Source organism: Phallusia mammillata, chromosome 1 (genome assembly GCF_965637545.1).
Source record: "Phallusia mammillata chromosome 1, kaPhaMamm4.hap1.1, whole genome shotgun sequence".
In the NCBI taxonomy this organism is placed as follows: Eukaryota; Metazoa; Chordata; class Ascidiacea; order Phlebobranchia; family Ascidiidae; genus Phallusia; species Phallusia mammillata.
The window spans coordinates 2291029-2360416 of NC_137252.1; the positions used below are offsets into that span (position 1 = coordinate 2291029).

A 69388-nucleotide genomic window follows, 5' to 3' on the forward strand; every position below is an offset into this window, starting at 1 on the left:
TCCGTCGCATGCTACACCTAATGTTTTTCTCTCGGCACATATTATAGTGTCAATTTGTGGATAGCAATAGTTCGTGTTGAGATAGTTCAAGCAGACCACAGATTGGTTGCACAACACAGAATCTATTGGATGGCAATCTGTTTGGTTGTAGCAGTGCATATGACCTGGTGGACAAGTTGACTGGGAATCGCCAAGCACAGCTTTGCACACCGTCTGATTCTCGCACAAGCATTCATCTGACAGGTCGTAGCAGTCAATCACGCCATCGCACACCTGATTCCTTGAGATAACCAGTCGCCTGTCCAAGCAAAGGAAGCATCGAAATTCTCCGTTGACGAAACAGAGATCGGATTTGTCAGCGCACTGGGCATCTTGGTCGTAAATATTTATTTGTGGCAAGCTACATGGCAATGTTAACCAATACCCAAGACATTTGAAACTGGGGTATGCGTGAATGCTATCACCTGGTGTTATAAATGGACAAAAAGCACCCAAAGCAAATTGAATGATGTTGTTATAATCCTGATATAAGACAGGAAATTGAGATGTGGGAACGTTGTCCGGTTGGCATCGAGGAATGTTGCAAATCCAGTAGTCATCAATACAAACTTGATCTTTGTGTCCTTCACACGGTCGGTGATGCTGAATGCAATGTAAAGAATTGTTGGGTTGGTATCTCACAAATCTCTCCATCGATTTTTTATTGGTGCAGTTTAACAAGGTGTGCTCGCATTTTAAACTATACGAACGTGCATAGTAGTCACAAGGTTCATCGCTTTGATCAATGCATTGCGGTACACCATCTCCAACTGATGTGTTAGTTATACATTGCCCAGTTGGTGGGCAAATCTGTTCTTCATAGATGCATCCGCACATAACTTGATCACCGCTACACGTGCAATTGGTTTCGTCGCTGCCGTCTTTGCAGTCAAAATTTCCGTTGCACTTCAAAGATAATGGGATGCATTGTTTGGACTTGCACTCAAATTGATCTTCCCAGCAAGGACAGTTGACTTCATCGCTGTAATCTTTACAATCATCAATCCTATCACATACCTCCGAGCTTGGCAGACAGCCACGGAAACCAACACATGAGGAACTTTCGTAACATGCACATTGAAACTTATCAACTGGGCAAGTACAATTTACTTCGTCTGTTCCATCTAAACAGTCGAAGATGCCATCACATATTTGTGTCTTTTCATAACAACCTATCCCTTTCGTGCAATTACTGTCTCTTGGAAAACAGCCGCATTGGTATTGGTTTGCATTGCACTCCGCAGTCAAATTGTAGTCTTCGCATCCGCCAACTGGCGCACACTGAGTCGCATTAAATGTAGTTGCCGTGTTGTTCGGTCTTGTTGCTGGGCAACCACACACAAACTCTCCCTTGTTGCACGTTTGCAGCGAATATCGACATTCTTCTGTAAAAAAGCTGTCGCATTTAATATTTTTAGAACCACTGTATTTTTTGAGGGAATCGTTATCTACCCTTATAATAAGCGAACAAGTAAATTACAGTGCTGTAAAATTAAACTGCGTTTAAAATAATAATATTTTGCCTGGTTAAGTTGTATTCTCATGTTTTATGACTATGGTTGTTTACTCTATACTATTCACAACACTGTTTATTTTATTTTAGCATGTTAATCCAGGAAGAAACACGATTTGCTTACCAAAAGTGACAAGCCCGTACGATGGTAAGCTGTTGATCAACAGAACGAAAGATAACAAAAGCACTCTCCTAACCATATTTACCCTGCTATATTATTTATTAATCTAAACTCAAAAGAAGACACGTATTGGCGACACAAGCAACGTATCAATCCGACGATAACAAAACGTTTTCAAAATTGTAGGCTATACTGTTTTTGAAAACAATTAAATCACTATTTGTTGTGTACAATAACTAAGCTGTTCATTTTTTGACCACCTTGTTACGTTTTTACTTCTGTCAGAATTTCACATAAAACAATTATTTCATTCAAGCCCTAAGATGTTACCCTCCTTTACAAACTGACCCGATCGTGAGCCACAACAATCTACTAAACGATCTAATGCTTGGCATGAGCAGGGGAAGTCGCTGACCGTACGTTATTGCCCACACATCAATCAAGAGTTACTCGATTCAGATTATCCAGGCGAAACCCGGAAGAATGCTTTATCCAATTTGCAACACATAGCAAGTAAAGTTGTTTATTTGATAAAATACTGTCAACGAATTGATTTTTGTCGAAAAGCTCAGCCGATAGGAGCGTTTAATCTTTTCTCGGGTTCATGGGTGCTCAGTTTGGTCCAGATCACGTAAAGTATTTAAGTTGTGCTGTTTCAAATTGAAAACCTTTTTTCTATCTTTCACAAATATGTCACTTTGGTGCAAATCCCTTCACATTTCATAGCAACCACGGTTTTTGCTGATAATAACAAATTTGACGACTTCCTGTCCAATACGAGTGAAAAGTGCAGATGGGATATCACAAGCTTCCTGCCTATACCCTTGTTGTACCCTTTTGACCAGATTTGGCCGCATTGGTTAAGTAAAACTTGTTTATATGAGACCACCATTGATCAACCAAGTGACAAATAATGTGAATAGTTCATCCTTCTGATATCGTATTTTTTTCTGTTACTGAACAGTTTGCCGATACAATAGGTGTCCAAAACAAATCTCTTTTTGTGAATCTCTTTTACTATCTTGCACAAATGAGTGACCACATAAATTATCGCTGTTTGAAATCGGCAACACAAGAAAATGCGTTAAATTGTTTGCTACAACCAAGACGAATCTGTACAAAGGTGAACAGCAGCAGACCTTGCAAGTGATACTGCCATGAAAAGTCCTTTTTAACTATTGATTTCAAGTATCGTTCAAAATATAAGAGAAAGCCGTAGACATGTATCCGGTCTTCACATCAACAACTGATCGGCAATGATTATAATCATCTGTAAGCGAAGCCGGGTTTAGTACTTGCGGTTAAACTGGTGTATTAAGATTATATGACTTCCTTTTAAGAAGAGTATATGGCTGCATCAGTAATAGTTTAATATGCTTCCATTTAGTGACTGTGCTCCGGCCAAATCTCTTTTTGTCTACGTTTCAAATTTGGCACCAAAACGGGTCATGTTTCAACGTCGCTAAAGAACTCAGGCGCAACGTGTTGCAACTATTTGTTGCCGGGCTAGCGGGGTTCGAGCTTGTAACAAAACAGATAAACTAGCCTTGAAGTGTAATAAAAAATAAAAAATTTCCGGCAACTTAACTTCCTACATTTAAAACTGAATGAAGCAAAACTTTCCGCAATTCTGATAGCATTACAAATTGAAAATTATTTTTTACGTGTTTAAGCATGATAATTATCAGTTGCAAGAACTAAACTGTACTTGGAATTTTTGGACATGAACAACCGCGGCAATAAAGGACCAGTTATCTTGCTGAAACGTAAACTTTCCTTCTTTGTGACAGATCCACTCTCATATAACCAACAACAGTGTCAACTTTCTATCTTTTTAAACTGACAAACTGTCGTAGAAGATGATTAGGAAATAAAATACTTTTGGTACTGATTGGTAGCGGTAACATGCCAAATATCTGCGTTACTATGGCTTATTAGTAATAAGCCTTATTAGTAATAAGTAATAAGTAATAGGTTATTACACAACGAAAGCAAAGCCATTAAAAACAGCTTCAAGTAAGGTTATATCGCGACCCGAAAACTAGATCAAATTCCGGGACTGTCAAACCAATTCGATAACATTCGTCTCGCTCCTGCATCTACAACATAAATGATATTTGTAGTTCTTGGGGAGTCTAGAATTTGGCAAAAGGTTTGCTAGCTGGAATTGTTTCTAAAGGTTTACTCGGGTTTGAATAATTAAAAAAAAGTATTTTTGGACATAGTCTCTACTGGGCGGTGCCTTTATTTTAAGGACTAAATGCCGTAAGTTTGCTTAAGAAATATGACACACGAATATACACGAGATCAAATCCCACCCAACAAGAAACAGAATGTCGCAGAGCATTTTTGCATTCCATAGCTATTTACCTGTTTTGCTTTTGCCCATGAACGCGCGAGGAAGGCAACAGATACTTGTAAAGCGTTGAGTCTGACTGATAGCGACATGGAATCACTAGCTTTTCTTAAAGCAACATTTGAAACGTGGAGAAAAAGTTGTGGGATACGCCCAAACGTTGCATGCAAACATGGTATAAGCCACCACTTAGTTTGAAACTTTCAAGTTTCAAATTTAATTCTGCAATTTTGTTGTAGTGATTTATAGGAAAACAAGCAAGTTCTATTCGTATTCAAAAACTGGGAATAAATATTTTAATTAATTATGCAACAGTTTCGAGCAGATGCTAAACCCATTCAATTTTCCTTTGTTTGTTTTAAACTGTACTTTCCTTCAAAATACACCACTCCACGGTAATAAATTGAACTACAAACTTTCCACTTGTTTCAACGACAACGATTAAATATAAATTATAAAGTTTAAATTCTAAGACTGGTTTCAAATTTCAATATTTGTTTGCTGTCAAACTATTTGTTAGTAACCGTCTTGTAGAACAGGCCTGTCAAACTCGCGGCCCACGAAGCCCTCCAATGCGGCCCATGAACAGTCAACAGCAATTGTAATATTTTGTCCGATTTTTATCTAATTATACTAAATTTTTCTTACTTTTCAAAGTGAAACCTATTATTCAAACAGACATTTACCGAAATTGAATTTATAGATACAAATCCATATGTTATGAATAGAAACGATAGTAATTAGAATTCCTTTGCCAAAACATTTGATTTTCAAACTGCCCTAAACAGATTTTGTGTTACTGAAAAGAGTATTACCAGGCTAGCAGCCATATGCGTCTGACTTTTGTAGGCCTATTATGTGCAAACAATGCGAAAAACAGGTATGAAATGCGTCACAATATAGATTATGACGTAATAAACAGTTAAAACTGATCTTCACACTGTGCAGTTCAATCTGTGCATCAAGTTGGAAATTAATCTGGGTTTTGGGGGGGTCAATGGTATATATATATGATATAAACCTTTTTCTTTACCAATTTCAAAAACAAAAACCAGCAGATAATTGGCGGCTGTTGGTGAAATAAGGATTTGCAATGCGGCCGTCGTAGCGAAAAGGTTGTTTAAGAGTATAAAACTAGATTAAAAATCACATGCGGCCCTCGGCATAATTTCCAAACTGCAATATGGCCCCCGAACCCCACGAGTTTGACACCCCTGTTGTAGAACATCCAAAAAGTAGGCTGTGTTGTTTTTCAGCACAAATATTTCGTGGTGATATTTCCAGATATGTATTGATTTTGAACAAACCAAACTTGTACAAATGTGTAGCAAGAACATCAGTTACAAGCGCATAGGGAAACAGAAAGGAACTTGGTTGGTTTGGAACAAAATCGAAAAGGTATATTTCAAATATTGGTAACATTTGACATAATAAGAGAAAATCACAAAGAGTTGCATGGCAACGATTTCAGCAGTATTTCGGCGAGCAGAAGCAGCACGAAATTTCTTACATTTATTCACTGCACTGTCAATCACAGTTGAATAAAGCAACGGGTTTAGTGCGCTGTTGATTGGAAGCAAAACCGCAGCTACAAGCACATAAACGATATCTGACAACGGTACGCCACCCATCGACAAATAACTGAGGATGCAAATCGGAATCCAGCAACAGAAATCGGTCAGAAGCAATCTGGATATTCGCTTCTGCATTTTGGCACTGATATCGTTGTTTCTTTCTTCAGCCATGCGATTGCTGCGTCGATAAATAAGGACATAAGCGGCAAACATGAAAATAAACATGACGAAATTCAATGTGATGATAAAAAGTGAGTATCCCAAAGCTGAATGGCTTTCTGAAGCAAAGAGTCCTGGCAAACACACGCTGGTTTTGGCGTAGTAACCAAACTCTCCTTTGATGGATTGCCCTGACATGTTAATATCGATGACTCGTTTAGCGTCATGCCATGATAGCACGGTGCTGTTGGTAGGTGACATACGTTGTGCCAAAATCATTGCAGCTTCAAAAGAAACAAAATCACGTTTGTGAACGAAATTAGGAAACCAGATTGTTGATACAAAGTAACCAGATGCAAAATCAATTGTAGGAATGATGGCAATGAACAAAGAAACACACCAAGTAACGAAACACCCCAAAACAATCCACTTAGGCCCTAGTGATATAGTGAGAAATGGTTTGTAGACAGACACAAGTCGATAAGCAGATATCAATGCCATAGTTATAGCCGAAGTCTGAGATGAAATGACGCACAATGCACCTAGAATGGAGCATTGTGTGCTCGATCGCCACTCAGAATCGAAATAACAATAATTCCCAGAGAATTGGACACTTTTAACTGCAACAGCAAATAGATAAATTCCCATTAACACGTCGGAAACTGAGAGATTGATAATGAATATTTCAGTACACTTTTTTACACAATCGTCCGATTTCCAGTTTGAGTATGTCTTTTTACCAGTGGTTGCAGCTACAATGAAATTCCCAATCAATGCAAGGATACCCATAAACCATATAAACGCGTTCAAAATAGGGTTGGCAATCATTTCTTTCTGATTGGAGAAAATAGTGTAACGAGAGCTGACAGGTGGGCATTCGTCACTGCTGTCTGAGCAGTCTTTGATTCCGTCTTCCTTTTCTGCAATGGGCACTGAGAGTGGATTCCCATTAAAACAATAAAATCTTTTGTTCTTACAGCGATCCTTTGCCTCATCCGATTTATCGTCACAGTCGTAGTTTCCATCGCAAACTTTCATGACGTCAATGCTCATAAAGTTACCACTGCTACAAATATAACGTTTGGGACAAAGTGATTCGTTGTGGGAGCCACGCTGTAGTCCATCACACATCCAAAGATCTGTGGCATCTGCCACGAATTGGCTGTCGTTGCAAAACGCCGGTGGATGTGGACAGTTACGACACTCATCAGTGGAATTTAGACATTCAGGTCTTCCATCGCATGCTACACCAAATGTATTCCTTTCGGTGCATAAAATCAAGTCAATTTGTTGATAGCAATATTTGATATTTCTCGAGTCAATGCATTTTACATTGCCGTTGCACAACACAGAATCTATTGGAAGGCAATCTGTTTGGTTGTAGCAGTGCATATAACCTGGTGGACAAGTTGACCGGGAATCGCCAAACACAGCTTTGCACACGCTCTGATTCTCGCATAAACATTCATCTGACAGGTCGTAGCAGTCAATCACGCCATCGCACACCTGATTCCTTGAGATAACTAGTCTCTTGTCCAAGCAAAGGAAACATCGAAATTCTCCGTTCACAAAACACAGATCAGATTTGTCAGCGCACTGGGCATCTTGGTCGTAAAGATTGATTTGAGGCAAGCTACATGGAAATGTTAACCAGTATCCAAGACATTTGAAACTCGGGTATACGTGTATGTGGTAATCAGCTCGCTTTATGAATGGACAAAAAGCGTACAAAGCCAAATTGATGTTGTTATTGTGATCCTGATAGTAAACCGGAGGTGTCGATGGGGGTGTATTCTCTCCTTCGCATTGAGGCTTGTTGCAAATCCAGTATTCATCAGTGCACATTTTATCCTTGTGCTCTTTACACGGTCTGTGATGCTGAATGCAATGTGCAGAATTGTTTACTTGGTACTTCAAAAATCTTTGCATTGATTTTTTACTGGTGCAGTTTATTAAACTGTAATAACACGATAGCTCATAACTTTTGGAAAAATAGTCACAAGGTTCATCGCTATGGTCAATGCAGTTCGGTGTGCCATCGGCCACTGATGTGTTAGGTATGCATTTCCCGATGGTCGGACAGATCTGTTCTTCAAAGATGCATCCGCACATTACTCGATCACCACTACACGTGCAATTGATTTCGTCGCTGCTGTCATCGCAGTCAAAATTCCCGTTGCATTTTAAGGATGAAGAGATGCACTGTTTAGACTTGCACTCAAATTGATCTTCCCAGCAAGGGCAAATGTTTTCATCGCTGTTATCTTTGCAATCATTAATCCTATCACAAAACTTAAAAATTGATAGACAGCCACGCAAACCAATACATGTGTTACTTTCATAACATGCACATGGAAACTCATAAAATGGACAAGTACAATTCAATTCGTCTGTTCCATCTAAGCAGTCGTAGATGCCATCACATATTTGTGTCTTTTCATAACATCCCAATCCATATGAGCATTTACTGTGTCTTGGAAAACAGCCGCATTGGTATTGGCTGTCATCGCAGACCGTTGTGTTGTATATAGTACACAAATCCATAGGAAAACATTGAGAAGCTCTAAATGTATTCAAACTGTTGTTCGGTCTTGTTGCTGGGCATCCACACACGAACTCCCCAACGTCGCAACTTTGTTGCTTAAACCGACATTGTTCTGTAAAAAATATCGGTTACTACAATAAGGGTAATCAAAAATACACTTCCAGAAAATGAATGAACGTAAAACGCAATGTTACGCAGTAAAACTACAAGATGTTCATGTGTTTGTTTACACCAGCTTTTTAAAGTGCTTTGAACAGGCTTAAACTTTTTCACAAATCATTATAGTTTTTTTTTTTGCGCGGTATCCTAAATTTCGCTATTGAGTATTGAGCATTTAGTAGAAATTAGAAAAAAAATATTTAAGTTTCACTTGATGCTTTCACACCTATTTTTGCGTAAACTAAGTTTCTACAGAGCACTGACGGAAACTTAGAATTACTAATTTAATGAAACGATTGTAAATTTGCTTACCATATGTGAAGAGCCCGTCTGACAGTAGACTGTTGATTAACATTATAAGAGATGACAGAACCACAAACCTAACCATTTTTATCTTGCTAATTTTTTTTTTGATCTAGTACACAGACAAAAACACTTTGTTAAATAGGACAACGTATATGTAAACCTGGACCAATACGTTTCTAAAAATAGTTTATAATTTTGATTTGTTTGTAAACTTAAACGTAGGTTCCTTATGTTATGGATATAGGTAAATGCTCACCTATTGAAGCTAAGGATCGACATAAAACGAGTACACTAAACTTGCAAACTAATGTCTTCGTTTTACTAAACCCCTTACATGTTTATGGACTCATGATTTAAATTAAGATGTTTTGTGTTTTGATAAAAACATTAAGTAAACTTCTTGTCATACTAAGGTTATATTTTACGTTTTCTCAACAAACGACTACATAACTCTTTTTCGTTTAACGATTACAAATAAACTCACAATTGCAAATTGCAAATATTACTTACTTAATATTCTACATAACCATTCATCTCTCTGTAGTAACCACTGCATAAAACTAATATGATAATAATATTTTAAGGTATGTGTCCACTTACATAACTTATTACCAAATCAGCATTTCGAGTCTTCCACACAACAACATAATCGCCACTGTCAGCTAAATACGGGTGTCGAAATACGGTGTCGTGTCAGCACATCCGGTCTGTGTCTCTCGTTTTGAATCTACGTCAATCGCTGTACTTAACTAACACGTTCATTAAAAAGCAACGTTGTACTTTGTAAAAGTTCTGTTTTGAATTATTTTGCATTTTGTTGCTTGATGCTTTCCTCTTCTTTACTATAGGTTTCCACAGTGGTCCATAAAACTTTCTGTGTTTGCGACCCATGTAAATTGATTGACAGCTCTTGTGATTTACCAAGAAGTTTTTTCAGTTCGTTTTAGCAGAGCACGTGAGAGAGAAAACACGTAACTTATTTTTGCATCATAATTTTCCACACGCACTTTTCTTGTTTTGATCTTTTATGTGGCTTTTTGTTTTTATCGCAACACACCCAATACTAATTAGTGTTTGTTGCTTTTGTTTATTTATTTTTTGTCTTTTACTTGTTCAGTTAATACACACAGTAAAATCAGGACGACGCACAAAAAGAAGCTTTAGGGCAGTTGGCAAGCAAGCAGCGGATGCAAAATGTTAACCTTATGAGATTACAACGTTGTGGCGCCTAATTTAATGGTTGTCAAAAGCCTTCGAATACTGTACTAGCCACGAAAAACCCTAGTTTAGACGCTTTCGAGCACTCCTGGTTTGAATAAAAACACTGGATAAAACTGTACGATATTGGCAAGGTCACTGCGAGGCACCAAACTCAATACAAGTTAGCAGTACGAGAGCCGAAGAAGAACTCCCCGCAACAGCACGTGGATCGCAAATGGACTTGAAACGCACGAAAAAAGGCACGCGACAAAACTAATAAAGAAGCAAGGAAACTCACGAGTCATGTGGTCTAAACCCACTTTTCAATTATCATCGCCCTAACGGCTTTCTTTAATTGGGTGCACCTAAAATTGTAGCTGGAATGCTGCGAAAGACAACGATAGGCGAGAGTTAAAAAAGGTGTAGTGAGCGCAAAGTGTGGCGGAGTTTTATTTCCGTATAGTGGAAAACAATGTACCAAGAAGCAATTAAACCGGTAAAAAGTTAAACGTGAACATAACAAATAGATGTTACGAGGAATTAAAGTAAAAAACATGAAACACATCGTCAATTTAAGATAAACACGTTTTGGGCAATAAACACACACACACACACACACACACACACACACACACACACACACACACACACACACACACACACACACACACACACACACACACACACACACACACACACACACCTACCCACACACACACTGAAAAAACAACTCATGATAAACAAACTTAGTCAAATAAAGACAATGTAAGGACTACAAGACACAGGAGACTAATGTAAAACAAGGTGATCACGTATCGACGTAAAATTATGGTAACAACGTACAATTGCACTATCATTTGCTGTGTTTAAAATGTTTGTGAAGCAATAAGGTTGTCAAGCAGTGTAAAGTAACAAAGCAGAATATTGTTAACTAGCCGTGTCATGTAAATGGTTTCTGAAGAACAAAATCGCCACCGCCGCGTGGTCAGAGGAAGTTAATTTTTTGTCATGAATTATAATTGTGAGGAAGTTAGAACCAGGTCGTTCTTTTTCCCCAACAACAGCTTATTCGCGTTATGACGTTGACAAAGAAAACTCAACACTCGTTACCAGAGTCGGATCATTTAAGGTTACAATTACAGTATTAGTAATTTATCTTGAAATTCATTTTCTGAGCAAGAAGAACGCACTCCGTCTGTTCCATCTAAGAAGTCTTTTCATAACATCCCAGCCCATACGTGCAACTACCGTCACTTGAAAAACAACCGCATTGGTATTGGCTTTCATTGAACATTGTTTTGTTATGTGTATTGCTTACACAATAAACGACCACCCACCAAATTAACGTAAGTTTGATTTGTGCTGCGAAAATTTCCAATCAAGCATTGCAATTTGCAGTTGATAGGGAAGATAGAATTTGACGAATATTGTGCTGACTGGAATTGTTTGCACCGAATGGTTCAGGCCAAATCACTGGGGTTTGAATAATTTAAAGTTGTTTGGAACTAAGTGTCCCAACGGTGTCGTGTCTTTACATCGAGGACTAAAGTCCGAAATTGTATTTCGCACGAAGAGCAATGGCACACGCAAATATACATGCAAATCACAACGTTTTATTAGTGTTAGCTATAACACTAACATTTTCACGTGTAACTTTGCCGTGTTTATTTTTACTTAAAATATTAACGACACACATTTATTTTTATCAACCCCGTATATTGTTTTGTAATATTGTCCTAAGCTTCTAGGTACATATTGTATATATCGTGGAAGTGGTAAACTGCTACTGTTTGTCTTTATCGTTCTTACACCATAACTCCAAAGTGTAATAATAAACTGTGAGCAATTTTGTGTGTCCTTTCTTCAGGCCCTCGAAACTATCCGACAGGATTTCTTTCGGTGGTTTGTTTTCCTATCCAATCCCACCTTCTTTCCCAAACACGGGTGGTTAGTTTGTAGGTCCCCTCGACTGGTCGTACCAACGTCCCATCCCCAGTCGTGTTTCCCCACAATGCGCCAACCTCACTTTCTTGTGAGCCCCGGTCACCTAACGCCTTTTAATACGGTGTAGCTGCAGCGCGTTTAACCGTTATCCACCAATGGTGTCCGTCATTGTTTTGTGCTGCGTAACGTTTTACCGTTGCGCAGCTATTTCCGCCTTTGTGATTTTTAGTCCTACTGTGTTGTTCACCGAGCGAAATAAACTCAACTCATCTTAACTCTCTCAACCCGACTTATGAGTGCCACCAAGTGGTAAGGCATAACTGTTCATTTGTCTCACCAAGTGATACGACTGCAACATAAAGTACAACAAGTTTTAATTCACCACAATTGAAATCACATCACAATTACGTATATATTTGTAGGCATTTAGCTTTTTGAATTTGATTTAAGCAAGCAACCACAAGATTAAACGTCCATCAGAGGACACTCGGTCGAAACAGAGTAGAGGCTCTTCCCCCACATCTCGACGCGGTCGGTTGTCATGACAACAGCGGCCGGACATTCACACAATGCACCGATCCTCAGCACTTCCACTTGGGAGAGAACTCGAGGCCAGATCATAAGTTGAAGTTGTGGATTGTTCCACCGATGAAGGATAAAACAAATCTTTTTAAGCCGAGCGCAAACAAACAAACCAAGTACTTCTCCTAGCATGATTTCTATGTTTGCAGACCCCACACACCAAAAGTTGTTTATATAAATTTATCCAAAAAACTACAGTAGTGGACTGTTCTTAGCAGCAAATGTGTCAAAAAAAGATTCTACGACAACTTGATCTCCACCCACACACATATTGCCAAAAAGCTCTCAAAATGTAAAGCGCGAGTTGCACGATATTTTGCGGCGCACTGTTTGGGTTTCTCTGTTTTAAAGGATCTTTGAGTTCGAATTGTAATAATATTAATATTTTTGTACCTGAAGCATTGGTTTGGATCCAGATTTCTAGCGTTAACCGAATCTTGATCCTGTCCAAGTATCAAACTTCCTCCCCCATTTACAACATATCCAGGATAACCTTGCGAAGGCAATTCTTCACCATTGATGAAAGCTCCAATCACAGCTCGTTTGGAGTCGAACCAGACGCATACATGATTCTGCAGGACAGTTAAATCTTAAGGCACTAACTAGCAAAGTGCTCTAGTTTTTTATTATTCGACAGCAGTATACATATGATACAAAATTAATAATTAAAAAATCTAACATACTGTGTCTTATTTTTAAACTCACCTTTTTCCTGGATAATTTAGTTCAAATTTGACAATAAAACCCTGCATACTAATGTGCAGAATGGACGGTTTTTTATACAAAACAAGAAACTGATTGTTGTGTACGTTTGTCGCGTAACTCATGAAAAAATTGCCGTGGGATAGATCAGTTACTTTGATCCATGTACACATGGTGGCGCTCGTAAGCCTAGGGAAATGCATGCGACACCAGACGAAATCTTCTTTTTGTAGTTGACGTGGAAAATCAAAATGAGTCAAGGTACAATCTAAAACAAATAAGCATGAGAAAGACTGTTGTACATGAAATATGCTTGAAGTGATACACTGGTCATTAAAAAAATGTTTGTCGATGTAGACCAGGGGTCGCCAACCTTTACTACTCAAAGAGCCACTCGGACCAGTTTCACGTAGTAAAAAAACACTGGGAGCCACAAAGTCGTTTTAAAATAAAACGCAAAACGTTTTTAGTCTTATGACATTCGACTTTTTGTTGTTAGCTAGTGTTTCATTGCATATTAGACACACTGGTATACTAGTCTCGTCAGCAGAGAAAACAACTTTACGTAGCGTTGCATATTCTGTTTTTGCAGATTTGTATTCCTTTGTTAACGCGCTTGTTACGTAACAATTAACAAACAGCTATTGTTACGCGCGCACACACACACTGCAAACAAAAACAGTATTGTCTCATATTGCGTATTAACCTGCGCGCCGCCAGCTTGCCTCTTTCAGACTTCACGTTTGATGGTATAGAGATGGTGTTGCAGGTAACTACAACAAGCGAGTACAGTCATGCTACTGCACTTCTATTTTCGTGTTCGACTTTTGTGTTCGGCATAATCGTCACATAATTTTTATTCAAATGTACAACATTTGGTAAATTTAAAAACTGAGCCGCATCAGAGGGATCAAAGAGCCGCATGCGGCTCCGGAGCCGCGGGTTGACGACCCCTGATGTAGACGGATGTGCCATTATAACACCCTTAAAAGTACTAATTTTCTTTGAAATTCGTTTGCTCCAATAACAACAACTGCATTTTGATTAACGTATTGTGCCTAGAAGCAACAGTTCACTTATAAACCCATGCCTATCTATCTAACTCAACTGTTGTTGGTACAGCTGGTTTGAAATTCCGCAAAGCAACTTGTTTTGTAAGTTGAGTAAGTTTTTGCTTTAGTTGTAAGTTTTCACCTGTAAATAGAAGAATGAAATGCACGTTTCGTAAAACAAACTCGTTTCGTACTTACTTGTGCAAATCCGCTCTGACATGACAAAGTGAATACAAACTGATAAACAAAACCACAGTGCAAGTGAAATGCATTTTCGATAAAGAACAGAATACGTTAAAACAAAATTTCCAATACTTCCAATGCAAACTTCCAAATACGAAAGTAAAGACTTCTGCTTATCCGAACGACGCTTTATGCTTAATATCTTAGATCTACATACTTGCTTTCAGCTCATTTTGTGTTAAATGTTTCAATATATGTATATTACAGGACCCAGTTTTAAACTGATTTTTGTTTCATCATGTGAATAAGCAAAGACCAGCTGCATGCAAATCTTGGTAGAGCACACAATATGTTTCCAGTTCGGCTTAAAACATTTGTAACACAAAGTAAGTGAATTGTTTCTTTTTGTTTTTACCTACAATAATGAAGCATATGATTATTATGCACAAAAGTTTAATTCACCAAGTTCAAATTGTTGGAATGCATTCCAAGATTGCTTCTCTATCTTAAATGTAGTGTTTCGCACCAATATGCTCAAGCCTTTAAGTTTAAACAACTATAACTTTTCTTATAATGTGGAACCAAAGTTTTCTAGTTTATACCAGTCACATAATTGGGAACTTATGGCCATTGACTTATTTGTGATGAAACACAATGAAAAACAAATGTATATCACTATTTTATTTAGACCAATATGACACTAGATTTTTGTTTGTTTACAAAAATGAAAACTAATGTAAATGTATATCACCATTTTATTTAGACCAATATGACACTAGATTTTTGTTTGTTTACAAAAATGAAAACTAATGTAAATGTATATCACCATTTTATTTAGACCAATATGACACTAGATTTTTGTTTGTTTACAAAAATGAAAACTAATGTAAATGTATATCACCATTTTATTTAGACCAATATGACACTAGATTTTTGTTTGTTTACAAAAATGAAAACTAATGTAAATGTATATCACCATTTTATTTAGACCAATATGACACTAGATTTTTGTTTGTTTACAAAAATGAAAACTAATGTAAATGTATATCACCATTTTATTTAGACCAATATGACACTAGATTTTTGTTTGTTTACAAAAATGAAAACTAATGTAAATGTATATCACCATTTTATTTAGACCAATATGACACTAGATTTTTGTTTGTTTACAAAAATGAAAACTAATGTAAATGTATATCGCCATTTTATTTAGACCAATATGACACTAGATTTTTGTTTGTTTACAAAAATGAAAACTAATGTAAATGTATATCGCCATTTTATTTAGACCAATATGACACTAGATTTTTGTTTGTTTACAAAAATGAAAACTAATGTAAATGTATATCGCCATTTTATTTAGACCAATATGACACTAGATTTTTGTTTGTTTAAAAAAATGATTAAAATTCGATCACTAGAAAATATTTTGTGCCTTGACAAAGAAAAAGAACCACACAGAAGTTTGTGGTATAATTGTTTTGATAAGAATCATACACACATGAAATGTCACAATTAAATCATACAGTAAAGAGGTACAAAACTAATTGGACTTTATGACACTGTATGATATGGATTCTCATCTTCATTACTTTGTTTGTTGTCACATCCTTTCTTGGTTTTCCTGACAGTAGCATAAAGGTCACCAGATGTAGGTGCAGGGACACTTTCTGGTGAAGTTTTCTTTTGTGGTCTGAGATAACTTATAATCCTTGACAGTAGGGAAGACCTGTTTCACAATACCAACCAATGTTGCTGCTAAAAGTGGTTATGTTTATATTTTATGGTGGTGAAATCCACATAACGTTTTTGTGACAAGCTATTATATTTTTGACATCAAATTGTGGTAACATTACCTGTATTTTTTGTTTTATGTTAGACAGAATTTGTTGTATTAAATATGTTGTTGTGGTAAAAAACTTATGGTTGTCCTTTGCATTGCTTAGCACATGTAGACATAACAATACAACACAACCTACGCTTGGTTTGCACAGCCAATATCTTTAGTTTTCCAATTTCTCCACCACATTAGGAACCACACAACGTTGCAGATAATAAATAAACAGGCCAGCAATATAGCTGCCACCATTGAAGACAAGTCTGTTGTAGACAATTCTGTTAAACAAAATAATTTAATTGTGGTTGTTTGTTTTGATCACGTTTATCTTTTGTAGGCGGACAATGTCTGAATGTGTTCATAATGAGTCAGCTGATGAGCTGCCTGTTTGCCTCATTAAAGGTGTTGAACATAGGAAAATCTACAAACACCATACCTCACCACAGAACCACAAATAGCTTATTTTTGATAGGTGGCGCAATGAGCACTTTCCTCATTTGAAATATACATCTATAAATATTATGTTTAGGGCTATTAGGGTCGGGGTTAGGTATTAGTTTTCAAAATGAAATAAAACTAGCAATATAACTAAGTTTCTATTACAAAATTTCCAAAAACTTACATCTTAACCCTACCCCTAAGTTAAATATATCTGCGCTTTGCGTCACCTATCGAAAACTAGTTAAACGTGCGTCTGCCGTGAGGTATGCTGTTGGTAGATGTTGACTCCACCTCGAACCTAAACCCATGTAAGCACAAAACGCTTGCAAAAACCTACCTAGTGGTTAGAATAGAAACTGGGTACAAGGACACGGGAATGTTTTCACATACCTCTTCAAACGATTACTGCTATTGGTTAGTTTTTGTCTGATGAAAACGTCTCAAACACGACTTACACTTTTCCAAAAATTAGTTTGGTAAATCACGAAGCTGTTTAAGGGCGGTATAGTAAAATAGTAGACAAAATAACGTTGTAAATCTAACCGATAACCGTGCACAGTTAATTTGACTGCATTTTGTCTAGTTTATAGTAGGCACGTACCGTTGGCGGCACACTCAAAGAATCCGTGGGTAATTGTAGCGTTACATGCAGTGCAGTTTACTTCAACCGTAGGAGTTGTAGTATTTATGAAATGAGGTGTACAGGAGGTCGGCCGTTTACAACTTGAGTCCATTGCAAACGCGAAACAAATGCAACCGTTATTCTTCCTAACTGTTTCCGAAATCCCTCCTACAAGGAATTAAAACATTGTAAGCACAAAAAGTGTGCTTCTAACATGGTACAGATTACAGAAGGTTGGTACTTGGAAACATAACGAAATACACTGATGCAGTTTAAATAGAACCGAACGTGGAATTAAATCCACTCTAAAACAATTGATGAAGTATGAAATATTAGAAAAATGCATCTTTGTCGCTCCAAACACGTTTATACCTTTCATCGTAAAGGTAAGATTACTGCTATTGACGCACACACCGAGAAAGAAGTAGTGGTTGGAACGATTTTGTGCCCACTGAAAAGTCGTGGAAACATTTTCTTCATTTTCGATTTCGTTTGATCCAAAGCGTTCTGCTATATTTTCGCATGAGCATAAATGAACGAGTAAACCTGTGGAATTGAGATAAATCTTTTAAAGCAATTGTAAACTAGAAAAAAATATATTTAGGTTGAAAGATTCACAATTTACCAATTCAACTTGAAGATAAATGAATCGCTTATACGAATATAAAACTTATATATCTGTGATATTATCTGTGATAAGAACTTATAATATATTAGCTGTTCCTGCCAGGCATAATATCAACTTTATTGAGCTCTACTGGCAAGTATTTTTATTCCGACGTTTCGACTTTCTATGCAGGTCGTATTCATCAGGGTAAATAACAATGAATGCTCGTAGTACAGTGCACGATAAACCAAGGAATTCGTTGTCAATCAATGTTATTTACCCTGATAAACGCGACCTGTGTAGGACTTCGTTGGTGCAGAAAATAGAATTGCCAGAAGTGCTCTATAAAGTTAACTTATGATATAGTAATGTTGCAACAGTAGGTTTATCAGCGATCACTGATCTATATTACAGCTTACAGCCTACTGTCAAATAATTTTAACATTTATCCAAAACCTTGTGCACTTACCCATTACAAATATATTGATGATGAAGAACAACATATTTCAATATACTTTGCGAGCTACAACCTGCTCGATATGAACAACTGTTGAGTTACGTATAGATGCATAACAAACTATTCCACCCACTAAGCAATTTGTAGCGCAGCATCCAAACAGAGATACGGTGCATTCCACGTTTCCTCGTATAGCGTCGCTAGCCTATATTGTCCCAATAACCTTGTAGGCGTATGGATGGCGTCATGCATGTTTTGCCCATGCGGGCGTTTGTGTCGTGCGAGCAAATATGTCTGAGCTTGCACGTATGATTGAAATGAGAAGTAATGCATCAACAGCTATACTTACGTGGTTATTATATAATCACAAACATAACTGAGTACTTGTGTATGTAGAATACATCATGCAGACGTTTCAACAATCGCTGTTGTCATTATCAGCGCAGGTTCTATTCTATATACACAAGTATTCTGACAGTTATGTTTTTGATTAAATTCCTTTTCATGTCAGTGTATTGTATAATGTTTCTGGTTGTTATTTGTGTTGACAAATTACATTTTGTTTCGAACAAAAGTTGTAATGTTTACCACAAAACTTTGTTCTATTGAGTGACTTAATTCGTGTAAAGTTTGCAGCCTCATTTCGTTCTTTATGTTGTACCTATCAAACGTCTTGTTTTTGATGCTAGTACATGCCTTTTGCGGAAAATCCCTAATGTTTAACAATCGAACACAAACATACGCATTAAACACACACACAAAAATAAATATACCACGGATATATCACTAAGCTGACCGAAATATAATGTTATTCGTTGCAACCAATCATTTGCGGCATTAAGGATAACCATAGATCAGTGGTGTCCAATTCGAACACACTGCCGTGCCAAAAAATATATACTCGCGTTCCAACGTTTGATACTTTTTCCAATCCATTTCTTAAACATCTTAACGGTACGGGCTCAATTTATGCTACTCCAAAAACCTTTTGTTATGTTTATCCGACACACGAAACAAATAGTTTGCAACGGGGTTAAGTTTTGTTAAAAAAAGAAATTTATAAAAGAGAAATAACAATTTAATTAGTGGGTTGCGTAACTTTACTACTGATAGGTTTTACTCAAGTTAGAATAAAGGCCAAGAAGAACCAATAGAAACAAATTTCATTGCGTGACAAATCCTAACGTTTTCAATCTGAATGTGCTAAAGCTTGTGTGCCATTTTCAAATGCTCTGCGTGCCACTTTTCGCACGCGTGCCACAGGTTGGACACCCCTACCATAGATAATATGGGCTATGAAATATAGCCGTATTGCAATCATCAGTTTTTATCGCAGATGTAGTTCATTCATTTCCGCACTGGAACCGCGACCAAGCTCTCTTCACAGCTTCTCTCACTTCTTCTTGCATCACACAGTAGATGATGAAGATGAATAAACCTTGCAATCCGTTCACCGTCACATTGATGTACATGAAGAACTCGTTGGTCGCAGTTGAACCTATACCTGCAACAGTAATAAGCTGATACTTAGAACAAAATTAGAAGTCAACAGGCACATTGCTAAAAGTAGCGTGTTTGTTGTCTTTAATAACTGCACCGCTGGTAATATAGTATTGTCATATACGCAAGGTCTCTGTGTTCGTTGGGGACAATTGTAATCAATGTTACACTAACACGCTGTGGCCACACACCAGCTTATGTGTAGCATACATTGTGATGTATATCTGGGCATACCCAAAAGCTTCTTGAATGCACTGAGGACCACTGTAAGCATCGTTACATTTTTTGCTGTGCCCACGCTGTAGCTGATACGCAACATAGATTTCCTTATGTCTGAGCATACACACAAGCTTCCTGAGTGCACTGAGAAACACTGTGAGCAACATTAGATGTGTACGCTGTTGCCACACACCAGATTATGTGGAGCATACATTTTCATGTGCCTGGGCATACAGAAAAGATTCCTCAGGGCACTGAGGACCACTGTAAGCATCGTTACATTTACTCGCCGTGGCCACACACTAGTTTATGCGCAGCATAGATTTCCTTATATTTGGGCATACACAAAAGCTCCCTGAGTAAACCTTAAATGTGCTCGCTATGGACTCATATAGTGTTTGTGGACTAGATTGCGTGAAAAGTGCACAACAACGTAAGCGAGCAGCTAAAAGAGAACATTGGTCCTCACCTACAAATATTCCTAGCACAAGTGGGATTCCCATCACAGGAGTGAGCAGCAGCAACTTCTTTGCGATGTCGCCCACCACAAGAATCTGGATCTTTTTTGTGATTTTCTCATGCGCGTTTGGGCGACGGATGTGGCCTCGACGGGGTTGGTTGGCGTTTAGGCGGGAAATGAAGACGACCACGTGGCCGAGAATGAGGAGGTTGATGAGAATGCAGAGACAAATCGGACCAATCACCGACCAGTAGAAGAGATGGGATTGATGGTCGAGGAAACAACGCAGATTTTGCTCGTTCGTAGGGGCGTTCAATGCTGTTTGATTCACCGCATTTGGAGTGAGGTAATTTTCTGTAAAGACGAAACCAACAACTGCTGCTGCTGCGGTTATGATTGAGGGGATTCCCCAACCGACGAGAGCTCTGATGACGTTCAGCTTGGTCGGGTTGATCGCGTTGAATTGAAGAGACTTGGACGAAGTTTTCATGGCAAGTGTGATTCCCTCCACCAACATCCAGAACACTGTTAAACAACATTCAATGTAAGTTTATTTAAATACATAAATTAGGGAGACAAATCATGTGGCTGATTCAGCCGTTTATATGTTAATGAATATATACTGCTCAATGTGGTTTTGCACGATGTTTGGCTCCAAAAACTCGTGGAAAAATTATTCAGAGATTGAAGGAAAAATGATTTACAGTTTAAAGAAATCATTGCATCAGGATAGAAACCCGTTTGGGCTGTTGGACAATCATTGCCAAAACCTGTATTGCGCCGTGAAAAGAATAATTGTATGGCAATGCCATTTTGTACAGAGAATATCAATTTACCTGTGCGTGTATCTTTTAAAAGATTCATATCATCATAAGCTAGTCTAATCTATTGTGGATAGATTGCCTTGTCATTTAATTTACCTGAAGACAGCAGGAAGTAGTGCATGGCAACCGCCAGAGGCTCGCACAGCTGTGGATACGTCATAGCGACGTCATGGATTAAATTGAGTGCGTGGAAGATCATGAGAGCCAGTGACAAGTTGATTTGAACAAAGATTCGGTCGTTTACGATCGCATGGCGGACGTTCAAGATTGTAATGACAGTAATGATGAGAAATGAAACCGTTGTGCCTTCGGTGATGTAAGACAGGATCTGGAACAACACAAAATTCCATTAGGTCTCGCGAAATACCGCCATTCTGCCAAAAATATCACTGGCGAAATAACTACCCTATTAAAAGTGTTTTTGTTATTAGAATTACAACAGCTTCGGAACAAAACGAAACAAATCAAGTCTGATTATTTAAGTTTCTGAAGTCCTCAGCATAAACCCTGATTTAAGTTTGTAAACATTAGGTTTGTGATGCCACAATTTTTGTTTTTATTATCGCACTTACGTACAGTAGCATTGGTCACGTGACTCACCTTGTACGATTAGAAATATTCAATTTTTCTTACCTTGACTGAAGCGAGCTGGACAACTGGGCCGACTGCCAGAAGCACTGCAAACACTGTTGTGTGGTCACAAACACAAGAAACCTTCGACTGATTAGTTGTTGTCTCAGTTTCGCAACCTTCACGCGAAAACTGATATGTATTTGGATCAACAAACGCGCAAATCCATTTGGTTTTGCGATCTTGGTTTGCTGCGTTGTCACGTTGGATGCTCGCAGTGACTGGTATCGGTAGAGCAAAGCTTACTTTGGCTTGAGTCGGCTTACTAGCGGACAGGTTACCGGCGATTATGGATAGTAGTGGTTGATCGTCAAACGTAACTACCTCGACGTAGCCAGCGGGTGCCACTTCGTTTGGGTTGTTGATAAAATGTTGTTTCGTAATTGAATTAAACTCTATTGCAGTCATGACAACTGCGAAAGTTGACTTGGAAACTGACTCCACCCTGTTAAGTTCGGCTTGGCCTATGCTTAGCCGGGTTCCACCGGTTTCGGTAAAAATTTGCGCTATTGTTTCGTGATCCATGTAGTTTGAGAATTGACCAGATAAACTCAAAATGAAACGATCAATGTAGTCAACGATGGTCAAGTTCACGTAATGTGGTTCTAGATAAAATAAAATAAATACGTTCTTTTCGGGCATACGCAAAATCTTCTACGAAGACAATGTATGGGAACTACAATGTTCCAACTCGACGCAACTACAATGGTACTTGTGGTTTCGCGTCAGACATTTACCCATGCTTCTGGCAACAAATTCTGTTTATTTAGACCATTAACTAACACAGCGGTTCTCAAACTGGGGTCCGCGGTGTTTTAGAGGTCCTTCACGCGATTTGAAAAAGAATTAACAAACTTTTATTAGGTCAATCCACAGGTTTATTTTGCCAATGTATTTTCGGTTTTACAAATATGTTTAGCTTGAACCGCAAGTGCTGAAAAAAACTGCGAAGAGGACGTTATGACACAAAATCTAAAAGTTTGAGAACCGCTAAACTAACAGGTCTATATACAGTTGTCTGACAGAAAGTGGTTAATAAGTAGGCTCTTTATTATTAAATCCAGATAAAAACGTCTTCAAAACTGATTATTAGATCGAAAGATGCTGTTTTTGCTTGTTCTTAAATTTCCCTTTGAGTTGTACAACTTGCTATTTTTATAGAATTTTTAATTGTCACTCTCCGACAGCAATGTTTCGGCTGTTCGATCATAAACATGAAGAGCTATCAGAAAATCATAATACATGACAAAAAAGTTTGTTTTTTGCAATAAATAGGATTTAGGATTTTTTGACCAACTTTTCATTAATACTGAATTTTCTTGTTCAAATCTGAAATCTGATTGTTTTCAATTGATATTTTTTATCTCCGAAATATAATTGAGCATTATAGTAGCCTTTTCGCAACTCACCGCCAAAAACAGAGCAGTTGTAGCTTATATTAATAAAAGAATATGGCAGGAATCCAAGTTGACATTCATTGGATAGACATAAACTAGAGTCTAAGACACAGGAAGTTTGACCGTGGCACCGTTTCATTATTTTGATCTCTTCAATTGGAAATAGATGACGATTTGGATCAATGTTTCCGCATTCATAAGTCCTGTTTGTACGAAATAAACACAAAAGTTGTAAATTTCGGACAGCGTGCTGTTTTTTTTGTTGCCTACTTTACGTTGATTTAGTTCAAAGGATGAGTTACTTATCACATATCTGGATTTCTTGCAATTTAGGTTGTAATAAAGACCATGCAAGGTAAGTTCTGTCATTTTGTTAAAGAAAACATGTAGCCACCAATCGCTATTGAACAGTGGTTCTCAACCTGACACTGATTGCGCCTTTTGAATGGGTAGGGCAAGAGATTAACCTACTTGACTAGGCTGGTAGGCTAGTATATCTTTGAAACCAACAAGGTTGGCAATTCTGAACAAGACAATAGTTTTGCCAAAAATCAGCAATGGTAATGTCCATCAGTTGAGTTGTACATCATAAAATGACGTGGAATTAATATAGCAAGCCATCATTAAATTTTCGCGTATCACATATTGAGAACCACGCTAGAACAGTCGAAAGTGCTCTTATTAAAAATAACATTGCAGTCGAAATCTATAGATGTTGTTTGCGACATATGGCATTGAGCAGTGTTACTTTACTCGCGTAAGTTTACGGCCAACATTGCGCCAGCCTCGCTTTCTTGTGAGCTCTTGTTGCATAACGCTTTATAGTACGTTCTGGCTGCAGCGCGTTCAGACATGATTTACAAATTGTGCCCCTCCTCTGTTTCGCGCACTACAACATTTATTCGTTGCGTAGCTATTTATTTGACATTTAACCCCATTTCTTTATCGTTTTTTCATCAACATCAACACATGCAATTTTAACCGTCCGTCTATTAACCGTTCAACTGCTTTATTGGTTTTACTTGACCGCTTGGTTTAAACCTGTATTTAAAATTGAATAAAGATATTGTTGAAACGTTATTATGTTTTTTATTATACTGGCTTGTGTTTCTTATTAATCAGATATAAATGAGCTTTATAAATTTTGACTCACCCAAAAACTCGCCCTCTTGTGATGGTTATATTTTTCACAAAGATTTTTGTTTTGTTTCCGCAGGATATTTCTTTATAGCCACAAACTAATAACAAATAAATGTAACTTATGAATTAATGTTTATTTTAAGGAAAGCATCTATAATTCAAAATGTAACTTACTAATGCATGTACGGTCAGTCCCATTGGTACAAACCGATGTATTTTGTTCAACAGGTGAGATATCAGGCATTACAAAGCCTAACAAAAATTAAAACATAATTTCCGTCTTTTTTTGCATAATTTGAAAACCGAATTGGGGCAGAAAAATAACGATCTCGTAGGCTTCTAAACCAGACGAGGATGATCAAAACTCATGCAAAATAAACGTAGACGTCATACGCATTAACTTGTGTTTGCAAAAGATGCTTAACATCCAAACTATAAATCCAACACTTCAAGTTATGCAGTTTGGCATTAACTTTATTTTCCTTAACACAAGAAATGGCAATTTCATTAAGTTAAGTTTTATATTTATTAATATTTACTCACCAAAAGCGGGGACGTATACACGCCACAGGAACAAAAGCAAAACGAGTCGTTTAGTGCCAATCATTTTTCCTAAGTTTTTGCAACACACATTACTACAATTCAAAACATATAGCATTAGATTATTGAGCGGTAACAACAAATTTATATCTAATTTTTTCGAATCATGTATAATATAACTTATATTTAGTGTAATCTGACTCTGTTGCAACTGCTCAATGGAGATTTCGAGTTGCATCACAGAAAACTCCTGAAAATAACTTTCCCTCCTCGTTTATTACCTTTGTTGCCATAATTTCTTTCAATGTTTAATAGTGATATGTGATATGGAATATTGCGAACACATACTGTCAACAACCAATGAATAAAATTCTCGAGCCATTGGTTGTATCAGGAGAAAGCATGTCTCGTGTCACTGTATTTGCGGGAAAATTTTTCACAAACCAACTGAGGAACTGCGTCATCCGAGACGTATTATGTTGTCATGGCGATTCGTTCTACTGTACAATGTACATGAACAGCCTAAAGACAATGAAAAAATATTTTAATTAAATGAAATTAAAACGCCCAGATTCGGTGAATGGTTGAGTTGAGTTTATTTCGCTTGTTGAAAGAACACATAGCGACAAAACAATATTGACCATAAAATGGTTATTCGAAACCAGTTTGCTTTCGTTAAATTTGCTGACGAGTTGCCGGTGTTGTTCGCAAGTAACTTCAGGGCTATTTAAAAACGTGTAGATAAAACTAGCGACTTAACGCATACTTTCATAGTAAAATGTTGAAATCAGGCAATGTATTTACCATTTATTGGAACAAACAAGCCACAAAACTAGGAATGCAATGACAAACATTCCAACTACAAAATGATTTCTCAGTTCCTTTTTCATTTGCAGAAACAAAGAATCGTCTTTCATGTATTGATCAAACAAAGTAGCACCAACATTTCTTCTCGGAAAGTCAAAGGACGGGATTTCATGCTTTAAAAACTCACACAAGGGTTTCCAGCCTTTTTCGGCTTTGAATATTAGAAGCTTCTCTTCTGGGCAATTCTATGTACAAAACAACATGGATGTTCCAAAGAGGTTAAAGTTAATTTTGTCCAGATCTCTTATTTAGGTTGCTGGATGTAAGTTTTACCATGTCCTATAATTTGTGTAAAGTTGTAAATTTCTAATGAGCCCAACCTACACAAGTAATCGTTATTCGTGAATTTATAAATCACTCGTTGAAGCGAAAAACTATCGTTGCATTGCTGCCACAAAAACTATGTTACGGTTTAAAATTGATGACTTAGCTGACGAAAACGCAAAACTGTTGGCGTATTTAATTAGCTTTGTCGTGATTAGTGAAGGTATCATGGTACCCTATGCCAGTTATGTAGCGAAAACATGCGTTAACGTTCCTACCGTCATAACATCGGTGTTGTGGCGTCGAAATCTGTTCAGTTGGATAACTTTACTGGCCTTCCAACTTCCAAAAGGAACCATCGGGTGAATGGAATGCACTGGTAGGTCTAAAACGTAAACAAGTGGAGCTGTAGGAATTCTAATGCTTTAAATACAAAGTCTTTGTCTTGGAAGTGTCTTTTTCTGTATGTTTATGGATCAAACTCCCAGACATTATGCCATGTTGACGCCGTGTTGTTTTGGCCATGTGTACAGCATCTACACATAACAATGATGACTATAAGGCTGATATAAACGTACTGACAAGCTATTGTTTCGAAACCTGGGATGAAAAAACCTTCGACTCATTACTACAATCAAAATACTGGCTTTGGAATATTTAACAATGTGCAGAGTATCAGGTTTTGCCCAACCACTCTCTTTCGACCGGTTTACCACCGAGCCTGTGTAGCTAGTGGGCAGAGCTCAAATATGCAAGATTTTTTTGCCCTCTGATTTGCCATGCGAGGATGCTTGGGAAATCGGCTTGATTCGATGTAACCCTTTTAATAGGTCAGGTTTAATTAAACATTTTATGAGTTTTGTTTCACAGTACGCCAGATCTATTGATTTTAACCAATCAATCTGGTTTCCCAAGCACATGCTGGGAGCCGAACTGTTTATTATTTGGGTTCAGGTTCGGTTTGAGTTCGCCCGGTATAGCTCTTTTCTTGCGTTTATCATTAAGTGCGCTGATTTGTCTAAAACATAAATATATTACAGGCTGCATTTTATACTGGTTGGGTTTCGGTTCGGGTCCAACGCCGAACAAAATCTTAGGGTTCAATTCCGGTTCGAGTTTTTAGAAAATCGTATTTGGCGGTTCGAGTTCGATTTCGGTGAAATGCAATAAATCGTTCAAACCGGTTCGCACATTCGGGTTCAGTTCCGGTTTGACTCCCTGCTTTATTCGTCAAGACACAGACTAGAACGATTACCACACCCATTCAATTACCCTAACAAAACTTTTAGTAATATATTACCACAACTTACAAAATCGTCGGTGAAACTGAAAGTAGTTCCATCCGGTTTGCGTAAATGTCATGAGACAAATGAGAAGATAGTTCGTTTCCCAAACATCAAGTTGACGAAACCAACTCTTTACCCAACTCTCTGCCTCTCGCATTGACAACACTACCTGTTGGAATCGAACCATCAAAAGGTGAAAAAAGGTTTTTCATTAAACAAATCATAGTACACCAAGCCCATCGAAAGGCTTTATACCGAGTCAGCCGGTTACTAAACATTGCCGCACATACCACACAACCAAAAATAATCGCATTGACTATTTAGTTTCACGTTAATTGTAGCGATGTAGTTGTTGCACATCAGAGCTTTCGTGTGCTTAACCGTTCGTTAGTTTTATGCCGGTTTTATTCAGTTTTTTCTGTTTTTTCTTCTATCATTTTTCTTTTCCTGTTGTTCTGTCATTATCTTTATTTATGTTTTGTTTAGAACTGAAAAAGTCATATTGTGTACAGCGAAATCGACACAAGAGTTAAGATATACACAGGCTGATTAAAGTGCTGTTAGTTACAGCTGTGACAGCCTGCGCTGGGATTCGAACCCTCCAACTGGAGTTTTTTCCAGGACGGGCGCTTCTTTGTTTAAAGCACACCTTTGCTACTAATATGATATTGTCAGTTTGATTTAGAAAATGTTGTGGGTTGGCAATATCTGAACCTCCAACAGCCGCCATGCATACCGACGATAACTGTGCAAATTGTTGAAAGACTGGAAATTTGAGAGAACTGTCTCAATTGCTTACAGAATCAGTCAGTAAATTAAAAAGTAGGAATATATATTTCCCCTAATAATGGCATCATCAGTTGCTTATTCAAATAGAATCTTATTCAATAGATGTTTTAATTTGAATAAGGAACTGATGATGCCATTATTAGGGGAAATATATATTCCTACTTTCTAAATTACTGACTGATCCTATTAGCAATTGAGACAATTCTCTCAAATTTCGAGTCAGTTTGATTTACATTTTTTGTACCCAAGCAATAAATGAAAAAGCTCGTTTTTAATGAAGTTATGTTTACTATGAATGGGCGGTTAAAGGACTTTTAGCTTAAAATTCCTGTGATACCAACGCTAAAACTTTAGTGTTTTCGTTTTTCTAGACCGTCCTAAAAACTCCCCGACTATAGTCAGGCTTATCTCTTTTAAAGTTGTTAATTATTAATTATTCGCAAAATCTTCTATATCTGTAGCCAACTTTATTTCACTTTTTATTTCAATACAACCTTTGCCTCGGGGAAGGTATCGCACAATTGCTTCCAGAAGAAGTACACAGGTAGCCCAGTAACAACGTCAACCCCTTCATACGATCTTCGTATATCATCAACCGTGGCTTTTCCATCCATCAAGTCATACCAGACCTACATGCAAATTTCGTAAATACTGTTAGTGTAACTGTGTTTGAAAATCAATCTTCAAATTTAGGTACAGCATTCACGATTTTAAATATTCTCAGCAAATATACACATTAATGGGAAAGCCAACACATTAATGGGAACCTACAAACGCGCCTGTATCCACTGTTCTTTTATGACCAACTGATTGCTTTTTGTCTGCAAATTCGCGTCGCCCCATTTTTTTTGTTGTATGGCACCAAGTTGCCATCATTTTGTGGCTTTCATTTCATATTTTACCTTACAATAGCAATAGAATCTGTGGGAACGTAGTAACGTTTGCACTAATATATAGGCTTGTATCTTTTTGCTAAGATTCTTTGTATGTTCAGAATTTAACGAATAGTTTTTGAATTGGTTGTCAAACTACTGCTTTGCTATGGTGCAACGTTCCGTTTGTGGTATTGTCGTATGTTACTGTGTAGTCAGTGTGAATGGTCAGTAATGCTATAAACCGACCAAATTTTGGCGCTTTAGCCTGTGGACACAGCTCATATACTCTGTACATGCCCTGTTGTCCTTGCTTAGTGCATACAATGCTGCAAATATTACAATTAAACCTACATTATCAGAGAATTCCCAAAACTTCTGTAGGAAACTTCTTAAAATAGTTGTAAAGGTAAACATAACTGTTGCTTTCAGAACTTCATTCAAATTTGGTAAGCATACGAAATCGACAAACAGCATTTGATAAGCGGTGTCAAAATGCACGAAAATGTTGTCATTGTTGGTAAACAAAACAGAACTTACGGTATGCAGTTTACCTGTCGATGATAGAGGAAGTGCTGTTTCGTGTCATGAACCACAAAGCCTAGGATCTTAAAAGCCTCTGCCAATGATTTAGTGCCGGTTTTCGATAAACCAGCCATTATAACCTTCATATTTCCAAACTTTGTAACAAAGCAACATCAACTGACTCACAACACACACCAACAACTGAACGGGCAATACTTGCATTGCTTCCTCACTGCATTTCAGTGGACCACTGAACCGTGGACGCTGTGCCCTGTAGTTAAAGATTGATCGTCGGCGCCCCGACGGTGTTTGCTTTTGTCGCGAGTCAAAATGTCAAGTACTGATCTAACGTACCTTGTTTATGTACATAACCGTTGCAGGTGCACAGTACTGTAAATAACTGTTCTGCTTATAGCTTAAATTGAAGCAATAAATTAAACGCCGAAATTTTCGAAGCAATAAATTACAATGTAACATGAGACATCCGAGCAATAACATCGGATAAGATTTAGTTGCGTGCGGTGTAAGTGTTGATTAGACCTAATTCGAGAAAGCCTAATTTTTGTTCAAGTAGTGTGTGTGATTCGAACTAGACACATCCGTATCTGTATAGAGCTTTTCTGGCAAATGTAATTTTATTTCGACGCTTCGACGTTCTATGCAGGTCGCCTTCATCAGGGTAAATAACACCGAATGCGACTAGTACAGTGCAAGACAAACAATGGAAAAAAGAATGAAACGCAAGCACGCAACGAAATCAACGCGCGATAAGGAACGATTAGGCCTCTAAGCTTTGAGCAGGTGCCTGTAGCACGCTGAAAGCATCACTTCTGTTTTGATGTTCATTGTGTTGCCCCATGGATGAATATTCCATGACTCAAGAAGTGGAGCAATCCTTTCAATCATTCAGGAAAGGGCTTCTATCAGCAGGTTCAAGGCACAACGGTGGGTTTCCCCGGTCTCTGTGGTTGTCACAAACATGACAATGGAAGCGCTCGAGGAAAAAGCCTTTTCAACATTTGCCAACCCACCAAGATTCTGGCGGCGATATGTTGACGACATTTTTGTGTCATTGCTAAGAACCAGGTTGAGGCATTTTTTCGGCACCTCAACGAGGCGCAGCCAGGCATTCGGTTAACCATGGAACTCCAATCGGTAAACTGTCTCCATTTTTAGATGTTCAAGTCACAAGAACCGATAAACAAGAGTGTACCACAAGCCAACGAGTACCGGCAGGCATCTCAATTTTCGATCTCATCACCCCACACACCAGAAAAAAGGGTGATTCGTTGCCTAAAAGATCAGGTACGAAGCTTGTTGATTTCAGTGCGGCGTCTGTTGGGCCCGGGAGCCTGACTGCTGGAAAAGACTATTCATTAACGGGGCAACACAATGAACATCTAACAGACGTGATGCTTTTTGTAACATCAAGGTGGGAAACGTGACTACGTTTGAGAAGACTATGAAGCACAATTTGGTTGAAATAATTCCAAATCAAAGCAAGAAACAAATGATATTTCTGATACATTTACTAATAAAACGAATGTTTGTCAGCCATTTTTTTGACTATTTTCCTCAGAAAATGGCATTCATAAAATTGATGAACGTATAAAAGGAAAACAATATGAAAAATATATTATCATCATTGTGCGTACGTGCAACTATCCTAGTCATGCCCTTTCAAGTTCAAATACAACACGCTAACTGATTGAGATTATTGAAGTGGTTATTCGCATTTCGACCACTTGACTATTCTCCAAATGTTTTGTCATGGCCGAAAACAAACTCATTTGCATCTTTTAATGAAATGGCAACAAATATGAATAAATTGAATTGGTAGAATTATTCAGTTAAACCCATAAGAGCAAAAACAAAATATGTTTTTCCTGCAAAAGCAATTTTACTTTTCCAGTCAATTATAATGCGTATACATTCAACTACGCCTGGTAATACCTAACCCTCAAGTTTAAACACAACACATTAACTTATTGAGATCGTTGAAGTGGTTGTTTTACATTTTTGCCACTTGACGTTGACAGTGTTGAAATCGTCAAGGGCATCTCTGTGTCAGTAGAACTAGCACTCTGCACCACCAGCACTTTTCGCGATTTACAAGCGAAAGTTCACGGCAAAAGCGTTACCATTTGTTTTCCTGTAATTTTTAAAATAAAGTTTATCAGGTATGAAGATCATTATGGCTGGAATGTCGAGAACCGGAACTAAGTCAATGACTGAAGCTTTTAGGATTCTAGGCTATGCAGTTCATGATACAGTTGAACACTTTGTTTACCATCGCCAGGTGATTATTGCGAGAACAGACTGATCTTCGGAACTGACGAGTATAACGGCTCAAATAGGAACGTTTGAATAATAAAACCTATCGCCTTTTCACATATGTTTGGACCGTTATATTCGCAATTATACTTATGAACAGATCTACGTATAGCGTTCCTGACGAATATATTTTATTAACCTATAAACTGTGTGTAGTATTTCAGATAATTACCAGTCACCAGAGACTTAGATGGAGACAACTGTCGCGTACGTTAACTGACTGCAAGTCAAGTCTGAATTCAACCACTTATTTTGAGATTTATGTGTTAAGTATTATACATGTTATAACTTTACTCAAATAGAATTTATCCTGCTACAACTTCGACCAATAAGTCCAGCTGATGACAAGAAATCGGCCGTATTGGCTAGTGTAGCCACCCAACGGCACTCCAGTTTTTTGGGTATTTATCCAGTTTTTGCCATACAGGTATGGTATGACTTTATGGATGGGAAAGCCACGATCGATGACATACGACGATCGTATGAAGGAGTTGACGTCGTGGTTGGATTGCCGGTGTTTTTGTTCTGGAAAGAAATGTGCGAGGCTTTTCCCGAGGCAAAAGTAATAGAAACGTTTAAGAATGTTGCAAGAGCCCCTGTCGTGTGTCCGAACCCCATCACATGATATATTTTTCCACCGATTCCTTGCCTTTTAAAAATGTTTAAGAGACCGGTTCGTTTCTGCACTACGTCTTTAATGTGCCTGGCATGTTATCATTTGTAAATAAATATGCCGCGGTCGCTGGTATGCATTAACGCTTCAAGGCTGATCTCAGTTATGAATGCTTTGTTCACCTTAGTTTTGTTTTTTGGGGGTAAAATTTAAAAAAAAATCTTAAGTAAACTGTTGCTCACAGGAAAAATATAAACTAATACTCTGTTCTGCCAATCGAACTTATTTTTCCACCATGCACTATCTCCAGAAAATCTGCGTAAAGTACAGAGATAGTTAGATAAACACTGACTACTGTTAAAGCTGGAGACCCTTGTGGGCATATAATGTAATGAATTGGCTTGGGATAGACGACATTTTGGGGTTTATGTTGCAGGTGGTGCTTACCTTACGAAACGCTGAAAGATGGGTAAACAGTTGGTTCAATCTGATGAATGTTTTTGAGTCGAACCTACATCTGATGTGCCTCATGACTTTCACACAAACTGGATGGAAATATTTTCGTTTTCTAAAATTAATGTGTAAGTGAAGTTAAGTTGGTTTGCAAATACATTTAATTTAATTGTAAAGGGCAAGAGTGGCATAATTTTCAAACTAAAAGTTGATTACCATACAAGCTAAAATTAAAGAGCCCCTTGTTCTGTTGCTTCAGGTTTTTATGCGCATAGCATTAATCCCGGTGTGCCCTTCGGAAAGTGGAAAAACGGCAAGCCATTGCAACTATTGAGATATCGACAACACAATAGCGACGTGATGATGGTAACTAATGCATTTATGATATTGTTCATTATTTTGCGAAAGGAAAATATTTCAATACTTATCCTGTTTAATCCTTTCGTTTTGCGTCATTTATGTATGTAAAAGGTTATTTATTTGAGGTTGGATGCTTTTCCACTGAAATGGTACTGACAGCCAAGTTATTACGACTCTCTAGCATTATATTTATAAGCGTGTCACCCGCTTAGCGGTTAGACGTTGTCACATATTTCTTTTCAGCTCTGTCGGTTCGAGCAGCATCGAATTAGCTCCACAAGTGATGTGGCATTCACTGCATGTTTAATTCGCTCTATATATTGCAGTCTTTGCTTTTCCTTTGATCTCTTGCCGTGGGGTCGTCCATGTGAGCACAAATATCCCAAAGTTTCGGGGTGTCGACCTTATGTGTCCATAATGTTTAGCTTTTGTACAAGTCTAATGAATTGCTGTTGTACTTTTGGTTCTTTTAATATGGAGTTGTTAGTCTTATGTTCTTTCCTTGAAATTCTTAGCAAGCGACCATAGCAGTACATTTCAAAACTTTCAAGCTTTAGTTGCTCATAAGTGCCACGATTTGCATACCTAAAAAGTATAGTTGTCTGCTAAAATACAATACGTCGGTGCAAAAAATGCAACTAATGTCAGGCAATTTGATTACAAATAAGGTTAGGCGATTGATGCATTACATTTTAAGGCAGTTTTTTTTTCAAGTCAGGTTAGTAGTGTATAGTAGTATTTCGACAGATATTAAATTTTACTTGTTCCGTAGAACTGTACTCCAGAAAAGCTTTTGACTTATTCCGTGGATCAGGGCTGGACACCTTTATGCAACTTTTTGAATCTACCAATTCCATCAACCTCATTTCCCCGGAAAAATATTGGCAGTGTTGTTTACGATAATTACATTAACGAAAAGGCGTGTTTTCGGCAAATGAAAAGAGAGCTACAACTTGAAGTTGCTCTGTGCTTTTGCCTACTGTTATTTCTTATCTTTCAAATCGTTGAATGTGGTATATAAACAACAATATTTTGTTGCGTAAAGGAGAAAGTGCTTTTGTTGCGTTCTTTGGGGTTTTACCTAATGCATGGTTTGAGGTTTGTAGTACTTGGTTGATATAAAAACTAAATTTATATTTGCAACGCTTGGTGTTCGTGTGTGTAACTTGAGGTGGTTTTCGGTAGTTTGTCTTCTTTTTCCTATTGGTGAGATTTAATGACCACGAGTGAACATTTTGGGCAAATGTAAAAAAAAAACTCTATAGACTGATCTTGAGAAGTAACAGCAGTTTGTTTCTCACAAAAATCACGCCGATCGATTTTTACACAGTGGAGAAAAATAAAACAGAAGTCCAAAGACATATCAAATTGTGATTTATTTGTAAAGTAGAAGTCTCAAGGAAATATCAAAATGTGATTTATTTGTGATGTGTGAAACTGCACAACCTACTGCCCAAAATCACGAACAACGAAGAGACTGATTTGGACTAACGGGAATGCTGAAAAACTGTCACAAAAATAATCTTTAATCAATTTTGTAAACCTAGAAACCGCAAGAAAAGGGAAATAGAATTTTTTGTAGCTTTTGGGTTTTATCAAAAATCGGATGAAAATTTATTTTGAAACTGGTTAGGAGGTTCGGTAGTAGGCAGAAACCGGCCGAAACCAGTTTAAAGCTGGAGTATTCCGGCCAAAGGCCGCCGAAAAACGACTTTCTTTAATTTTTTGAGCTCTAAACACCGAAAAATGAAACGTCTATAGTCTTTGGATTTTTTCAAAAATCAGATGAAAATTTCTTGTCTCCGATTTAAACCGCTTTGGAGCTTCGCTAGGAGGCACAAACCAACTAAAACCAGTTTGAACCTTTGAGATCCATTTTTTTCACGACATGCCTCACAGGGATCCATTTTTTGGCTTTTGCAAACACCCCATACGCATTAAGGTCTTGTAGGTTTCATCCCTTAGTTCAAATGATTTCTTATTTTATTGACATTACAAATATGTTTTTTTTCTGTGTAGCGAATTCCAATACAGATATATTTTTTACCAAACCAAGCTTGTTGCAGTTATGATCAATTCTAAAATAAACAAAAAGCATTCACTCAAAAAACATAAAGTTGTTCAGTCAACAAACGTAAATTATATATTGCATATAAAAAGTCACAGTTTGTAATTTTGAAGCGTATGGTTCCGCTTAAACAATCCCCAGGATGAAGCCCAGGCTTTCTTTCGTATGTTTTGAATTCTTCTGTATATTTTCTGTTAAAATAGTCTGTCACTGACCTCTTTTCAATCAGTCCCATTTTCAAAACAACCCCGAGATAAGCTTTGAATACAAGCAGTGTTATATCCTGCCACTTGTGCCAAATTGATTTATTGGTGACTGTTTTGCCTCGAAGCTGAAGTTTCGCATGAATATTTGTTGCTGTTATTATTTCATTCAAGAGATGATCATGAAGGAATTTTTGGAAACACTCCAGTTCAGTTAGTAATATACATTTTGCTACTTGCAACCATTGTTGGCAGTAATTGTATATTTTGGCAAATCCGGGTCAGTTGACTACCATGTCTTCCAACCTTGTGCATCAGTGGCAGTGGTATCACTTTCATTGTCACCATTACTACATCCATCTGTAGAATACCTTTCATCACTCTCTCAACCATCAGAGATGACAACAATACTCATCAGAAATGTCGCTAGCAGGATGTGAATAATGCTTTGTCTATGTTGTGAATTCAATTGTGTCACATCCTGGGAGCAACTGGCGTTTCATTTTTTCGCCTTGTTTACCATGTTGTAGCAGGATGGGCGTTTGTTCGTTTCGTCTAATTCATTTTACTGCTTTAGGCGGATACATTTTAATTAAAACATACATTTTAATTAAGGGCCGTTTAATTAAAAACTACGCTTTGACCTGTTTAGACCGGGTAGTGGGGTTCAGTCTTTAGTCATAAACTGTATGTATTTTTGCAAAATTTGGCTAAAAGCGCGATTTTATTCTTTCGTTAGAAACAGTATGCAAGGATCTGAAAAAGTTCTAATCCAAAGCATTAATGCCAGAGAGCATGTGTATACAATCTACATCTTAGCACAAACGTTTCAATAATCGCTGTTTTGATCAACAATGCAGATTGTCAACCGCGTTTGAAAATTTTAAGCTTAAAAACGCCGCAGAATATAACCTCAATCGGTAAGTCAACTCAACGCGTCCCCGCAGGGTATTTTCCTTAATCACGATCAGAACTTCTTTTGCAACATGTTGCACAAGTGCTAGACTAAATTGTTAAGAGGTTTATCATTTAAACTTCAATTTTCTTGATCATTCAATTGCTCATATTTAGCAAAGAGTCGCCTGTCATATTTGAAAGCCATAGCGATGTTAAAAGACAGAAGTAGACAGTACAAAACAAAAATGCCAACCGACCAGACTAGTTTTTGAAAAATCAGCAAAGCAGAAAGACAAAATTGTTACTGGGCTTTGAAGCGGTGCAGTTACCTTTTTTCCGAAACGATGTAGACCGCTGTGGCCGCACGCCGTTCATATACATCTGTACGCAAATAATATAGTTTCAAACGTCTTGACCAGCAATTACTTTTGACACTTGAGTTTATAAAAGTTTTCAATACGTTAAAGACGGTTGGTGGAAAGGTTGGTCAAAACCCGGCAAATCTTGTACTCGTGTGAAAGCATCAAGCAAATAGATAATAAGTTGCAGACAGTGTATGCTATTTCGACCTGCAAGGTCTCGTCAGTGCAGCTGATGAGAAGAAATAACCCGTCTAAGTGCACTCCAGTTTGTTGGGAGCAACATGCTAGAAAACAAGCCACCTGTTCTGTTCGATGCCACAACTTGTGTATTCGAACAAAACAGTAAAACCTACTTACATATAATGTTGCACTTCAGGGAGAACAAATAATTCTTTATTTTGTAGAGCGGTAGAAACGTTTCCCTGGGAACGCAATGGGCAATTCGGATATGTTAGAGGAAAATACTTTGGCTAAAAGTTCCAAAACCAAAAGAGAGAGCTGGAATAAATCATGGGATTTTGTACTTGCTCTTCTCGGTGGTTCAATAGGACTCGGTAATGTGTGGAGATTTCCATATCTCTGCTTCAAGAATGGCGGGGGTAAGTGGGAAAATTTGTACAATATACATTGATAGTGGGAGAGCGATCGCTGCCAGGCATAATATTAAATTTATAGAGCTCTTCTGGCAATTGTATTTTTATACCGACGTTCGACGTCCTATACGGATCGCCTAAATCAGGGTAAATAACACAGACTGCGCAGTACAGTGCTCGATAAACAACAGAAAAATAATTAAACGCAAGCACGTCACAACGCATCGAAAACACTGTGTGCGATAACGAATAATTCGGCCGGATGTATAGGATGTCGAAATGTCGGTATGAAATACAATTGCTAGAAGAGCTCTGTGAGTTTAATAGATGGTAGGTCTAACGAAAGATCTCGGTATGCTTTCGGAAAAAGTCGAAAATGCTTTTCGAAGAAAGTAGAACTAACAAACGCATATAACGTTTCAACAAATGCTACTTTAAACATTGTACCGAACCACAGGCATTGAATACTGATATGTTCAATTTTCCTGCAAAGGTTACAACTGTAAATAAATGCATGCTTGATTTAATCTATGTTTGTAATTTTAATGTCAGATATTCTTCATGAAAACAATGTACCATGCTTGTAGTTTGATTTTGGTCATGATTCACCATGGAGCTATAGCAACGAGCTTACAACAGCTAGCTTCGTATGACACATATTTGCATGCTTGATAAGTAAGAGTGTAAGAATTTGAGGGAAAAAAATCAAAGTCTGTATATTTGTGTAAAACGTAACGACGTTTCGACAAGTGCTATTGTCATCATCAGTCGTTATGTTTTACACAAATATACTGGCTCTGATTTTTTGCTCAGATTATTCAAAACCGTGAACAGTGTACCTAAGTGTAAGAATCGTTTTGATCAATATAGGGGCTTTTCTGTTCCCTTACCTTTTCTTCGTCATGGTCCTGGCAATTCCTATGGTGATGCTGGAGACTTCAATGGGACAAAGAGTAAGGCAGGGAGTTGTACAGAGCTGGGAGATAGTTCCTGTGTTTAAAGGTACAACATAAATCAAAATAAATTCTAAGGCTTGTTGTTTGCTGCGGACATGTAGCATGGGAACACAGTTTTTGAAAATAAATTTAAAATAATTTTAAGTGATTTTATTAGTTCGTTTAAATCTGAAACTTTTTTTGAAACAAAAATGAATTGCTTTTGATTGCAACTTTGTTCAAAACTAAATTGTTTATGGTTGAAATTGAATCACTAACTTTTTACGTCATTCCATGTCTTTAATAATAAAACGATTTATCAAATAACAAAGAGCAGGATATGATTCTAAAACATGAGCGCTTTGTGGTCGTCCAATCGACAAAAATGTTTGTATGCAGAGCATTTTGACCTGAATGGACTAAATAATCGGCGCAAGAGTTGCACTAAGTTGAAAATTTGTCATTTTCTAAAACAAACAAAAAAATCCACGACACCGAACCAACGCCGAAGCCACAAATCAGAAATAAAAGTTACTTAAAAACAACCACAAACCAGATACAAGTTCAAGTCGTTTTCGAAGTTTTAGGAGACGCGGAGTTTAGGAATTAACACTGGGTGGCAAAAAAAATAGAGGAAATAAAAATTATTTTACAAGAACTTTAAAAAGAAACTTGAGTGAAGAAAACCAACATGGTAACTCAGAAGCAAAAATAATCGAATCGATAAATTCGGTACACATTTCACGGTTCCTAAAAGGAAACAAACAAGTCGATATATTTATTTTGAGAATGACACAGGCTGCTGTCAAAACGTTATGTTATCGGCTTGTTTGTTTCTGGTTATAAATTTGCTAGAATTTCTAAATACACGAAAAGCAACAACACTTTAAGAACAAAATGACAACGTTTTTAGAAAAGACGAAACAACAAAGTTAGCTGGTCCAACAAATTTAAATCGAACCCGAATTGACAACGTTGCAAATTCTCAAAACGCACAAGATGCCGTTGCAAAAGGTTACGTTGACACCAACGGTATAGATTGGGTTGGAAAACCGACTGACAATCGATCTCGTCCTGGGTCGTCACACACACACACACACACACACACACACACACACACACACACACACACACACACACACACACACACACACACACACACACACACACACACACACACACACACACACACACACACACACACACACACACACACACACACACACACACACATAGGTTATGCCGAATGTTTCGCTTTCACACACACACAAACTACAGTTGTACAAACAAATTGAGTCAAAAATAAAGGTTTACGTCGAATACGGAGTGGTTCCGCGTGATACATTTTCGGTTGAAACTTAAACAAACAAAACCATGCTTCGTATGAAGTCTATTTTGCTTGTTGGACATTATTGGTGCGTTATTGATGTTGAATCTTATTGCAACAAAACAGATATGAAACCCACGTAGTTAAAGCTACAAAGGGTTTAAAGAACATTTCTCTCTTTATAGGTCTGGCCGTCGCCCAAATAATGGTCAACTTCTATAGCATTGTTAGCTATGCGGTTATTATGGCATGGTGCTTCAAGTATTTCCAAGTCAGTTTTATGTCTCCCCTGCCCTGGTCGACTTGTGGAAACCCGTGGAACACAGATCGTTGTGTGACGGCCAAGCAGAACATTGAATCGTTGATCAATATTACAACATTCGGAAATTCATCCGATACCGATAAGATTCCACACGCGATAAACGGTTCCCACAACGCAACAACCACAATAGGAGTTACCTCATCAGCAACGGAGTATTGGTTGTAAGTATAGCATAAGTAAGCAGAACAGTCGAAACCTAAGACAATTAAGAACAAGTCAAACACTTTTAATTTGTGGTATGTCATGTATTTGTAAAACAACATTTCCGATTGATTTTCATAACCGCTTGAAATATTTCATTTAACTGGTGCGATGCTAAACAAAAATCTAGTTGTTTTTCAAGAACTTGTAATTGTGCTGACGTTTCGTCCACTAGAACGGTATGATTACTTCAGAGTAATGTACATTTTCGCTTGCGTCCTCGCAATATTTCATTCATTGCTCCGAAGAAGCCCTGCCGTTCTGGTGGGCGAAACGTCAGCAAAATCACAAGTTCTAAAAATGTACTAGTATTTTGTTTCGCATCACACCAGTTGAATGACAAACTTGTTAAATATGCAACCTTCTGCTGGACGAAACGCTTGTTTCGTATTGCCTTAATTAAGGTTGCTTAATATTTTCTCCCTTGGTGAAACATTACAATCGTGTCAATTCAACATAAAACATTGAAGTCCTTGTTACAAAATATATTTGTTGAATCGTGTTAGCTTAGTTGTGCGTTCAAACTTAGTTATGGATTGCCCCCACGTAACTAATTTAAATACCCACACAAATAGAATTATTGTCGTATAAGTTACTGCCTGCGAATACCTTAACTGCTTTATTTACCCACACTATTATAGACGAATGTGATTACTGGAATTGCCAATCTTTTTGATGCGTTCATCAGAAATCTGTTTGAGTAAAGCAACTTGGAATGCAACAAATATTGCCACATCTTTAAGCGTAATTGTCTTGGAATAATATACATAGTAACGAAAACAAAAAGCCCGGGTTTAAAATCAGTTTTACCACATAGTGTCAGGACAAAACAACAAATTGAAGTTAAATAACAGAAGGGTCGCAACAGACGTTTGAATATTGCTTGATACCTTTCCACAGCCTTATGTGTGATTATTTCCAGCCGTGGAATATTGGACGTGTCCCCAGCAATCGAGGTTTCTGGCAGTTTGCGTCCGGATCTCGTAATTTGCCTCATAGCGGTTTGGATCCTAGCTTATTTGGCCACGTTCAAGGGCATCAAGTGGACGGCTAAGGTGCTTCACTTATCTTATAATTGGTACTCTGTGGCGCCTTAATAAATGTAAAGATAAAACTGAATTGAAACAGCACATGCTGAAATGTGTGTATGAAACCGTAAGCCTGGTTTGGTTCTGATCCTTTCATAGATCGTGGCCTCCTTTAAGTAACATTCGGGGCCTGTTTTGAAGTAAGGTCACTTATGAAGTGCGTTTGTTAACTTACACATAAATCACTGAAATTTACACAATCCTATTCGTGAACCCTCATGTAACCCTATTACTGCTGTGGCATACCCCAGGTTTAAAGAGAATTAATGGCATGACACGATTTTCAGCCAATAAAATCAGTTTAACAAACACAAAACTGACTCGATCTTATAAACAAAGATCATAGTACGTCAGGTCTTTTGAAGGCGTTATACCGCATCTGTGATTAATATATGAGTGTGCCGTGATCGCTAGTCTGCATAGACGCTTTAGGGCTGATTTCAGTTATGAATTTATGTTCATCTCAATTTAACGTGTTTTTTTTTGTTAGATTGTATACGTAACAGCCACATTTCCTTTCTTACTGATCATCGTGATTTTGATTCGCGGTTTGACACTGGAGGGCGCAACACTCGGCCTAAGGTACTACGTCATTCCTAACATTACAAAGATTGCTACTCCGGAGGTGAGGTTTTCTGTTTTCGTTTGTTCAGGCAAAAATATTAAATGGTCAATGTTTAGATTTGACCGAAGATATCAAATTTTATTTCTCGTATTTATGTTTAATAGTTTTATGATAAGCGTTTTTCAAACATTGAAGGAATTTCAAAACGTTTTTTTGCAATTATAGCGGCCCAAACAGACGTAAAAAGAGCCGTGCTTTGTTAAGGTTTTGGCAAATCTCCATGTCACAACAATAATACGCCCGATAATATCCACTTGAGTTACACAGAGTCCAACAAAACTACACTGGATTCTAATAAAGTCAAAATATAAACTGCAATTTTTATCCTTAACTAATATTTCACGTAACAGGTATGGGTTGCGGCTGCCACCCAGGTAATCTATTCCTTTTCCGTCGGATCGGGAGTCCTAACAACGCTAGGAAGCTATAACAAATACCACCATAATTTCTGGAGGTAAGTCCTTCTTTTAAAGTAAAGTGCAACTTTCATTTTTTAGATTACGCTTTGTCATATGAGTGTGCTTAGGAGACGGTTTGATTCGGTATATGCCCTCAATAGGCGTGGCGTTCTGTAAGTTATGATTTTTCATTTTAAATTCATTTTGCATTATTATTTAAAATAGACAGTGGCGATGCTTTAGTAGCAGAGTACATTTGTCTTAGCCAAAAAGCTAGCAATCTTTTCATCTAGGGAACGAACGCTTTCACGCTAGTGGTACAGAAAGAGGATTCGTAAGTCAGACCGCGCTTTTCGTGCCTAGGTTCAACTAAAACGACCTGATTTTGCATTCAACATCACTCGTCGCATTTGCACCAACTTTCGGGCCTAATGTGGGCCCGTCTGCAACTCTGGTACATAAGCCAATATATTACTTTATTCCTGCTAATTTTTACCAGCGACTGTTTTTTTTTACTCTATATTTCATGACACCGAAAATTTCAACGTTTACAATTACAGGGACGCAGCTATATTCTCCATATTTAACGCTATGACAAGCTTTGTGAGTGGACTGGCAATCTTCTCCACACTTGGGTTTATGGCAACATACCAGGTATCCTAGCAGCTTACCAAATGTACACTTAGCAGAAACACTAACACTCAAATGCTATTTAAGTACATCAACCAAACAATAAACAAGACCAACCACTGTTTTGTTATTTGATTAAACTTACAAGTTTAAACGAGAAACAAACAAGCCAGTATATTTGAATATAAAAGCAGAAGACGTTGACAAAAACTCGACGCCTCCTGCCCCCTTTGTACCTATTCAACGCCTGATCTTTCGATTTTTTTTTCGTTTTTATCTGCGCATGGTTTTATGTGCTGCTTGGTTTTTACATTCATTTCTTTTGAAAATGACACAACGTCATGTTCTATACAAATGCATTGGCTCGTTTGTTTCTCGTCAGAAACTTTGAAACCGTGAATTGTGTATCTACGTTACAAGTTAAGATTTAGGTAAAATAGGCCTTGCGCTTCTTTATGGACAGAATGCTACGCCTTATTGCCAAAATTGTTTTTCCAATTTTCCGCTACAGAACACTACAGTGGAGAAAGTTGCAAGCTCCGGTCCAGGGCTTGCGTTTATCGCCTACCCAGAAGCATTGTCGCTTTTGCCATTACCTCAACTGTGGAGCGTCGTGTTCTTTCTCATGATTATTTTCATCGGCTTTGACTCGATGGTAAGGACAGGGTCAAAACATACACCTGCCCACTATTAGGCCACAGTAGTAAAAATGTATGAAATCAAAATGCCACACTGGACACAAAATTGAAAATTATCCTTACCGAAAATAACACTCAGAGACCTTTTTGTTTTTTTGAACATCCCACGAAGGAACAAGTTTAAACCCAGCTCGAAGGCCCAAAAGTTGAGAAAATTTTGACACAAATGAGAGGGTGGAAAGTCAGGCCCGAATCAGACCCGTTCTGTTCAAGTTTGAGCCCGAACTCAATCCAAAAAGCGCAGCCTCACACACAATTGTTTTAGCAAAAACGTTCAAGCCCAAATCCATAAAGCCCGGCCCGATTTGTAACAGAAGGTTTTGTGGGATTATAATCCTAGAACAAATGTATTCACAATCCGATTTTTTTACATATTTTTATTTGGTTTTAAAGCGATACTTGTAGATAAACCATTGCCCTGAAACGCATTAAATCGACCATTTATACAGTTTATTGCACAAGAGGCGATTATGGCAATTTTGTTTGACAACATCCCAGTATTGCGCAAGAGAAAGGAACTCTACCATGCTATTGTGTGCTTCTTAATGGGATGCGCCGGACTTTCAATGGTTACGCAGGTAAGACGCATAGCTAACAGACGTTTTATCGTCAGCAAACTTTACAAGACTAAAATGTCTCGGTAGCAACACCTAGTGTTTGTGGTGTTGAGTTTATTTCGCTTAGTGAAAGAAGACATAGCGACACAATTGCACTAAAATAATCAACAAGCCGGAAATAGCTGCGCTACGAGCGAGACCTAACAACTAAGAGTTCTTTATGGAAAATTTTGATAAACCAGAATCGAACACGAATTACATTTGATACTTTAAGACACTTCACCTAACAACAGACACATGGCTTCTTTTTAAGCTCGATCACTTTTTGAAAGAGTCTGCATGATCATTTGCTTATTGATTTAAATTTAATGAAACATCAAGTCATTCATCCTTATGAATTCAAGATATATAACGATATATATTCCGTCGTTGCAGCATCGTCTGTATCTCTAAGCAAGCACAAAGACATATATCTTGAATGCATACGTATAAAGGACTTGTTTTTGATAAATATGAATCAATAAGAAACCATAAGGTTCATTGTTTTCTTCATATCCAACAAGAAACGATCTGGGAGATTATAGTTTTAAAGTTTGAAATATACGGTTAATAAATTTGAATCTATAAGCAACCATAGGGTTCGTTTTAGTCTTCATCCACCAAGCAACAAGCTGAGAGATTCTAGTTTAAAGTTTGAAATATACAGTATTGATCATTTGCTGAAACAAATTGTTATTTATCAATTAACACAGGGTGGAGTTTATGCGTTCGAGATCTTCAACAACTACGGTGCTTCAGGCTGGTGTATGTTCCTTATTGCTGGAACCGAATGTGTGGCAATTGCTTGGGTGTTCGACTTCGAACGTTACTGGGTGGAAATCAAGAGTATGATCGGGAAACAAAGAGGAAAATATTGGCTGCTCATATCTTGGAAATTTGTGGCACCTATCATATGTATTGTAAGTACCCGATGCCAAATTTTACTTGCAGTTGGGGCGACTTTGTTTGACGTGCACTTGGTATCATTTCTTGGCCTACAAGTGGCGTCTTGCAAGTATGACGGCATGTTACAGAACTTTTTCAAGTTTATAGAGCTCTTCTGGCAAATGTGATTTTATTCCGACGTTTCGACATCCTATACAGGTCGTCTTCATCAGGGTGAATAACACTGAATGCGACTAGTACAGTACACGACAAACAAAGGAAAAAAGAATTCAACGCAAGCACGTCACAACGCAACGAAAACACCGTGCGGGAACGAATAAATTGGGCCTCAGACAAAGATGATTTAAAATAAGTTTTTTAAAAAACTACACAGGTCATATTCTCAGAGCGTCAGTGTCTTTTTACAAACCAAGAGGACAAATTGAATTAAATCCTTGTTGCGAAACACTGTTTTGTAGGGTCGATTGGTTATATCTCTAAAAATGCTCAAGGTTAGGGCTATTAGGGTCGGGGTAAGGTATTTTTAAAAACTTATTTCCCAACCCAACCCATTAATAGCCGCTAAATAAAAATTCAGCTCTTTACGCTCCCTTGTGAAAGCGAAGTTGTTATTCTCGTTATGGTGTTAGTATGGTGCAGTGATGTTAGTACCGTTGAGTACCTGAAACGTGGCTTTCATCAAACTCCAGCTATTTAGGTTTAGGCCAGGGGCGGGCAACTTCTCCAGTCGGCGGGCCTGATATGGGAAAATGAAGTACTTGGCGGGCCGGATTCCTGAAACGATACATTAATCGCGTATTTATCCAGTGATTTAAAACGGATTTTTGACCACCTAAACCAGGGGTGGGGAACCTTTATGTTATAAAGGCTACCAAACGATTTATCGACACTCGTGTAGGCCGCATAGACTATTTCCCAGGCCAGGCGCAGTGGGGCTTACGGTCCCAGCTAATTGAAATTCCTCACTACATTTTCATCTTCACTACAACATTCAGGATTTATTTAACCTAGAAATTGCTGAACCTGGAGTTTTTGGTAGTCCTAACTATGGAAATCGCTTTATGTACCACTATGGGACCACATGGGTCTTGTTTGAAAACCGCTGCCCTGGAACTAATCAAAAAATAATCTGCAATAAAGTCAAAAATACGTTTCTGTCTATTTTTTTCAGCGCCTGGTGCAGTCGGTTATATCAACATATTAAAAATGTATTTTACCATCGAAGGCCGCACTTAGTGCCCTAAAAGGCCGCATGTGGCCTTTAGGCCGCAGGTTCCCCACCCCTGAACTAGGCTATACGTGTGGAAACAAAGAAAACCGTTAAAGTAGGACACACACAAGGTTGGTAGTTATGTCGTAACAATGGACATATGGTGCAATGGTAACAACGGCGGGAATTGTTTTTGCTATTTGAGAGCGTTACTGTGCGTTACAACTGTAATTTGATGTAGTAAGCAAGTAATGGGGGATTGCGGCAGACTGTGGCCGCGGGCCACATTATCATATAAGACCGGAAACTGTCCGCGGGCCGCTCAAAATCCCGTCTCGGGCCGGATCCGGCCCGCGGGCCGTATGTTGCCCACCCCTGGTTTAGGCTGTCATTTGTTTTACAGATTATAGCTGGTTACTACGTGACAATGCATAAACCACTACGTTATCGGGATTACGTATATCCACCATGGGCACAAGCTATCGCCCATCTAATGAGCTTCAGTTCCGTTATAATGATTCCTGCATATGCGATCTACAGCACCTATACCACATGGAAGAACGGAGGAAGCTTTCGAAAGGTATGACAAAGTTAAGCAACTTGACCAATCCACTATATACAGTTTATCTGAAATTTGTTTCTATAAATCATAGCACGCCAGGCTTATTAAAGGCGTTGTGCGGAATCTTGTCGGTCTCCCAAGCATTTCTGTATGACAAGGCATAGACGAAACCTGATCGCAGGTCTGCTAGGACGCTTTAAAGATGATCTTAATTGTTTCTAGACTATAAGGATTAACAGTCAGACTTGAAAACCACAAAATAGAAAAAATACGGCATATAGTCACTTTGTATACAAACTATTAAAAAAACACGCTACTATATACAACACTCACGGTCGCCATTGAGTAGTGCAGACAAAACTAATACGATTTTTATGTTACAGTTGCTTGGACAACCACCGAACGAAATTGTGAAGGAGGCGGAACCACTTGCAACCTCAACATCAATTTAAATATTCCAAGAGAATATAAAATCTTTTGTGCATTTTTTAACCCGTTACTTTCTCTCAACAATTTAATTGTACAGAGAATAGGTAATTGTAAACGCCACCAAAAGACAAGACCATGACGTATATGAACGAAGGGTTACATATATTACCTATAATCAGGGATGCCATATCGTCCCTATTTCTATACCTCGTCCTTATTTTAAAGGGCTACGTCTTAGAAAAATGTATTTTTTTATTTCTAAGAAATGTCTTTCTTTTTGACTTTCGGCTTATTTTGTCTTATTTTCGACAATTACAAGTCAAATCGCTGCTGCAAGTAAAAGTAAACTTAAACCTGAGCTATCGTGAGATGCACGCAGCTTTTTCTACGACCAATGAGTTGCTGCAACAGATTGATTCGGACAAAAAACATGACATATAATATGTCATGACTCGTATAAATGCAAAGATTTATTTGAAAACGTTGGCTTTGTGTTGTATGAAAATTTAGTTTTTCGGTTGTCCTTATTTTCGGCTCTGTGTCGATGTCAACCCTGGCTACAGCCTATCTTGTCTCCAGGTTAGTTTGGAGGCCGAAAGAGGCTTAAACCAGTTTGAAACTGGAATATTCCTGCGAAAAGCCACCAAAAACCGGATTTATCTTCAATGCCTTTGAGTTTTTTCAAAAATCGGATCAAAATATTTTTACTTTGATTCCAGTTAAAACCGGTTTGGAGGTTCGGTAGGAGGCTGAAACCGGCTAAGACCAGTTTGAAACTGGAATACTCAGGCGAAAACCCACCGAAAACAGATTTTCTTCAATTTTTTGACACCCCAAAAAGGGAAAGGCTATATTCTTAGGGTTTGATCGAAAATCGGGTCGAAATTTTCGATTGTGAAAACCGGTTTGAACCGGTTTGGAGGTTCGGTAGGAGGCAAAAACGTTTCTAACCGGTTTCAAACTGCAATATTTCTGTACAAACCCAACGAAAACCGGATATTTTTTCGATATTTTGACCCCCAAACATCGAAAAAACGGAAAGGCTAATAGCCTTAGGGTTTTTTCTAAAATCTGGTTAAAATTTCACGTTTTCGATTCCGGTTGAAACCGGTTTGGAGGTTCGGTAGGAGGCAGAAACCGGTCCTAACCGATTTGAAACTGGAATATTCCCGCAAAACCCACCGAAAACCGGACTTTTCTTCGATTTATCGAGCTTCCCCAATCGCGTAAAACGAAAACGGCTTTGATTTTTGCTTGATGAAGAAGTCGCTTATTTTATTTTTTAATTTATTGTTTGGAATCGATTTCTTTGCTAACAACGTTTGAAAGTTTCTTCTTGTATATTGCAAAAAAACTGATACATACATTCTTTAAGGTAAACTATGGCAAGTTTGCATTGTCATGGAAGTTTGATATAATGATTCCACTTAATTACAAATACTGCAGTATGGTGTTTCGTTGAGTTAGATGTTTATTTGCAAAGAATTTTATATTTTTTACCAACACGAGACGCATAATCATAATAGAAGTTCGGGTGCTGCTGTGGTGTTGTCAGGTTGAGCCCACTCAGGAAACACGCTTAATCCAAACATGCTCATCCCGTAGGTATTGATGAACACCGAAATCACTGCGATCCCAGCCACGTTCAGAAACCAACCAGCTTTGATCTGAATAAAGACAAGAAAACGTATTTAACATGTGATAAAACGTTTTGATTAATGTTTTAAACAATGTAAGCCTAACGCTTTAAACTACGTGGAACATACATGACCACTACACAGTAGAGTTGGAATACATAAATTTAAGCAAATTTCAAACGTAAGACTTAGTGAGAACTAGGATTGACCCGATACTCAGTTTTTAATCCAATACCAGTACCCGATACTTTATTGACTGCAGTCGAAGAAACGACACGCTAAACCGCGGTTTACTTGTCTATATGGGTATTTGGTATTATACACGCTAAACCGCGGTTTACTTGGTATGGGTATTTGGTACTATACCTCCAAAGTATCGGACATCATGGCGATAAATTATCATGCCACCTCTCCTAGTTAGAACCTAGTTAGAAATCTAATTTATATGGAACAGAATTGGAAGCATGATCACCTTGTTTCCGTTGAAAACCTTGTTTAATCCGGAGCATGATTTATTGGAATTAGACTCACAAACAAACATCTAAGAATATAATTGGAAACAGGATCACTTACCAAATCGATAACCTTGATGTGGCCATATGAGAAAGCGATGGCGTTGGGAGGGGTTGCTACGGGCAACATGAATGCAAGTGATGACGCAATTACTGGAGGGAGCATGAGATATAAGGGGTGCACTTTAATGCTTACAGCCTGTAGAGGAAAAAGTTAAATGTTATGAGAAAGGCTTTGAGCAACTCCAAGAATAAGTTAACTGCAGACAATTTACTTTGTTTGTAGGTATTGTAAGAAATAGATTAATTTCCGTCTTATTAAAAAGCTTATATTTGTCGTTTAATTTATAATTAGATAACCATCCCGTGGAGACTTTATACTTCACGGTATGTTTACTTTTTATCTACACAACCATCTGACGGGGCTTGCAAAGTTTTTAAGCAGTTGATCAAACCGAAGAAGGAAAACTACAATGTGTTTCAGCCTTACCACAACATAAAAATATATTTAGACTTTTCGCTGCTATATCCTCAAGTTACTCCTGATGTTTGTTAAGTGATAATTTTATCCTAACAATGGTGCTTTTACCGTTACACGTGCACATTGGTGCATGTGTTCAACACAAATATTACACAAAAATGCTTTGTTATAAAAACAAATCTTTTAGAAAAACACTGAATAAACACTGTAAGTCCTGTTCCTACCAGGTCAGCAAGGATCGGAACAAACAGAGCGGATGTCGCAGTGTTGCTGGAACATTCGGTGAACAGACAAACGATGATGGTGCAAACCAGGCAAATTGCCCACGTCTCGATTCCGTCCAAAAACGAAAGTAGTTCTCCCATCCACTCCGAAAAACCTGATTGCTAAAAAACATAAAACAGAAATCATTAGCAGGAATCAATATTTTCTCTTTGGTTGGATGATAATCTTCAAAGTAATAAAATAAGTAAAACAAAACAATACTGACAAACATTGCTGTAAACAGATACTTCCAAGAAAAAGTTTTTCCGAATGCCAAAAATACTGGTTTAATGGAAACTTACGGTAGCACCACAATAGGTAGATACCTACTTGCATAATTTAAACTTCACATAACGTGACAGGACAAAGAATAGTAAGAGAGACTATTCATTTGGAATCATCACTGCAAACTGATTGTTCAAAAAATCAGCTTATAAAAGTCACTCACGTTTAATTGTTTTAGTTAATGCCTTTTTTAATTAAATGTACAAAGTTTCTATTCTGCAGGCAAAAACGCAGTTATTTAAGTTTGGTAAATAACTTTTGGTCGTAGTGGACTTTATGAACTTTATTTCTATGTTTTATTCACCACAGCTCCATCAGCCAGAGCGAATCCTCCCGTCAACAAGAAGAGAATATCCCAGGGAAACATCTTGTGCACAGTAGCCCAGTTAAGCACGGGTGGAACCGGTTTCTTGATGACTAAACATGACAAAGTCCGACAGATAAAACGACATCCAAAAATACCATCGTGGTTTGTGATAAAAATAGTGATAAAAGGTCGGCAACACAATTATTGTTTTTTTTGCATTTATGTTTCAAATGAAGTACGACACATTTAGGTTCAAACAAGTTTCACAACCCAAGACATTGAGTAACGCTATCACTGTTTCAAATTTTTCTGATAATTTTATAAAAAATATTTTGGTTTTGTAAAAAAATTCATGTAATATCAGTAACTATAAATTAAATAAAACCGCACCCATTGAAATATTATTTATTGAACCAATAATAAAAGTTCTCAGTCGTCAAGCACAAACTTTCAGAAACACTTAAACGCTGTTTACCTTTTGCTACAGAAATTTAAGCTTGAAAATTAAATTACCAGTGTTGTCGTCACGCTTGAGCAACGACGGTCGTTCCCCGGGTAACACAAAGAGGAACAGGGCCATCGTCATGGCAACAGTGCCGTCGGTGGGATGGTCCTCCGGGAAGATGATCGCCCAACCCGGGATGAAGCCGGGATCACGGAAGAACCATAAGAGGGCGGTGCAGATGAAAAGTACGAGCACTGTCACTTCGCCCCATCTACAAAAGGAATGAAATATATTAATGAAAAACCAAAACTGCAAGAAAGTACTTATATTATACATTGCTCGGGATGTACAAAAGAAAATATTGACTTTTAACTTTGTTCACCATACAACTTTATTTATTTTGTGTTTATTTTATGATTGTATGATTAGTTTCAATGCTCGGGTGATTTTTTATGTATGGAAACTAACTTGCCCCTCATCATGTTTAGTTCAGTAGTTGTTGGGTTGACTCATGTGATTAAAAATTGACCTCTTTGGCTAAAATTTGAATGTTGAAAAATATTCAAGACCAGGCTTTAAAATTTCAACTCACTTGATGTCGCCAAGTGCATCGAATTCTTTGCGAACAACCCGCTTGGCATCTTTTTCTCCCTGAGATTCTTCCCCTTTGCCAAAACACGATGTAACTTCACTGAAACTAAAAGACTCGAGAACTTATTTACCAGAAAGATATAAACAAGTAGTTTTTACTTTAGTATATTTTCCATTTTAATATTGTCCTATTTTTTATTTTCATTTTTCTACAAATCATCACTTTAAGAATCGGAGTCACCCACAGAGTCACTCACACGAACAATCAGAGTCACATACTCAAATAATCAGAGTAACTTGCACAAAATTTAGAGTCACTTACTAAAACCATAAGAGTCACTTACTCGAATCCGAGCCAGAAGAAACTGAGCCACAAATAAGCGATGACAACGAGCACACAGGCACCGGGTAGAGAGTAAATCATCCAGTTGGCAAAAGTCAGTTGAATATTAGCGTCAGGAAATATTCTGAACATAACAGAAGTCATTGTGAGATCATAGTAATCATGTTATTCATTAAAATAAAAACGGTTAGTCGAAACATTGTTTAGAAAGCTCAGCGTAACTATGACATACTATTAAACAACGCAACAAGAATTTGTTAAGGTGCAGAAAGATTTTAAGTTTTTTGGACATATTTTATTGAAAGTTTTTTTAGCGGTTTTGCCGTCAAACAAAGTTCCAGGCAAATACGTAGAATTTAACACAATTATCTTAAAATTACTGTCGGCTTACCTCCAAACAAGGCTATAATCTAACAACGACTACCGTATATAACTTACTCGCGGATAGGTCGCAACTTTTTTCCTATTTAAAAAAAATATAGGTGCGACCTATCCGCTCGACATAAGTGCAAATCGCCACCAAGTCGGAACAAAATTGAAAGTTTTCGGCTATTGCAAGTACCGTATTTTCCGGTCGGCTTATTGGGCGGATATAACGTATTTATTCGAGTATAACGCGCAAAATTTTATACTAATTTTCAATAAAAAATAAAGGGTGCGCGTTATAGACTCGAATTGTAGTGGAAATGTGCTATCGAATACGGGTGCATGCGCTCGTGCACGCACATACCAATGCGAGACAGTTTCATGAGCGCACACGCACATGCGACGGCTCAGCGTGCGTTGGATTTTCCCGCTTTGTTGAGAAAACATAGTTTTGCGGTTTCAATGCAATGCAGTTCAATGCTAAAAAACAACCAATTGCACCCGTTATTTATGCAAAAAAACTAGGGAAAGCGCCTTTCAAATCCCTAGATTTTCAGTGCGACTTATGCGCGAGTCAACTCATAAATTACACTTTTTTAACACACAACTAATAGTGCGACCTATACGGTGGCGCGACCTATCGGCGAGTATATACGGCAATTTACGTTGTTTACTATGTTAGAACATGTTTTTTTATCTATTTTGTTTAGCATTTGTATTTATGATAAGAAAGCTAATCATATTAGGAGTTGGTTTCAGAGTAGTAGAGCATCAGGGGAGCAGGGCATCAGAATAAAAAAGAGCTCAGTAACGTCAATCTAAAAACTTACATCTCATTTCAACCTACATTTCATATTGACCAGATAATATCAAGTTAGGGGTTGTCCCCGTCAACGTAGCTGTTCCACCGATGCTTGCCGCGTAAGGAATACACAAGGTGACGCCCTTGATCAAGTTTTCCATCCTGTCGCTTCGTTTTTTGTCTTCTTTATCCAACCACTATATAAAGTGAAATAGGTTGTTGAGGTAAAAATGGTGAAAAATAACTATAGAAGGGCAAGAACTTGGCTGAACGGTCCGGCGCGCATGACTTTCCTACAAACATAGAAAGCCTTGATCGGGATTCGAACCCCGTAAAAAAAAGTTAAATGGATTAAAAATGTGTTAAACAACTGCAGTTTAAAATCTAAAACAAAAACCAAAGAGATTCCAAAAACCTTCGGTGAAAAAAAACTCTGTGCCAATATTGTGTATATCGTTTGATTTGTTTCGGCCCAGGGTTTTATACACTGTGTTTGGATTATGTTGATGCAAATCACCGAAAAGTTACAAAATGCTTACACAATAACATTTTTAAATATGTATACTCAGTTGTGGTTGTTTTGTACCTTATTTATCTGAGCAATGTTCATGGAATTAATTCTCTATTTTTAACTGTTTATTTGAATATGGCAAACGTTGAAGCTTTCAGCTTGCTGAACAATGTGCCTCAAAAGCAAACACCCAATATTTGTTTAACCCTTTCCTTATCTTAGCGCGAGTGCTTCAGGGGCGCAACGTTTGTCAGAAACTCCACCGCTACAAGCATACCTTATCTTCTTATGTAAGTTTATCTTAAACACACAGTATCTAGGGTCGCGAAATAATTAAACATTGTCAGATTCCTGAGTACTTTGTTAAAGTGGTTAGAGGGAAGCCTTGCATTTATTTTGAACTCGTGTATTCTTTTCAGTAGTAGTAAAATTCCTTGTTTTGCAAAACCTAAATGCGTTGTTTTTGTATTTTATACATTTCTCACCTCAATTCTATTATTTCTATGTGTCAGCTCGGGGAATGGTAAAAAGTTTTTGCAATTGCAATTATAGTATGAAGCAAATCGTTTTTGTCTTTTACCGCAGATTTTAACGAAAAAACTCACTCCCTCAATTTAATTTAATAAACACAGCAATTTCCTTGTCCCAAAACATTTATTCTTCCTATATTTCCCTTACTATGTGTTAGTTTTTTTTAATGAAGGTATATTTTCCATTTGAGAACTATTAACTTAATCGTTTGATTACCTTTTCAATCTCGGCCTTTTCGGGGTCAGTCGAGTCGTAGGACGGCGGGCTTGCTTCGGTAATTGTGTCACCCTCCTCCTAATGAACAAATACAACATTTCGACAAATGGTTTTGCGTAAGAACGAAGGCCAGTTCCACGAAATTGATAATGTCAATATTTGAATTCTGTATGTGAGCATTACTTGTCACGCAAACATGAATCACAAGTAAACCTACAAGTTAGGGCATGGAAAAGTACTGTCATTCTGTTGACTTCTAGTTGTACTGCCGTAGTAATTAGATGACTCACTTACAAATATTGTATTGGGGCTTAGATGTAAAGGATTCAATTCTAGTCTTGTATAAGTCACAACACAGCTGCTGGGACTACTTGGTGTTGTACTTATACTGCATATCATGTATGCAAATCGAACCTTTCCTGCTCCACAAACACTGGCCCCTAATTACGCTAATTTAAAAATATAACAATTGCTTTGACGTAGTGAATGGTGTTAATGGTTACAATCATACGAGATACTTGTTTTTAGACATCTGTTTTAATATCAACCGAAAAAATGCAACAGTTTCTCACGCCAAGTGTGAGCGCTAGGAGGAATATTTATTGATTTATGAGTTGCCTCTTGGCCGGGAAAAATCTTCGTCAAAATTGCCCTAGTCTTCCCACATACATGCATATTAAGAATATAATGTGCGACAATTAACATGGCTTCGTGAGAAAACTTAATTACTGATTTTGCGTGCATCAAACTTTATTTGACAACAAATGTGGTTACATTATCTACTATTCACATTTGATTTTGCTAAGGGTAAACTTTCATGTGATACGAAAATACAAAGTAGACCCCATGTAACTTGTTAACAACATCACATGGTTATATGTCTTATAGGCATACCTACTGCACTTACAATGATATTGTCTCACCTCTTTCTCGAACGCTGCATTATCGGTAAACGATGTCACTTGCATTTCACTGTCGGATTCGTGCGTAATGATGCTCTTGTTGCCGTCGGTTTTGAATCGTGAGAGTTTCTCTTCTCTGATCTACGTCAAAACAAGTAACTTATATTGAAATGACTTAAGTATCTCATAGCAGTTACTTAAAATTTGTTGGACTTCAATATTGCATGAGGTGGAGTTTAAACGGTTAAATATTCAGCTAAATTTAGATATGCAACAAGATTCGAAAAGCAACATAAAACTACAATGATTTTGCTGAACTTACTTCACAAGAAACAATTGTACCGTTTATCACACCATGGTAAACTTATGAAAATGGAAATTGTAAAAGTTGCACATTTTCAGTTGCATTACAACCAGATTTACAGACATCAGTTAATTTAAAAACATCACGTCGTTCGTTCTCTAGATTTTTAGACATGTATTTTTTGGCCTTAACGGTAACTGCAGTATTTGTAAGCAGGCATAACGGGAGATTGCCATCACACTTACTCTTTCAAATCCTCTCTCAGAGTCAGCTTTCAATTCTCGGAAAACAGCCTCCACTATAGGAAGCATCATAGCAGTGGAAGCCGTGTTGCTGATCCACATGGAGAGTAGAAATGTTGTGAGCATGAAGCCCAACATCAAGCTGTGGAAATGAGAAGCCTTAATTGAAGATAAAAATTCAAGCATATCAAAATTTAAAAAAAATCAGAGAGGTTGCACGCTGACATCTTGTTGATGGTTCTATTACTAAATAAGACAAATACAATTTTAATAAATAGACCAAATGTGGTAAATTTATATGTTGGACCATGGATAAAAATGAAATGAGTTTAAACAGAAACATATTAACGAACACAAAAACTGATGTATTTACCTTCCAGGTTATTGTTAGGACTTAAAGTCAACATAAAAAAGGTTTACTGTCCGCGTGTAATATGGCTACATGCTACACCTATATAACACACTTGTAGGCAAAAGTCAAGACCTTGCTTAAGCCTGCGTGCAACACCATACCCCCACCCTGACAAGTGAAACCGAAAGCTTCAACGACCAAAAAGTTGTAAATTTTATCATCTGTCTCAAATCTGTGTGCCTTTGTAAATTCCAAAGTTCGCCTTTAACGCACATTGGGCAGCAATTATCTTTTCGTGTTACGACCTTTTAATCACAAGGCAAACACAACAGCTGATAGGAAGTAGCTTGTTTGTCCAGCCTCATCAGGACGTCATACTACGCGTGATATGTGACAAGCCGAGGGTTTCTTGCCCACAACACATTTGGCCTGGTGTGCTTTACAAATCTGCATCACAAGTCTAAATAGGCGAAGGCATATTGGACCCAAAATGTTTACAAAATACAAGCTTTTTTCTCAACACATTTTTTTTTTCTCGTAGCAGCAAAGTCAGTAAATCGTTACAAAAATCGTTGTCTATTCAGCACTTAAAGTTTACTACATAGAAACCTTTAAAGCGAAGTTGTAGGTTGTATAGTGATTTGAAAGCAGTGTTGAAAAACTTGAACAATGCTTTTAAGTGATAGAGTTTCGTCATGTCATTTAAAAGTTAAAAAAAAACGTGTAAAACTTAACTTCTCGAGTTAGTTATAACGCCTTTAGACTTTTTAGCCTTGCTTTTAAAATCCTTAAGTTGGTTACAACCCAACTTCAAGTTGAACCAGGCTCAAAAGAGTAAGCAAAGTGTTATTCATTGTCTGAATATGTTTGTTCAAGTTTGGTGTGCATAAAGTTCGTTTCTATTGTAACTGCAAACAGGGCGAGGCCTCTACATTATTCTTTTCATCCGAAAATTAAAGCCGCACAATCCAAATATAGCTGAGCATTCAACCAATGTTTACGTTTCACGCTCGACTGTCGTAACGTTTAGTCATTGTGACTCATTTGTCATACCCTGTGACTTTTCCCTTTAAGCGGCTGTCAATCAACGCTTCATTAGCCGTGTGTCAATCAACGAAATAAAACCTGGATATTTGGTTTGGTTTGTTTACTCAACAGATCAAGCGAGGAAAAAGCTAATCCAACAAAATTCGCAATGAATGCAGCACATAACAAAAAAAATCTACAACATAATAATGTTTTGTTTCGGGCAGATGTAGATACTTTTTAATTTAGTTCTAATAACGTTTTTCCGATTGTTTTACGGTTTTCGAAATATTTTGCCATTCACATTAGCGAAATATTGCAAAGGTAAATTAATGAAAACTACATGGTGTTGAGTTACATATTTGAAAGTCGTGAGTTGGTAACAAAATTACAAAAAAACTCGACTGGATTTATATTTTCCCGTATTTATATGAGCTAGAGGAATCTAACTTATATAACACGGTATAAAACCACTGAACCAATGAATACGACCTCAACAAACATTATTCAAAGCTATAATGCGCATTGTAAAATATCCAACAATGGTACCTGTTTATTTTATGGCGGAGTTTTATTGTCAAGTGCGTAGAAGGCTTTTTGGCACTTGTGAGATAGACCAATAAATTAACACCAGACAATACCGTTGTAAAACAGAAGTCACACTTTGAAGCATGCAACTAAAAATTTCCTGACAATCGTTTACTACAAAACATTGCTGAACACACCATTGTGCTCAAAAGGCTGCACAATGAGCCAAATTTGCTGTTTTAATTGCATTATAAGTCAACGTTCCACTTGATCTACTTTTAATATATTTTGATTCGGCAGAAATATACAAATTTTATAAAACCTTTAGTTATAATGTCTGGGTGGCAATCGGGTGTTCAGAATATACCACACTTAACAGAATATGAAAGTTCTACGTGATTGTTCGTTCTTATTAATATCACTACTAACAAATTTTGCGTCTTAGATTATTCGACACATACCGGGCCGCAAAACAATGCATTCAGAAACACGACAAAACAACTCTAATACCTCTAAACAAGTAACACCTTGCTTAAATCGGCCCGCTGTATATATATGTCAACCTCTGCCCTAATCACTTCTCGAGGATTTTTAGCTAACAACATTTTATATTGTTGTTACAACCTTAACCTGTATTTTTGCATGTTTGTAATGTTATGTAAAAAATTCTAAACATACTGATTTTCCACCACCATCAGTCAAAAAATAAACATAAAATTTCCATACTGTAAATGTTATGGGTAAATCACAAAACGTCTCACCATCTCGGCTTAACTCCGATGAGAAGGAGAACTTTGAGAGCAATCCTCTTGTGAAGTCCAGTGACCTCCACGGAGATAGCGATGAGCATTCCTCCAATGAAAAGAAAGCTGGTATCCTTGAAATATGATTGGCTCACTTCATCTCCAGTCATGATCCCACTGAGAGGAAAGATCGTAAGAGGGAGGAAAGCTGTGACCGCAAGAGGAATCGCCTCCGTGATCCAGAAAATGGCCATGAGAAGAATCGTATATCCACATGCTGCTTCCTGTTGGAACAAAAGATAAGATCTTGACGAATATAGTATGGTGTAAAACCCGGCGTTTTCAAAGCAATTAAAATGAGATTCTAGTTTTTCGGTAAGGTCAAATAAGTAACAATGCTGAGCTTGAACTGTTTAATTTAACATTCACCCGAAATTCCATTCTTTAGAAATAGCAACTTACTGCCACTATTTTTAATTGTTTGATTCCAAAAAAGATAAAAAATTAAGGAAGCACAGAACAATCAAAAGCAACAGTACTTAAACTCGATGCGCACTTTTAAAGGCCTGTTCAAAAGTTGTTACTTTTTGATTGGAATTTACTGAGTGACATTTATGTCCGGACATTTATAAATGAAGTGTAGAGACGTGACCCTAAAGTAAGTTAGTCTCTGGTTATTAGAGTATTACCCCATTGCTTATTGAAACAGCTTCTTGCAGTCAACTAACATAGACAAACTACAATGTTTGATCAACAAATACCGACTGTTCGAAAAAACCCTGTTTGCAAGTTGTTACTTTTTTTGAACTTAGTAGAGAGGCCCGGACATTTATAAATGAAGAATAGAAAAGTGAAAAACGAATCATTAGAGTTATTCTCTTGCAGTGTTAGATCAACAAACACTTACTGTTCCCGGGATAGCAAGCGGAATAGGCAGAAGGATGAGTGGAGTCAGGAAAATAATCAGGGTATTCCGAAACGCCCAAATCTTTCGAAGCCACAACGGAGCAGCCATAATATAGTTGCACTGGTGTTAAACTGATTAAAGATATTCTTCAAAAAGCGGCAAACATTTATCTAAAAATCCAAAAATATTTCAAAAGTTGCAAAGAGTTTCGCAAAAAAAACTATTAATGCTTAATACTCAGTATTAGTAGCAATGACTGCCCTTGCAGACCGACCGCCACAAATGTTGCAAGCTGCAAAGGTAAAGTCACGTACGCAAACAATTTTATTTCAGGGCCAAAACTCGATGTCATTAAAAAGGAAATTATCACACACATTAAATTTTTGGAATGCCAAGTCTCAATTCCAAATGGATAAGCTAGCAAAATTGGGAATAAGCATTTGTAATTTTTACTAATATTTAACACAGTCTTAGAAAAACAAAACAAAAAACTATTAACTTAAAGATTTTTGAATAAATATTTGCATCCATGTGTCTGAATCACTTTCTCCAACAAAGTTAATGGCTTTTATGATACAGTGCAATAAAATAATAAAATACCGGTACGGTACAATAAATACTGGGCTTCGTAATTAAACTTTAACACATGCAACCTGACCCAAATGCGGCTCAAACACGGTACTTTATACAATGCTGCATTGCACAAAGACTGCAACTCTGTAATGGAAACGGCAAACATACGAAGTTTGAAAGGCAACAAACCTGAACGCTCCTTTGCTCCGCAAACACCACCAAGCACACAAGCTTTATCCAAACCTCATTAACTAAAGGATGGAATCGTTCAAAGGATTGAGCGAGCGGATGTTGAAGATGGCAAGAGTTGCAAGCACACAGCACTGCATCGGTGCTGTTTGGCGATTGCGACGATTCAAGGAACAAATATTTGTCCTCGCCGAGTTTGCATTACAAACATTAATACGCTGAACCAGTTTGTTTGCGGTATGATGACTTCAAACCAAAGTATACTCAACAGTACATAAAGTTTTATGACTGTGAAGGGAGATTAATTAAGCCGGTACGAAAAACCCTTTCTTCTTCTAATTATCGTAAAACTTAAACAACTTTTAAAAAAATCCGTAAAAAGTATAATTTTTAGTGTTGTACAAAGGTCCAACATAAGTAGTGTTACTTTTTCACATATTAAGAACTACACCTGTTATCACTGATGATGGCATGAGCATTTGCCGAAACGTTAGAACAATAAAGCATGTCGCTTTTAACGTCTATTTAAGCGGTTATTTTTATGATTAAACCTGTTCTTTTACTTCAGCTTGTGTTAACGTGATACCAAGGTCACAAATCCTGATCCGACGAAAAAGTCTGCTGGCCGTTGGTGCATCTGAGTGTATCAAATTTTTGGTTGGATTTGCGTGAAGCTTGCGCTTCTGACTATCGTCAAAATATTAATGCTTAAAAAGAAGTTTGTAAGAAGTATGACTTTAGTGCTGTGTCTGACGCAACAACACCAAGGGTCAATTGAAACTTAATGTTGTTTTGACGAGATTGGAGCTTACGACGCTTCCGACTACAAATTTCCATATTTAAAAAAAGTCCGAATGTGGCCTTCAATTCTTTGTTTAAAAGCTTTCAAAGTTAAAAACAGAAGTTGAAAGTATATCTAATGCAAGATGTCGCATACACGTTAAATACTACACTGTACAACACCAGCTAGCGGAAGAAATAGTACAATATAAATTGCCTAAAAGTGTCGCCCGAGAGCATGTTTAAATGCAGTCCAACTTACGTACCACAGTTTAGTTTAGTACTTACCAGTCACCACAGAATAGTGCAAAACAGAACAATAAACCTAAAATTCAATTACAATGTAATATCATGTTAAACACCTTTATTTAAAAGTTATACTTCCGAAAGCATGATCTTAGTGGATTCATGTTTCTTAACGTATTAAACTGCAAGTTGATGCACATGCCAAACGTTTCGTTTTCACCTCTGTAGACAATCCAAAGACTAAATACTTCTGTAAAAATTCCATTCAAACATGAATAAAAACATCTAAAGAAAAACTTAAACTTTCTTACTCATAATTACAAATAAACTGTACTTCTGTTTCTAGAGAGACCACAATGCCGTTTAGAGATCATGTTAGAAAGCAAGCGGTCCATTCGGATGTTATCTGCCTGAAGCACCAGCGTGATTACAAATGCCGCGTGTTTTGTCAGATTTGTCACATAGTGACGTATGGATTGAGTGACGTTTCGTTGAAGGATCAGTAAGTAATACTTACTATTGACCACCAAAACACGTTTGAGGAATTATCGTCACCATTAAAAGCTTTTTTTGTTACTTCGTTTCCTATTTCCCCATAAGTTTTATTTGTTTAACTTTATTCGTAGGGTTGGCATGACATGGCCTTGAAAAGAAGCTTGCCTAACACGATAGTCAACTTTGGCTTTCAGTACACTTAAACCCGTCTGTGTTTGTTTTTTCTTTTGCAATACTGAAAAATACTGAAGGGTTCAGTTTATCATGATTATCCGTAACTTGAATCATCTGCATTGAGCGCACGTTGGGTCAGGACGATTTCGCGAAGTTAGAAAAGTTAGAAACATGTCAGAAATCCACAATCAAGTACACAAAACCGACAAAGCGATTAAACTAATTAGTGGTTGTAAATTTTGATCTTTCCGCTCCAGCCCATGGATTGATTTCTTCTCAAATTGATTTAGATCTCCTGACCGATTCATAATCCGGGAATAGCAAATAATATATATTTCACTGTTTTCTGCAACGCATAATGCATGAGAGGAAATGAAAGAAAATAATGAAAAAATTAACAAACTGCCGCAAATTATAATAGCACACAATTTATCACCTGGAAGGGAAGCAACAACCGCTGAAAAAATATTAACAATCTTTCGGTACGAATAGACATGATATGTTAGTGTTGCATAAGCTTTAAATCTATAAGCTTTAAGCAATTGTGTATTATCAAATTCGTTTGCAACATAATTTCGACTTTTTGCAAGCGGAGAAGCAGAATCGCAGGAGTTGTATCTGCGCCTTCAAACAGCGGAAATAATTACAGTGTTGTTCTGTGGACACACACAATCCAGTTGGCTCAAGTCGACAAATGTCAAAAATTTTCCACGAAAATAAGCAGAAATCCACATGATATGACATGACCTCTCAACATTGCAGGTCATGTTGTCCAAAAATAAATTGTACGTGGATTTTTATATGCCTGAGTTTTAATGCCCGTACAGTTATTGGCAAGACTATTTTGCTAAAGTGTGCTAAAGGCAACTAAGTTGTTTATAATTTGCGTCACACTGCTGATCTGTAGCTACAAACGCTGCATTGTTGGTTTTAGGCCACGCAGTTTGACACAACTTACACAAGAGTGTTATTTGAATTGATTTTGCAAACACTTCACCCAACTAAAAAGAAATATATACACTTGGGCTGGGACTAATTTTAGTACCCAAAGATTTCTGATGAATTAATATGTGGTTGGAAACTTATATTGTTCTCAGTTGCGCCAATACTTAGTAGCAAGTTTCCAAAATTTGTTACTCCCCCCAAAAAATTTTTTTGCCACAACTGCTGATATCATCATAGGCCCGCTGCTTTCTTTATGTTTAGGGTCGAATATCTACTGTCGCCAGGTTGTCGTATTTCTCACGACCGCAACACAAGGTTCATGATCGCATTAAATGTAATGTTAATGATTGAAGTTTGAAATTAAAATCAGGTTAATTGCCAAATACGATCAGGTATTGACATGACAAGCATGACCTCAATTTGAAATTCGTGGAGCTGACTAAGAATATAAGAGTTTTTGTGCTAGGCCAGGGGTGGGGGCCACATACGGCACTTTGACTAAAGTTGTGCGGCCCGCAGAGACACTTGGATTTAAAATGTACTGGCAATCGAGTCAAATAATTGTATTTTCTTGAGCAGATAAGTGCGCCCTGTGCTATTTTCCTGCGTCCTGACAATATGCTGCTAGAATCAAATGCGAATTTACTTGTAGTATGGCATTTTTGGCATGCAACGAAGTAAAATCACCTTGTGTTATTGTATTTGGCCCCACAGTGACACAGGTTGCCCACCCCTGTGCTAGGCAGTTGCTTGGTACATAAGTTTGACGAAACATTTACACAAAAATTAGCTGACATAATAAATATTCCTCACTTTTCTTTAGCACACAAACACATATTGCTCTATTATTTGGTCATGAAATATATATTTGTTGTGAAAGTGTAACAAGTAGATTCATAAAAATATAACTCAGTTAATGCAAATGTACAAACGACCTCTCGATAACTAACGTCATAATGACATTTAACAACGTTATAACTGGGTCAATCGCGGCAAAAAGGACCGATGACGTCCATTAGGCGGTGGACTTACGGCAGTGTAATGCAATGATAGAAAAATAAAGCAATTCTGTTCATAGATTTACATCGCAAAATTTCATTGAGTGCAAAACATAAAACAATTCATTTAAAAAACTTCAATATTTTTGTGACATTTTAAATCGTGAGACAAGCACAAATTTTAGGGTAAAAACGAACAGTTGGCACGAAGTGTTTGCTTGAAATCGCTTGACAAAATCCTCACGAGAGTTTCCTAAAGCTGGCGAGTGTTAGGGGGAAGTAGTATTAACATTACATCAATTAGTTTCTCTGTCAAAAAGTAAAACAAAAGTTTTCGTAGGGCAAAATCGGTTTCATCCACTTTATTTCAAGTAGAGTTTAATTAGGTGCGTTAAGTGTTATTGGCAGTTCCATAACAAGGCCAATTGCAAGCGAGTTCGACGTATATATTAAGTCACCTTTCATGAGAAAGTAAAAATCTCAATGGCTTTGGTAAAACGCAGCGAAATTAATCATACGCAAATGCGGCTTTTTATGCTGTTACAGGGATAGCTTGATTTGATGTAAAATGTTTTTTTTTAAGATTATAAACAAAAATTTCAATGTTGCTTTTAGTAATCGGGTTGCGGTTACACAAATGATCAACACTATGCGTATTCATATTACTGCATTAGATTGTTTATTTAATCAGTTATAAAAAGTCAATACCTTTGTAGATCTAATACCAATATTGCATACATCTTCCATGCAGTTCCTGTTTAGACAAATTATATTTCAGATATGTATTTGAAAGTTTGTTAGGAAGACTTTTTGGTGACTTAATATTGTGGCAGTGCTAGCGGATGGGGTAGCCGTGATACACAGCTATGTAAATGTGATTCTTCTCACTTCTCAGCCATGTTGTGCAAAAATCGACCCCAGGATCGCCCCGTATCCAAGAAGAAGTGATACAACTTTAGTAATGCGTTGCCCGTGACCTTCAAATTCAGCCACCAACACTTCGAAGAAGGTGATGTAGAGAAAGGTCCCAGTGGCTATGGCCTGCAACACCACATTTATAAGCGTGGTAACGTAGCCATTTCCGCCAGCAACCTCAATGATGAGACTGGTTAAAATCCCAACTGGTGACATCATTGAGAAGATCAGAGCTGCTACAACAACCTTCTTGATGGCTTGCTTGCTTTGAACAAGATTTGTTCCCATGCTGAACGCCATAAGCATTTTATGGAAGAGTACAGCAATAAAAATAGACATAACACTACCTAAGTCCTTCTGCAGGCCCATAGCTATGCCTTCTAATAATGAATGAACAGACAGACTAGCTACAAGCATGAGCGACCGAATGGAAGCGTGCTCGTGAGCTTGCTTGACTTCGTCATCCGTATCTGAGTTGTTGGTTTGAGAGTTGCCATCCGGTTGAGTCATTTCCATCGCTGTAATCTCACCGGCCTCAACTTGAAGTGTTTTCTTGTCTCCACGTTTTTGTTTCTTGCTCTTGTTTTTGTGATACCAGTGATTGACGCCGTGTGCAGTCTGTTCTGTGTGCAAAATATAATACAATACGGTGTATGGTTTTATAGCTTCATTATATCACTGCTATGCCTTGAGCAGTTTTTGACACTTTGGATAAAAAAGCTTGTCACTTTTTGAATAACGTCATAAAACAAGCAAGTTTTGTTGCGTAACAATTACTATGCCCGGTATATACTACGTCTTCTACAAAGACACCGATGCATATTTAAAGAAAAATCGCGACGCCCGTAGGCTTTCCTCAACACCATCGGCAATTTAACTTGATTATTATCAAACATATTTTGTTTCTTGACTAAAAACATAAAACTTCCCGCAACCTTTAACGTATGAATAAAGTCAATAATTAATGTGCACCACATATACAAGCGCTCTGACAGTTTGGTTTCTGGTCAAGGTAATTTTTTGGTGGGCGTATAGTTTCCCAAAAATTTGCAAAGTCGACAAACAAGTCTATCTTTGTGAGAGAAATTCTAAAAAAACTTCCAAAAAGATCAATAACAATGGCAGGTTGATTGGAATCCGCAGTTTACATGCAGAACAAATCACAAAAAGTGTTTTGCACAACGCCGCTTTCAAAATCTAGCCCAGTATCCACCTTTATACAAACTAATGAACAGAAGAAAAAATGGGCGAAAGACGAGAACAACGACACGGTAAGCGCTATATAATAAACGCCAAGACTTCTAATCGGATATAGCAAGTGCCTGTAACAAGCAGAGGACAACACGTCCATTTGGTCGCAACAGTTCTTGTATTTTGTTGTTACTCACCGACGATAAGAATTAGGAAGAGGCCGCAAGTTATAACAATCTCCGCAATGGGCATCAAGGCTGCTTCCGACTCTTCAACCACTTTGGTACCGTTTGCCAGCATCGCTCTGCACGAAAAAAAACGGTTATGTTTTGTTTTATTCGTTAGGCCATGTGAGCAGTTGGGAGTTTTCTTTTACTTTTTACCATACCGACATAAACACTGTTTACACAAATATTTGATAACTTGTGCCACATTTTCTTAAACAAATGCTTAAACATTTTTTTTAACAAATGTTAACGTTAAGTTTCTGTTCGCCGATCCAACGTCATTACACAGCATTTTAGATTCTTGATATTGGATAAAAAGTTCGGTTTAAACAGACGGTTGTAATCTTCACAACTCAATGTAAGGCATAGGTACGTCAACTACTATTGTTGACAGCGTGTAGAATACGCATACGGCATGTGGCTCATTGATTAGCAGAGTAAGAATAAAGTTTTATTGCTTTAATGATTTGTGAATAAAACTGCCTCAATATTTAAGTGGTCCTGAAATTGATGTAAATAAGCTATTGCTACCAGGCATAGTATCAAGTTTATAGAGCTCTTCTGGCAATTGTATTTTTATTCCGACGTTTCGACGTCCTATGCATGACGTTTCGACGTCCGTTTCGACGTCCTATAGTCTTCATCAGGGTAAATAACACTGAATGCCAATTCGCATTCGTCCAAAACGTCGGAGTAAGAATACATTTGCCAGAAGAGCTCTATAAACTTGACACAATGTGAAGTTGCTTAAACAGTTAGAGAATTGTCTAACTGACTTACTTTGGTCCACCGAGTTGAGGCCACTTAATTTCAAACGTTTCAAAACCGTGCCGGATTTCCGGCAGCAAACCGATGAAACTCGTTCCAAGGAAGATTCCTCCGGAGAAGCAATTGAGAGCGCTCATCAATCTCTTGCTCCGGGATTTCCTTTTCTTAAAAGAAGAAGACGTGGACTTCGTCATCTTGGAGGTGTCATCCGGAACAGGTGAATCACCGTTTTCGGAACCGGTTCCGGTGTTGCAACACCAAAAAAACTTTGACCAGAATCCATCGATTGATCGACGTTGCCGGCGTCGCTTTATAGAGGAGTACTGGACGAAGAAAAAGGGAAGAAGAGCTGCAATCAGCGTGAGGATAAGAAGTCCAAAAATGATGAGTATTTTTGTGGTGGTAACATCCATTCTGTCAGGTGTGTAGGATTTTATAAAACTAAATTTCTGGGGCAAGCAGCTAATAGGAAACTTACATTGCTATCAAACCTCCTACGCTAAAACACCTAAACGTGAATTAAAGTACTGATTAAACGTAGAATATTTTAAGAACATCAATGAGTAAATCAAACCTGGGATTTTGTTCGTCTGTTACAAATCATTAAAGTTCCGTAGCAAAGTGGCAATGATATTCAATTTTGCCTCTGAGTTTTTTCCTTTTAACGATAAAAACTCAATTTCACATCACATAACTATGATAATTGATAGTCGTTGCAGTTAGTTTGCTAATTTGTAGTTTCAACTCTATGCCACAAATGTTTATGAGCAAATATTTCTTTTCTATTTTTGCCAACATAGCAAACCTGTTAATTAGCTTTTACTCCAACAACAATTTTAATCATAACGCGATTCTATGTATGTAACTTCTGCCTTACAATAAAGTTTAAATAATCGCTGTACATTTTCACAGTGTAATGCGTCTCTTGAAATATATATATGAAAACTAACTGCAGCAAACCACTCACAGCTTAATCAATCTGTCTGTCTACAAATGCTTTCAGAAAACCTTTTAGTTGAAGCTCCTGTCTAGTAAACAAGTCAATAACGTATGAGTCAACATAACACTTGATTTGCCAACGAACCGATGTGAATGACAAAAATCTTCCACATTCAACCATAAGCAATGGTGTGATATCGTGCACGCTAAGGATACATGTTTGGGTTTGGAATTAGTGAGAGGAAACAAGTGTGTAAGGTTTGTATCGCAAAGCCTGGCAGGGTCTCAAAGCTAATTATTAAAGCTCAGAGATTTGTGTGATATCTTGTGAATTTATTTGCGAAAAAGGACTAACACGTTTCGGACAACAAACATAAACTGTGTTATACCCAACACGGACTTGGAAATGATGCTAATCAAAAAATAAAATGTCAAAGATTAAGCGATGTTTAGTGCTGTAGTTAAACTATCAACCAATCAAACTTATGTTATAGTCGAGACAGCAAGACAACGCTTAACCCGCTTTTGTAATCTAATTGTAATCTAACTCTCCTGTCCATTATTCGGGTATATCGAGATTAAAATATCTCCGAAGCTCTGGTCATGCAATTGCATTCAAAACTTATAACTGCAACAAATACAACAACAACAACACCACTTTCCTACGCTTTGAAAAACGGCACGCACTCGTGCCATGAAAAAACAAATATTATGTTAGTTGTTTGTGACAAATCGCAAAAGTTTCAAGAAAAGCTCAAATTTCGTGAGCTTTAATTTCCTGCCTGGTATCAACTCACAACACAAAACGCCGCTCAAGGAAACCACTGCAACCCCAATAGTTCATGTTTTTCAAATCTAGCTGTAGTTATGCAAAATAGCAACCAAGTCAACTTTATTCATTACTTCGAACGATGTTTTTAACTGACGGATTGGAGTTCGGCAATCAGTGCTGGATTAACCATTAGGCAATGTAGGCACGTGCCTGCAGGCCAGTCAAAAATCCAGGCCACTTTAAAATCAGTAGAAATTTGGTCATGTTTTCAAAGACGTTAAACGATCAACAATGTGTCAACAACGTCTTGATGCACTTTCGTGTATTGAAAGCGATCTACTCCGTAAGATTAACCTCCA

At 37.5% G+C, this 69388-nt stretch overlaps 6 protein-coding genes across 9 annotated transcripts in view; 2 read left to right on the plus strand and 4 right to left on the minus strand.

Annotated features, from left to right (window-relative positions):
* Window positions 1-19077: 19077 nt before the first annotated feature.
* Window positions 19078-24954, minus strand: LOC145207724 (adhesion G-protein coupled receptor D1-like). The gene is made up of 7 exons (XM_080078770.1): window positions 24744-24954; window positions 24583-24667; window positions 23442-23632; window positions 22036-22637; window positions 21499-21730; window positions 20588-21103; window positions 19078-19903 (listed from the first exon to the last, which is right to left on the minus strand). Exons 1-7 carry the CDS (start codon window positions 24811-24813, stop codon window positions 19743-19745), a joined length of 1857 nt encoding a protein of 618 aa, XP_079934896.1. The 5' UTR covers window positions 24814-24954; the 3' UTR covers window positions 19078-19742.
* A 540-nt stretch (window positions 24955-25494) lies between these two features.
* On the minus strand, window positions 25495-30006 carry LOC145207737 (uncharacterized). Of its 2 annotated transcripts, none has more exons than XM_080078778.1 (6): window positions 29728-29792; window positions 28810-28944; window positions 27551-27695; window positions 26519-26625; window positions 25914-26161; window positions 25495-25631 (listed from the first exon to the last, which is right to left on the minus strand). In XM_080078778.1, the coding sequence occupies exons 2-6, from the start codon at window positions 28927-28929 to the stop codon at window positions 25607-25609; spliced, it is 645 nt and encodes a 214-aa protein (XP_079934904.1). In that variant the 5' UTR covers window positions 28930-28944; window positions 29728-29792; the 3' UTR covers window positions 25495-25606. The 2 variants fall into 2 exon arrangements, with proteins under 2 accessions (XP_079934904.1, XP_079934903.1); XM_080078777.1 differs by having other exon boundaries at window positions 25510-25631; window positions 29742-30006.
* Window positions 30007-31894: 1888 nt separating this feature from the next.
* LOC145209320 (uncharacterized) lies at window positions 31895-34493 on the plus strand. Its single transcript, XM_080079596.1, has 4 exons — window positions 31895-32011; window positions 32474-32608; window positions 33096-33128; window positions 34245-34493. The coding sequence occupies exons 1-4, from the start codon at window positions 31895-31897 to the stop codon at window positions 34491-34493; spliced, it is 534 nt and encodes a 177-aa protein (XP_079935722.1).
* A 2858-nt stretch (window positions 34494-37351) lies between these two features.
* LOC145238716 (sodium- and chloride-dependent GABA transporter 2-like) lies at window positions 37352-48897 on the plus strand. Of its 2 annotated transcripts, XM_080101962.1 has the most exons (12): window positions 37353-37601; window positions 38466-38597; window positions 40043-40340; window positions 41303-41435; window positions 41959-42093; window positions 42444-42547; window positions 43052-43145; window positions 43633-43776; window positions 44269-44397; window positions 45129-45335; window positions 46935-47111; window positions 47477-48897. In XM_080101962.1, the coding sequence occupies exons 1-12, from the start codon at window positions 37436-37438 to the stop codon at window positions 47543-47545; spliced, it is 1788 nt and encodes a 595-aa protein (XP_079958088.1). In that variant the 5' UTR covers window positions 37353-37435; the 3' UTR covers window positions 47546-48897. The 2 variants fall into 2 exon arrangements, with proteins under 2 accessions (XP_079958096.1, XP_079958088.1); XM_080101970.1 differs by lacking the exon at window positions 44269-44397 and having other exon boundaries at window positions 37352-37601.
* Window positions 48898-48967: 70 nt separating this feature from the next.
* Window positions 48968-59987, minus strand: LOC145238707 (solute carrier family 13 member 2-like). The gene is made up of 13 exons (XM_080101954.1): window positions 59818-59987; window positions 58929-59194; window positions 56265-56403; window positions 55737-55856; window positions 54814-54891; window positions 53601-53752; window positions 52389-52511; window positions 52046-52150; window positions 51522-51724; window positions 51006-51118; window positions 50377-50538; window positions 49733-49870; window positions 48968-49189 (listed from the first exon to the last, which is right to left on the minus strand). The coding sequence occupies exons 1-13, from the start codon at window positions 59923-59925 to the stop codon at window positions 49040-49042; spliced, it is 1857 nt and encodes a 618-aa protein (XP_079958080.1). The 5' UTR covers window positions 59926-59987; the 3' UTR covers window positions 48968-49039.
* A 4077-nt stretch (window positions 59988-64064) lies between these two features.
* The window catches only part of LOC145230447 (zinc transporter ZIP3-like), an 8453-nt gene continuing 3129 nt past the window's right edge, over window positions 64065-69388 (minus strand). Inside the window, exons 5-7 of one of the 2 annotated variants that reach the window (XM_080095888.1) lie at window positions 67331-67641; window positions 66521-66627; window positions 64065-65755 (exon numbers count right to left, since the gene is read on the minus strand). In XM_080095888.1, coding sequence (XP_079952014.1) covers window positions 65109-65755; window positions 66521-66627; window positions 67331-67641 — 1065 coding nt within the window. In that variant the 3' untranslated portion in view covers window positions 64065-65108. Of the gene's footprint in view, window positions 65756-66520; window positions 66628-67330; window positions 67840-69388 lie in introns of those variants that run through there. The other variant, XM_080095880.1, reaches the window with a different exon arrangement.

Bases quoted from the DNA above. Each gene is read 5' to 3' on its own strand.
- LOC145207724 (XM_080078770.1), bottom strand. From the start codon at position 24,813: ATGCCTGATATCTCACCTGTTGAACAAAATACATCGGTTTGTACCAAT. The intron at 24,668-24,743 runs GTAAGTTACATT...ATTTGTTATTAG, and splicing joins GACTGACCGTACATGCATTA to TTTGTGGCTATAAAGAAATA. The intron at 19,904-20,587 runs GTGAGGACCAAT...TTACTGTTGCAG, and splicing joins TGTGCTAGGAATATTTGTAG to GTATAGGTTCAACTGCGACC.
- LOC145207737 (XM_080078777.1), bottom strand. From the start codon at position 29,858: ATGAAGGTTATAATGGCTGGTTTATCGAAAACCGGCACTAAATCATTG. The intron at 28,945-29,741 runs GTAAACTGCATA...ATTTGCATGTAG, and splicing joins ACTTCCTCTATCATCGACAG to GTCTGGTATGACTTGATGGA. The intron at 26,162-26,518 runs GTAGGAACGTTA...TTTTGTACATAG, and splicing joins ACAACACCGATGTTATGACG to AATTGCCCAGAAGAGAAGCT.
- LOC145209320 (XM_080079596.1), top strand. From the start codon at position 31,895: ATGAAGATCATTATGGCTGGAATGTCGAGAACCGGAACTAAGTCAATG. The intron at 32,012-32,473 runs GTGATTATTGCG...TTTGCCATACAG, and splicing joins ACTTTGTTTACCATCGCCAG to GTATGGTATGACTTTATGGA. The intron at 32,609-33,095 runs GTAATAGAAACG...TTTATGTTGCAG, and splicing joins AGGCTTTTCCCGAGGCAAAA to GTGGTGCTTACCTTACGAAA.
- LOC145238716 (XM_080101962.1), top strand. From the start codon at position 37,436: ATGGGCAATTCGGATATGTTAGAGGAAAATACTTTGGCTAAAAGTTCC. The intron at 37,602-38,465 runs GTAAGTGGGAAA...TGATCAATATAG, and splicing joins CTGCTTCAAGAATGGCGGGG to GGGCTTTTCTGTTCCCTTAC. The intron at 42,548-43,051 runs GTAAGTCCTTCT...TTACAATTACAG, and splicing joins TACCACCATAATTTCTGGAG to GGACGCAGCTATATTCTCCA.
- LOC145238707 (XM_080101954.1), bottom strand. From the start codon at position 59,925: ATGGCTGCTCCGTTGTGGCTTCGAAAGATTTGGGCGTTTCGGAATACC. The intron at 53,753-54,813 runs GTAATCAAACGA...CACTTTATATAG, and splicing joins AAAAGGCCGAGATTGAAAAG to TGGTTGGATAAAGAAGACAA. The intron at 49,871-50,376 runs GTAGGAACAGGA...TTTCCTCTACAG, and splicing joins TTCCGATCCTTGCTGACCTG to GCTGTAAGCATTAAAGTGCA.